The sequence below is a fragment of the Nicotiana tabacum genome, chromosome 3 (assembly GCF_000715075.1).
Source record: "Nicotiana tabacum cultivar K326 chromosome 3, ASM71507v2, whole genome shotgun sequence".
Taxonomy (NCBI): Eukaryota; Viridiplantae; Streptophyta; class Magnoliopsida; order Solanales; family Solanaceae; genus Nicotiana; species Nicotiana tabacum.
In genome coordinates, this window is record NC_134082.1 from 203,398,670 (window position 1) to 203,470,758 (window position 72,089).

The window sequence follows — 72,089 nt, forward strand, 5'->3', positions numbered from 1 at the left end:
AAAAAGAAAAGAAAAATTTTTATATGTTTTTTTTATAAATCAAACTAAAAGACAACTTTTGGTTTTATTCTGTTTTTTTTTTAGAAAAATTCCGGCGAGGTTTCGACACTACTTGGACATTGGTTTTATTTTTCCAAAATAAGTAATTATCTCCCTACGCTGCTATTTTTCTTCTTTTTTTAGAAACCGGTCAGCATGCGGAACCGAAGCAAATAAATGCGCAAAACAAATAGGATGCAGCAGGGTGGTCTTTTCATTTCAGGTTGCCTGTCCTAGACGGACCCAACCCCTGTGTTGAGCCCCCTAAGTCAAATGCAACACGATGCAAATAAACGTTCCTACTAGGGATCCGGCATGAAGTTTCATTATACTAGGTTTATACCCTGGGTATTTGTTCTAGACTGTGTACCCGAGCGGACAACTCGAGTCGAGGAGGGGGCTACGTACCGGGGACCCGCGAGATCGTCCGGCGTTGTAACTTGTCCGACCTCTTTCTTATTTCAGGTATTGACACTAACAGAATAGGGAGTCTCGACCAGCGAGCTTCTCCCCGGAGGTAAGAAGAGAAGGGTTTCGGCACAGTTTATATACAGTTCAGATAATATCAAAGCGGTAAAAGACAATATTTAGCACGTTATGCAAAACATGTAATAAATATCAGATAATAAAGCCAAATATAACAATTATTCTAAGCTCGAATTCTTGAACCCTGAACCAGTGGTTCTGGGTCACATCCCCAGCAGAGTCGCCAGAGCTGTCACACCTCCTTTTTGCGCGCCCGCCCCCGAAGGGTTAGATGCGCGAGGGAGTTTTTCCAATTTAAGTGACAATATTCGAAATGGGATTATTTATTTAATTCAGAGTCGCCACTTGGGAAAGGTTTGGCTTTTGGTGTCCCAAGTCACCGGTTTATCTTGAATCCCAAATCGAGGAAAAATATTCGACTTTTCCAAATGAAGTCTGCGAACCAGAAATTCTAAGTAAGGAATTCTGTTGACCCGAGGGAAGGTGTTAGGCACCCTCGAATCTCGTGGTTCTAGCACGGTCGCTTAAATTGTTATAATGGCTAAATATCTGATTTAAATACATGTTTTGACTTATGTGCTTTTATTAAGTTTAAACCGCTTTTATTATTATCATTTATTTTTTATAGAATTGCAACGTCGTAAAAAAAACGCATCTCGAACCACGTCACAATCAATGCACCCGTAGTTGTTAATACATTTCGACTCCGTTGAGATTTGAATTTGGGTCACATCAATGTGCACCCGAGTTTAAGAATGTAATTTAATTAAGCCGCGCCTAAAGAGTCTAACCGCATTATTATTTTCGGGGAAAGCCATGAAATTCACTAAACGGCCTGTCCTGAATTCTAAATATTTATTATGGTTAGTTATTGAGGGCCCCGCAATTTTGCATTTTTATTTGGCGAGGCTCGTCTCTATTTTAGAGAGGATATCCTAAAGCAGCTACATTTCTAAATGCGTTTGTCTAAAAATAAAAGAAGAAAGACACACGTTAATTCAAGTATATGCTTTGGCCTAACCTGGATCCTTATCAATTTCTGATTAATTACTTATTAACATGGAGAGACGTCATACCTTGTGCAACATGCTTTTAATTGGACAAAGAAGTCACATGCGAGATCGACGAAATACAAAACCTAATCCGAACAACATCCTAACATCGGATTTAAATTAACTTGCTTAAACAGGATTAATAGAATTCCTTATTAAAGGATGTTACTGATGATGTTCTAAACTAATCCCATACACTGCCTAAAGGAAATCTAACTGGGTGATTCAAAACTATATCATATTTGGTCAAATTTAAAAGCCGTTCGCCCCTACTTATTCAAAGCATGCTGAAAGAGTGAGTTTAATTTTAACAATTGTACTAAATAGTTCACATTCCATGAATTATATTTACATACTGTATGCTACTAAACGAATCAAATACCACAGTTTCAAATCAACGTAAACATTAATTAAGTACAAACTTACTAATGTATTCTCTATTAGGCTACAAATTAAAAGATTTATACAACTTTAACAATATTCGCAAAAGCTGTAAGTAAAGCCACAAATGATTAAAATTCTTCAGATCTTTCGATTCAACTTTCATTGCGACATCAGTTACATCAGACAGATTCGAAGTGTGTACCTGAGGAGATGCTTACAATGAAGAAAGCAAAAGAGTCAGTTGAGCAACAGTGCAAGCGAAACAGCAGTAACAGATGAACAACAGTAGGACAAATTCCCAGTGCAAGATGCAGTTTAGAGCCAATGAAAAATGGCAGAATGTAGCAAATTCCCAGCAATATGGAATCAGAATTTAAGCAGAATGGATCCAGAACTGAGCTGATGCTACACACAACTAGTAATCTCAAACAGGACTCAGAAGAAATCAATATGGAACAGGCAAATCCAGACTAGTGAGGATCAAGACAAAGATGAAAAATGCAGTTCCTCTTTTCTGTGTTATGCCTCTCTCTATCTATTTCTGTCCGTGTGTGTGTTTTCAACAAAATCTTTCTTTACCCCCTTTTCTTATCAATCTCCCCGTGTGTTTGTATATTCCTCTCTTCTTCTCCTATCAGATCTCTCCCAGTTCTCTCTGTCTGTCTGTGTGTGTTAATGTGTGTGTGTCTCTATGTGTATATCTTCAGGTCCCTCTCCTATCTGATCTCCTCCTCTTATTTTGATCTATCTGTCTCCCCCCGTCCCCCCGTTCTCTATCTTCTCCTCCCTCTTTTATAGCCTAAATTCCACCCTTTAACAGCCTGTTAGACAATCAATCACACCTCCCATGTGCTCGTCCCTTTTCAGTTTCCACTTAGCTATTTAAGTATAAACAAACCCCCCCATGATATTCCCTGGCAGTCTTACTCTTTTAAGTGAGGTTTAATACTTCTTAAACTAAAGCGGGATATGGACAACAGGGGTGTGTTCTGACAGCACACGCTGTCAAACTATTTTAATTCAAAAAGGGCCTTTATGCACATGTTGTGCACAAGTGTACATGCTACCAATTCAGATTGCAATTATTTTAAACCAATCCCTTTACATTTCTGATTCAAATACATCAAAGGTAAGTAGCTATAGTTGATTCTTAATTCAAACAATGTTCAACAAAACAAATCGAGCTGTTACCATTCAAACAGCTAAAAACTTTTTGACGACATGTATCGAATCGAATATACCAGTTACAACATACACAATCAAAGCCAAGGATTAGAATCGAACAGTATCAACAAAGGGTCAGATTGCACATGTCAATACAGAGGTTAACTTGGGGATTGATTACTCAAACAACTTTGATTCAGTCAATTAGGCAGTTCACATACACACACATTATCAGTGAATGAGGAAACATTCGATCAAACAAAGGGGTACAGGCAAAGTGGGCAATCAACAGTTGATAAAAAATTCAAAGACACAAATTACAACAAAACATGAACAGACCTTTAATCAGCACATGGAATAAGGAAAAGAAAACAAAACAAAACTCACCTTAAATCCTGAAAAATCAAAGAGCCTCAGGTTGGATTCGAACAGGCCTTTCTTAAGGCTGAACGGACTTTAATCGAAGTGTTTCTCAGATGAGAAACACTTCGATTAAGGTCCATTAGACCTTAATCTCTATGGCTTAAACAGGTACGGAACAGGCACGAGGTTTAAACTTAATCTCTTGGTTTAAACAGGCACGGGACAGACACGAGGTTAACCCTAATCTCTTGGTTTAAAACAGGCACGGAACAGGCACGAGGACAGGCACGGAACAGGCAAGGGACAGACACGAGGACCCTAGGGCTCAAAATATCAGATCTGGGATTTGTGTTTCCCTGGTCAGATTCGGACCAAACCAAGCATGGTTTGGTCACGAGGGGGGTACGGGGACTATCTGGTATGAAACTGGGGTTAATCGGTGTAAGTTAGGTTCCGACTCGAATCTTCAAATGAAGATTCGAGAAGGTGGGAGGGGATTCGAGATAAGTGGTTAACAGATCCATGTTCAGGGTGGCAAGGGGGTTCTATGGTGTTAAGGATGGGGTCACCGGCGTCCATGCCGCCGGCTTTCATGGTGAAAGTATACAGGGGCGGCTAGGGTTTGAAGGTCTGAGGTCTGGTGAAGACGACCTAAGGCAGGGGGGTTTGGTCAGGGCGCGGGGTGAAGGGTTGTAGGTTTATATAGTTAGTGGATAGATGGATCCTGGCCGTTGGATGAGACACGATGAAGGGCCAGGATCCTTCAACTAACGGGAAACGGTGTCGTTTCAAGGGTGAAGGGTTGGGGTCGGTCCGGGTGAGACGGGTCGGGTCTGTTAGTGGGTACGGGGTGTGAGATCTTGGCCGTTGATCATTCAGAGATCAACGACTCTGATCAGACTCAACCACTACGACGTCGTTTGGACGTTTTTGAAGTAGGCTGGTCCGGACCGGGGCAAGCACAGGTTTTTGGGCTGGGTTGTTTGGGCTTTGAATTAAAAACGAAAATCAGCCCAAACTGATTTTCAAACTAATTCTGCACTTATCTCTTATATTTTTTTTATTATTATTACTTTTTTTTATTTAAAAACAAAACCTAAGTAAATCAAATTAAAATTAAATAAACACTTAACACAATTATTTGCACACGTATATTAAAATATTTAAAGCAGGTAAAACCAAACAAAACAAAAAATCACAGACAAAGATGCCTATTTATGATTTTTCTTTTCAATAACCGGATTACGGTTCCAACTACGCATGGCACATACATTTTTTATTTTTTTTATATATTTTGGTTTTTAATAAAAATAAAAATGGGCAAAAATCATAAATAATTAACAAAGTGCCACGTAAAATCCAAAAATTGTACAGCAGGACCATTTGTTATTATTTTTATTTCTTTTGGAGCGATTGTCGCGTAAGACAAAAATCACGTGCTCACAGGCATGTTATAGCGATATATTAAATAACGCCTTAACCGGATTATTAGGAAATATATTTAAGCCTGATTACTAATTAAAACTGTTTAATAATCAAAATAGAAGAAATAACGTAAAAAATGGCGTTATTGAATCAGTTTGGCAAAAATTGACTAAGTTCCTTATTCATAAGGTTTTTTTTGTCAACGTTAAGTTAATCGGAATCATGTAGTTAATTTCAGTTAAAACATGAATTAGTTTGTGAATCAAGTATTAGGAAATGATGTGAATTAAAACAAGGTTAGTTAAGGTTAAATTGTTTAATTTTTAGAAATATGGTTTAGTAATCAAGTTTTTTTTTCAATTTTCAGTATTTGTAAATAATTAATTTCAATAAGCTTAAGTCATACTAACAATATGAATTTTAATCCAACTATGGGATAATTAGTTCTTATTTTTTATTTTTTGACAATTCCATGTTGTTTGTAATTATAATTTTAGTAATATTACTTTCCATTAATATTTGTTTTAAATTAGTAATTAATATGTTATTTTTTAAGTATGTAGAGATTGACTTCATAATTATAGACAAACTTAGTAATAATAAAGATGTAGTCATTAAAGGGTATTCATAAAATAAGGGAGGATCTCGCTAAAAAATAAATAAATATAAATAATACAAAAATTGCAGTCCTCCAATCTTATTTATTTATTTTTTTAATATAAGAAAATACTTAGATTCCGAGATGGGTGATTTAGTAAAATTCACAGTCCTACCTAATAGTATCATAACGCGTAGTATTTTGGCGCATATTTAATAAGGTTATTTTCTTAAATACGGGTGTACATTTATGTAACCCAAATCACGATCTTGACGAAGTCAAAATGCATCAACAAATCACGTGTGCACTGGTTGTGGCCTGGTTCGAGATGCGTTTTCACGACGTCACAATTTTGTATAAAATAAATAATGATAAAATCGGTTTTAAAAGTTAAATTTGCATATAAGTTCTTAATTGTTTAAAAATCAGATAAATGAGCCAAATATGACAATTGAGCGACCGTGCTAAAACCACGGAATTCGGGAATGCCTAATACCTTCTCTCGGGTTAATAGAATTCCTTATCCAGATTTCTGATTCGCGGACTGTAATACAGAGTCATTCTTTTCCTCGATTCGGGATTAAAATTGGTGACTTGGGACACCCTAAATCTCCCAAGTGGCGACTCTGAAATAAATAAATAAATCCCGTTTCGATTGTCCTTTAATTGGAAAAACTCCCTACGCCCCTCGCGGGGGCGGAAAGAGGAGGTGTGACAGCTCTGGCGACTCTGCTGGGGATAATACCACTGTGGGAGTCTCCTTTCTTCCCCTCCTTCAAATCTCCCGGCTGGGGATAATTCCTCTGCTCTATGGGCGGGCTCCCAACTTCAACGCTTGAAATGAAAAGACTGAATGTATGTCTCTGTTCTATGGGCGGGCTCCCAACTTCAACACTTGAAATGAAAAGACTGAATGTATGCCTCTGTTCTATGGGCGGGCTCCCAACTTCAACGCTTGAAATGTAAAGACTGAAATGTATGCCTCTGTTATCTGGGCGGGCTCCCAACTTCAACGCTTGAAATGAAAAGACTGAAATGTATGCCTCTGTTCTATGGGCGGGCTCCCAACTTCAATGCTTGAAATGAAAAGACTGAAATGTATGCCTCTGTTCTATGGGCGGGCTCCCAACTTCAACAACAACTTTAAAAATAAACGTCATTCCTCTCTTCAGGCGGGCTCCTGACTTCAACAACTTCTAAAATAAAATGTCTTTCCTCTCTTCAGGCGGGCTCCTGATTTCAACAACAACTTTAAAAATAAACTGCCATTCTTTTCTTTAGGCTGGCGAGATTTTAACAACTTTTTTTTTTAAAAAAAAAGTAAAACGCCTTTCCTTTCTTCAGGCGGGCTCCTGACTTCAACAATAAATCGCCATTCTATTCTTCAGGGGGGCTCCTGACTTCAACCAATAAATCGTCATTCTATTCTTCAGGGGGCTCCTGACTTCAACCAATAAATCGCCATTCTGTTCTTCAGGGGGGCTCCTGACTTCAACAACAACTTTAAAAATGTCATTCCTTTCTTTAGGTTGGCGAGATTTCAACAACTTTTAAAAATAAAACGCCTTTCCTTTCTTCAGGCGGGCTCCTGACTTCCACCAATAAATCGTCATTCTATTCTTCAGGGGGGCTCCTGACTTCAACCAATACATCGCCATTCTATTCTTCAGGGGGGGCTCCTGACTTCAACAACTTTTCAAAAAATGTCATTCCTTTCTTTGGATGGCGAGATTTCAACAACCCTTTTTTAAAAAAAAAAACGCCTTTCCTTTCTTCAGGCGGGCTCCTGACTTGAACCAATAATCGCCATTCTATTCTTCAGGGGAGCTCCTGACTTCAACCAATAAATCGCCATTCTATTCTTCAGGGGGGCTCCTGACTTCAACAACTTCTCAAAAAATGCCATTCCTTTCTTTGGATGGCGAGATTTCAACAACTCTTTTTTAAAAACGTCTTTCCTTTCTTCAGGCAGGCTCCTGACTTCAACCAATAAATCGTCATTCTATTCTTCAGGGGGGCTCCTGACTTCAACCAATAAATCGTCATTCTATTCTTCAGGGGGGCTCCTGACTTCAACAACTTTTTCAAAAAATGTCATTCCTTTCTTTAGGTTGGCTCCTGACTTTAACCAATAAATCGCCATTCTGTTCTTCAGGGGGGCTCCTGACTTCAACCAATAAATCGCCATTCTATTCTTCAGGGGGGCTCCTGACTGCTGATACTTCAACTGTTCTTCCTTGTTCTCCAGGTGGACGCCTGACTGCTAATACTTTCATTGCTCTTCCTTGTTCTCCAGGTGGACGCCTGATTGCTATTTCAACTGTTCTTCCTTGTTCTCCAGGTGGATGCCTGATTGCTATTTCAACTGTTCTTCCTTGTTCTCCAGGTGGACGCCTGACTTCTAATATTTCCATTGTTTTTCCTTGTTCTCCAGGTGGACGCCTGACTTCTAACATTTCCATTGCTCTTCCTTGTTCTCCAGGTGGACGCCTGATTGCTATTTCAACTGTTTTTCCTTGTTCTCCAGGTGGACGCCTGATTGCTAATACTTCCATCGCTCTTCCTTGTTCTCCAGGTGGACGCCTGATTGCTGGGGATAATACCACTGGGGAAGTCTCCTTTCTTCCCCTCCTTCAAATTCATTTTTTTTAAACTGCTGGGGATAAAAGTGTTATCTTCTGGGATAACGTTGTTGAGGATAACGCTGCTGGGGAATTTTATCCCTACAAATCGATGCTTCATTCTTCTGGAAGCTGCTGGGGATGATAATAGCTTTTTGCTTTTCTGAGCACAAGTGTCATCCCTTTGTTCTGTTTGCTGGGGATAACTTCCTCCATTGAAACTTATTATGTTGGGGCAACACTGGTTCAAAGACCACTTCCCTTGAGACTGGTGTTATCTTTATTCTTCCTCGAATGGGTACCTGAATTCCAGAATATTTTCCAAATGAAAGGAAAATTTTCTGCCCCAGTTTGACAGTCTCCCTTATGGCATGCATTTCTGTCATCAATGCCATTTCCTTTACCTGTTTCAAATCAAACAAAATTTGTTAGTTTAAAACGTGGTGGTTGGTTGTGATACTCCTACTGGGGATGGCTTTCCCTTTCTCCTTCCTTGCTCTGCGTTCCACAACTTGTTGGTGATGATATTATTTGCTGGGAATGATCCCTTTCTGCTGGGGATATCCCTCTTCTTTTGTGGCACAGCTCGGAAACTGACATTTCCCTGACCTTTTAGTCTCATATGAATTTCCCAAATCAGGCTCATTGCTCTCCTTGATTTGTCCACGAGCCTTGGCCTTGAGGTTTAATAACCTTTGATTTCAGCAATGATATCCCTCTTGACACTCGTCAATCCTTTTGTTGGGGATATCTTTCTTGATATTGGCCTCGCGCTTGTTCCTTGCTGACTATACCACTCGGATGTACTAGTCAGATCTCGTCTTGCATAATTGGAAAGCTGATGGCCTATTTTGAAGTCATTTCCCACTTGTTCTGACCAGACAGACTCTACTGGGGAATTTTCTATGAAAGGAAAAGATAAAAGGGAACAGAATAAAAGACAAAGGAAAAAGATGACTCTTTAACAAAAGAAACTATGAATAAAAAAAACCTATCAAACGCAGATACCGACTCTAATGGTCATGACATGCACATGTGGCCTATCCTCTGCCGTCAATCGTCTTTCAAGACCTTCAATTGGCAGTTCCCCCATCTGATTCCAGATCTTATTCGACTTGTAGTGCCCGAAGGGTTTTCACTATCAAGCCTCTCTCATTTTGGTTTTTCTCTCAGCTTTCATCGCCTTATGGTGTCCGTGAAGATTTTCACCGATAAGACTCTCTCATTTATATCACTTTCCAGCTGGGGATTTAGAGTGTTGCCGGTATGACTTTCTCTGCTGGAGATTAGAGTCCTTTCTGCTGTGGAACAGAATGTTATGTTCACCGGTAAGACTCTCATTTGTCTGACTTGTCATCTTTTGCAGACTGGTCAGAAGATCTTTCTTTAGATCGTAATGTGGGTTTTTGGATAGGCTAGAAAGAAAGGGTATTAAAGGCTCAAAAACAAAAATAAATTTGGGGTTTAAAATTACAACCTTCGGAACCAATTTTGCTTACCACAAGCGCAACCCTTGCCCCAGTTTTTTTTTGCTTGGGGATTATTTATTATTTTTTTTTATTTTATTACACCATGACCGAGCCGTGAGGCACCTACGTATCCTCTTTGAGGAATCAGGTCAAACGTAGTTCCCAACTCCTCTTTGTCATTTGACTTTCTTTTTTTTTATCATCTTTCTTTTCTTTTCCTTTTTCGTTCTTTTTTTTTTTGATTTTTTGATTTTTTTTTTACCTTCCAGGCTCGTATTTCCTAGTCGTTGCTATTGATTCCGAACGAGGGGTATGAAAGAAAATAAATAAGGCTCAAAAGGGGTAACGAAGGATAAAGTGTTTAGGTAGCAGAACAAAATGCCTTCGTCATTCCAGTCTTTAAAACATGCCAAGTGCAAACAACACAATTGAACATAGATTTATAGTCTCTTCCGATGGTGTTGGACTTGACAATTATGTTAAACACTTGCTTTTTCAATTGTCATTTCTAAAGCACTGCTGGGCGACACTCTCATTCTCATGAACGACCCTCATGCCAATTTGGCGAATCTTGCATTTAACGGTTTTCTTTAAGTTTTACTTGCCCCAGTTCCACATGACTCGGGCTTCAAATAATCTCAAACTGTTCTTATTTCCCTTAAATGCTTTGATCACCTTCCCAGGGTTTTATGATTAACTTTTAAGATTAGGCCCAATATGTGCGCAAGTCATGTCACGAGAATCGGCGCTGAACAAAATGATAAAAGGACTAAACAAAAAGATGACTGGAAATAATAAAGGACCAGATTTGCTTTAGACTACCGGCGAGATGGTTTGAATAATAAAACAAACAAAACAACCAGAATAAAATCCTAAGAATAATCCGGACAATAGAAATGACAACAAAATAAACCACCAACAGCTTCAATCTTGCTAACCAAGGAACGGAGCGTCCTCCCATTTTATCAAAATTGGCATATTAGCCACTAAGCTTTGCATTAGTATTGCCAAGACCATTATCAGCTTCAACATCATCAACCTCCATCAACAAGTTCTCGATAGGGTTCGACTGTTATTGATCACAATCCGCCCTTCTTGGATCATTTTCTCTACTTCCTTTTTCAAAACAGCTCTCAATGTTGTGCCCTATGACATTGGAGTGGTACGCGCATCGCGCTGCCGGATCAAAGTTTCTTGCATGTGGATCTGGAGTATATGCGGGGAGCGGCTCAATCAAGCCAGCATGCTTTAGCCTTTCAAACAGACTTGCATAAGATACTCCGATAGGGGTGAGAGCCTTTCCTCGTTTCAGCAACCTTTCGTTCCTAAATGCTTGATTGGGCCGGAAACCTGATCCAGGGGGCTTCCGGTAGGCTTATGAGGGTGGATAGGCCTTCTATGGAGCTGGGTATTTGGAAAGTGAAGCCCATCTTTGGGAATCTCGTGGAGAGAAGTAGCATTGGGGAGGGGAGTAGCGTGGACGAGTGATGGAGCTACTCGGGTAGCTAGGAAAGCTGTCATAAGTGGGTTGGGATGGAGAGTATGGGGGATGGGTAATGCCAGAGTTTGAAAAGCTTGGCGGTGGTGGGGGTGGTGCTTTCCCAGTTATCCATGCCTGATACATGTCTGCCACATGTTGTCTAAGCATTTTCACTTCTTCTACCAACCCGTTGTTCTGTTCGACCAATTGTTGTCGGTCATTAGTACCGACCCACCCTGTTCTGAGGTTCTGTGTCATTTGCTTTGCAGGGAGGAGTTACCACAACCAACCACTTTTCTATATATGAACACAGCAAAGGGAAGCCATCACGTTGGTGTCAGGGCATTTGACAGATAATCATATATTAGAGATGCAATGCACCTAAGCAGTTAAACCGTTCTATCAGAGATGCGATGCACTTGCGCTTTCCTTTATTTTTCTTTCTTCCCTTTTTTTTCATTTTCAGTGGTGGTCAAATCTTATGGAGATTGCCTACGTATCATGACCCCGCATAAATCAGACCTTGCGTAGTTCGGACCAATAAACGATAAACATTTTTTATCAATTTTCACATTAAAACAAACTGGGTTTCAATGGTTTGAAGACTACCTACAAACTTGAAAATCAAACAACCCACATATTTTAATCAAAAGATTTATACTCTTAAAACAAAAAAGGCCAGCTTCCTTTCCCCGTTTGACAAATGCAACCAAACGGCTATTTTTGCAAATGTGGCCCCTTCCAAATCTCACATGAATTTTGAGGCCGGGGAGGATTATTTTGACACTTTACAAACTTGTCCGTTCTTTTACGAAAATAGTCTTTCGACAACTGAAAGATACTCTAAGGCTATTTCGGCAAGAACGGTTTAAGACGCGACCGAAGCTGGCTCGGCTTATTTTTGACAAAAAAAAAATCCAAACGGTATTCACCTGACCTTTTATCGTTTTTTTTTTCAAAATAGAAAACTCAATATTGCAAACACGGCCTTTCAACGTCTCGGGGACGAAGATTTTTAAGGCTGTGTGGGTCAACTGGACCAAATCTTAAAAAATGACCCAAAGGTGGCTGTTTATGCAAAGTCAGCCTTCCGGCGTCCCTTTCGGGAACATTCGGCTATGTCTTGATAAAACAGCGTCACCCGACTTCTTTATGACAAAATTAAAATTTGACATATTTTTTTTTTGTTGCTATTTTTTAGCAAAAGGGGAGGCTAGACATCGTCCGACTTATTTATGACAAAATTAAAATTTTGACACGTTTTTATTTATTTATTGGTTTTTGGCTATTTTAGCAAAAATGGGGGTTGGACCCGATGAGGATTGCCTACGTATCTCACATCCGGTGAGAATCAAACCCGCGTAGTTCGGGCAAAATAACCGAACTATTTTAAAACAGATTTTTTTTTCTTTTTCAGCAACAAATAACAAAAACACTTTCCAAGCATGACTCTTTCATTTTTATTTTGGCATTTTCGAAAAAAAAAACTATTTTAAAAATAAGACCTTTTTTTTTTCATTGTCATTTTTCAGAGGAAGACAAACTATTTTCCCTTTATTATTATTATTATTATTATTATTATTATTATTATTATTATTATTTTGAAAAAAAAGACAGAACAACGACTTTTTTTTTTCTTTCTATTTTTTCTTTGCTTTTAATAAAACAAACTAATAAGACACATTTTTTTTCAAAATTTCGGCAGAGTTTTGACAGTATTTGGGCATTGGTTTTTTACAAAAATAAACAATCAATTCCCTAACCGCTATTTCCTTTTTTTTTTCAATTTCAAAATATTATTCCTGATATTCAAAAGTCAGTCAACACACAAATCCGGATCAAATAAATGCGCAAGTAGCAGCAAGTAAGATGCATCAGGATGGTCATTTTCATTTTTTGGTACACCTGTCCTAGACAGACCCAACCCCTGTGTTGAGCCTCCAAAGTCAAATGCACGTGATGCAAACAATCGCTCCTACTAGGGATCCGGCATGAAGCTGAGTTATTCTAAGTGAAAAAACCTGAGGCATATTGTTCTAGCCCTGGCTCACCCAAGTGGACAGCTTGAGCCGAAGTGGGGGCAACGTACCGGGAGCACGAAAGTCTGCCCGGCCTAGTTACTTGTCCCAACTTCGTCTTATTTGGTATGACTTCTAACAGAAAGGTGGGCCACGCGCACGTGTACACCATAAGTTCAGAAGACTCAGAAAGAAGAAGGGTTTCGTAGCAGTTGTATATACACAATTCAGATAATATTAAAGCGGTAAAAGCATCATTTAGCACATTAGGCATATATCATGTAAAAATCAGATAATAAATAAAGCCAACTATAATAATTATTTTAAGCTCGAATTCTTGAACCCTGAACCAGTGGTTCTGGGTTATTTGTCCCCAGCAGAGTTGCCAGAGCTGTCACGCCTCCTTTTTCCGCCCCCGCGGGGGGCGTAGGGAGTTTTTCCAATTAAAGGACAGTCGAAACGGGATTTAGTTATTTATTTCAGAGTCACCACTTGGGAGATTTAGGGTGTCCCAAGTCACCAATTTTAATCCCGAATCGAGGAAAAGAATGACTCTGTATTACAGTCCGCGAACCAAAAATCCGGATAAGGAATTCTGTTAACCCGGGAGAAGGTGTTAGGCATTCCCGAATTTCGTGGTTCTAGCATGGTCGCTCAACTGTTATATTTGGCTTGATTATTTGATATAATACGTATTATAAACTTATGTGCAAATTTTATCATTTAGCCGCTTTTATTATTATATTTTTAAAGAATGTGAACATCGTTTAAAAACATGTCTTTGGATTGCGTCACATAAAATGCATCCACGATCCGGAACGTATTTTTATTCAATGTTTTGGGATTTGGATTTGGGTCGCATAAATGCGTACCCGTGTTTAAGAATGTATTATTATTATATCGCGCCTAAAGCGATTAGCGCTTTATTACTTTGGGGAAGGCCGTGAAATTTGCTAAATGGCCCATCCCGAAGTTTAAGTAATCAATTAAATTTTTATCGAGGGCCCCGCAATTTGTGTGTTTTATTTGGCAAGGCTCGTCTCATTTATTTTAAAAGGATAATCTAAAGTGCCTACATTTTTCCTATTAAATTTGTCTCTACAAAATAAAAGAGAAAATGTCTTAATTTATTTACATGTTATTTTTGTTTGTTGCTAAAATATTGTTCAATCAAATTTTAGTTGTTCTTTGTTGTTCAATTTGTGTTCATGTGATTTGTTGTTGAAATGTTGAAGAAATCATGTTCATGTGATTTGTTGTTGAAATATTGAAGAAATCATGTTCATGTGATTTGTTGTTTAAACATTGTTAGAAATTGATCATATTGTCTATATTTTGGTTAAGTTTGATTAATTGATTGTTATAGCTGATGGGGTAGTTTGGTAATTTGTAGTATGTTCAGGGGGTAAAATAGTAATTTGCAATAAGGTCGGAGGGGTAGTTTAGGAATTGTACATTTTGTAATTGTTTATATAAAGCATGGGGGACAAAATGAAATGGGGTGGATTGTGATATAGTTATTTAATATAAAGGGGGGACAAGACAAATTTTAGTGTGGGGAAATCTTGTATTTGTTTATGTTAGGCATGAGGGACAAAATATAATGGGGTGGTGTGATATATTTATTTAATGTAATGGGGATGAGTGGGAAGATAATGGGTTGGGTAGAGAAAATGGGTTGATTTTAATTGATTAAAAGATTTATGGGTTGGGATTATATATAGGAAGTCTTGAACACAAGACAAGAGACAATAGACACAGAGAAGAACAGAATACAGAGAGGGGAAAAAATCTGACAGAAAGAGAATAAGAGAGAGAAAAAAGGGCTGAACATTTAAGAGAGAGAAAATTCCGAAAAAAAAATATTTAAACTTTCAAAAATAAAAAAAAACTAAAAAAAATATTCTGCCTTCTTTCATTGTTTGAAATCAGCATTAATTGTTGTTGTTTCATAAAAGTTGGAAGCATTTTGTTTTGGGATTACTACTCCACCGGTCTGTTACTGGGTTGTTACTGTCGCTGGGCTGTTGTTGCTGTGTTGTACTGTTATTACTGCTGCTGATTCTCATCTTCATTTTCTTTTGCTTCCAATATCAGGTACACATCTGACACGCTGGTTATTGTAATCCGAATATGAAGCATGAATACGAAAAATGAAGAGTTGAAATTCTGAATTAGCTTTAATTCTATTCTGAATTTTATTTGTATGTATAATTTATTTAGTTTGCAAAAAATCAGAATCGTGTAGCTATTTAATACATACAGTGGAACATCCGACGATAGCTTAACGATTGAACTATCTATATATTGCCAAAAAATAAATAAATGGTGTAGTAGCTCCGTCAAGTAAAAAATCAAACGAATACGCCATCTAGTAGGAACTTGGCAGAAATATTGTTTAAGTTAAATAATATTGGTTAATTTCAGCACATAAATGGTCTAGGATTAAAAGTAGATTGTCATGTTTGTTTTTAATTTGACAAACTGAGAACATGCCTTGTATAATGTAACTAGGTAATAACATGTAAATAAATTAAGACATTTTCTCTTTTATTTTGTAGAGACAAATTTAATAGGAAAAATGTAGGCACTTTAGATTATCCTTTTAAAATAAATGAGACGAGCCTTGCCAAATAAAACACACAAATTGCGGGGCCCTCGATAAAAATTTAATTGATTACTTAGACTTCGGGATGGGTCGTTTAGCAAATTTCACGGCCTTCCCCAAAGTAATAAAGCGCTAATCGCTTTAGGCGCGATATAATAATAATACATTCTTAAACACGGGTACGCATTTATGCGACCCAAATCCAAATCCCAAAACATTGAATAAAAATACGTTCCGGATCGTGGATGCATTTTATGTGACGCAATCCAAAGACATGTTTTTAAACGATGTTCACATTCTTTAAAAATATAATAATAAAAGCGGCCAAAGGATAAAATTTGCACATAAGTTTATAATACGTATTATATCAAATAATCAAGCCAAATATAACAGTTGAGCGACCATGCTAGAACCACAAAATTCGGGAATGCCTAACACCTTCTCCCGGGTTAACAGAATTCCTTATCCGGATTTCTGGTTCGCGGACTGTAATACAGAGTCATTCTTTTCCTCGATTCGGGATTAAAATTGGTGACTTGGGACACCCTAAATCTCCCAAGTGGCGACTCTGAAATAAATAACTAAATCCCGTTTCGACTGTTTAGAGACTGTTCTTACTTTTCATTTCAAGAGTTGAAGTTGGGAGCCCGCCCATATAACAGAGGAATACATTCAGTTTTTTTATTTCAAGCGCTGAAGTTGGGAGCCCGCCCATACAACAGAGGAATATATTTCAAGATCAAGTCAGAAGACAATAAAACAGAGGGTTACAATAGGAATCCCCAGCAGGAAACAATAAAAATCCCCAGCACCGGGAAGCAGAAGGTTGCAACAAGAGGTCTCAGCACAAACTCAAGTGCATGTGTCAAAAGGAAGAAAAAGCATCGGAAGAAAAGCACCGGAAAAAATGCAAGCAGACAAGAAAGCAAGGCAACAAGAACAAATTGCAGTCTAGCCTAGCTTCTTGTTTTCTTTTAGGCACGGTGTAACAAGGAGATCGGTAAGCAGTGGTAATAGCATGCAACAACAATAACATTGCAGTCCTACGGTAGTCCCAGCTACCAAAACTTCCCGAACTACATTGACCTGATTCCTGTTTAGCCTAGGATATGTAGGAAACCTTTGAAGCAAAGGTTCGGTCAAATCTTTTTCAAAAAATGCTTCACACGGAGTACTCGGATGGGCAAAAATCGCTCGCTTTATCTTTGCACGAAAACCCTTCATGTCTTCGGGCAAAGTATTGGTGTAAGTACGTGATTTTTGCCCTATATGAGAATTACTCCCAAAAAATTCAAAAATAAAATAATTTTTCTTGGTGTGCAATTTTGTGATATTTTGTGATATTTTTGAATAATTATTTGTATTTGTCTGTGCATGTTTATTTGTTAAATTAATAAAAATACAAAAATATGTCGCATTTTGCATGTAGGATTTAATTCTACAATTATTAGTAATTAAATTTGTTTTACAAAAATTAAAAATTACAAAAATAGGCATCGTTTGCATTTTTAGCATTTAATGTCCAAATATACAATTTTATGCTTAATTATTACTTAATTGTGCGTTAATTGTTATTGGGAGTTAATTTGCGCTTTTATAACTTAATTTAGTTCTTAATAATAGTTTAAGTATTTTTATAATTTAGTTTTAGAGAAATAAAAGAAGAAAAGAGAGCGAAAATATAAAGAAAGTCGGAATTGGGCCTCTTCTTCGATTTCAAGCCACAGGCCCAAAAAATGGCCCAATCTTCCCTACGACCCAGTCCATTTCGAACTGGGTCGACCCAGTCCATAACCCAACACCCCTATCATTTTTACAAAACAAATCAAAGAAAAAAGAAAAACAAGACAAAAACCCTAAAAAACTAAAAAAAAGCCATCCCCCCCCCACTGTTGCTTCTTCTCCTCCAAAACTCCAAAGCATCATCCATGGCTGCCCTCAACCCTTCACCTCCATGGCTAACCCCTTCTTCGTCGACGACCACTCCCGACATCGACGTCCATGTCGCTGCTGCTTCTGTTTCAACCAAACGACCTCCGAACTCGACCGAACCAGCAACCTTCTCCAACCCCATCGCTGCTTCGTCTTCGACAACCAAAAACCCTGCGTCGTCGTCAAAACCAAGTGACCACTGGAGCAGCGCTCACATCCTCACGATCATTGGAGCAGCCTCACGTCCAGCTCCGCCATTGCTGCTGCTCCGTCTCTTCGTCCCAAGCCGCCATGGCTTCCCTCCAATGGCAGAAACCCCACTGCCCCCACCACTGTCAAACCCCCATCATCTTCTCCCTCGTTCCATGAACGTCGACACTGCCCAGTCGACTTCCAGCGAGCTTCTGCTTCATCGCCTCCATAAAACCACCATGAACGATCCCAAACCAGTCCATTGCTGCTGCGTCGAGCCCCACTCCATCCTTGCTGCTTCCTCGTCTTCGTTTTCTTTGTCATTACTCCAAGCCAGTCCATGACTACTACCTAGTCTGTGACCTCCAACCATGAACGACAACACACACACACACACAGTGGGGCGTCCAAATGCTGCTGCTGTCTCATCGTTCTTCAAGATCAATCCGTCAAGGTTGTTGTTTGTCGTTTTGAGTTCGTCAAGATTAAAAAGGAAGATGGGTTTGTCGTTGAAGTCAAGATCCGCTAGATCGTTAGCAGTCAGTCTTGGTTCGAGTTTTGTTTACAATCGAGTTCGTCGTTGATTCATCTCCGGTTAGTTGGTTTTGAGCTTTATTTTTTGTCCGTGTTTTGTTTTGATATTTCTCGAATCTAAAATCGGTAGATATTTGATTTTTGGTTTTGTTCATGTTCATGTGCTTTGTTAAATTAATTTTCAGATTTCAAATGGAAGTTTAATTAGTTGTTTTTTTTCATGTTTATTTCATGTTTGTATTATTGTTTAGATAAATATTTGTTAGTTTAATGTTTGTTAGATTCAAATTGAAATTTAATTGATTATTTCTTCAATTTGTTTCATGTTGTTATATATTTTTAAGAAATTATTAATGTTGTTTGAGTCATTTAATTCCTCTGTTCTATGGGCGGGCTCCCAACTTTAACGCTTGAAATGAAAAGACTGAATGTATGTCTCTGTTCTATGGTCGGGCTCCCAACTTCAACACTTGAAATGAAAAGACTGAATGTATGCCTCTGTTCTATGTAGGGGTTCCTAATTTCAACGCTTGAAATGTAAAGACTGAAATGTATGCCTCTGTTATCTGGGCGGGCTCCCAACTTCAACGCTTGAAATGAAAAGACTGAAATGTATGCCCCTGTTCTATGGGCGGGCTCCCAACTTCAATGCTTGAAATGAAAAGACTGAAATGTATGTCTCTATTCTATGGGCGGGCTCCTTTCTTCCCGACTCTGATTGCTATTTTTTAGTTAGTAAGAACATACTTTCCATTAAGTATGTAGAATATACTTCCTTATTCTCGCTCAACTGTTTGCAACACCCGGTTTTTATTGCAATTTAAAAAAAAAAGAGTCAACGGTCAGGTGAATACCATTTGTTTTTTAGTCAAAATAAGTCGAGCCAGCTTCGGTCGCATCTTAAATCGTTCTTGCCAAAATAGATTTAGAGTATCTTTCAGTTGTCGAAAAGTTATTTTTGTAAAAGAACGGACAAGTTTGTAAAGTGTCATAAAATAATCCTCCCCGGCCTCAAAACTCATGTGAGATTTGGAAGGGGCCACATTTGCAAAAATAGCCGTTTGGTTGCATTTGTCAAAACGGGGAAAGGAAGCTGGCCTTTTTGTTTTGAGGTTATAAATCTTTTGATTAGAATATGTGGGTCGTTTGATTTTCAAGTTTGTAGGTCATCCTTAAACCTTTGAAATCCAGTTGTTTTATTATGAAAATTGATAATTCCAAAGAAAAAATGTTTCATTGTTCTTACCCAGTCTATTGTCCGAACTACGCAATGTCTGATTCATGTGGGGTAATGATACGTAGGCAATCTCCATAAGATTCAACCACAACAAAAAAATGAAAAAAAAATTGAAAAAAAAATTGAAAAAAAAGGAAAAAGATGTTGCTAGTAATAAGAACCGACTGAGTCCATTCTAACATGTTTTGTTTTGAATTGTGAAGAAAGTTGAGTTGGTCGGTTTGTTCAGAGGGTTCAACAAGAGTCTACTGTGCCGGGAAAAAATAGAATACTGAAACAGCAACTGACCAGAGTGTGTCAAGCATGGGCCAGTGGGCAAGGACAGCCTCGTCATGAGTCACAATTTGCGACACAACAAGAGCAGTACCACTCTCCTAAGTACCACCCGTACTCGTTTGATCTTCCTGCAAAGATTGAAGAGCCTGCCCGAAAGATGGTACAAGAAGAAATGACCCAAAGAGTGAAAAACTTAGAACAATGGTTGAAAAACAGGCAAGGGTTGTCTGGTCAAAAGAGTGTTGCCTTCAAAGATCTATGTATGTTCCCCGATGTCCACTTGCCGCCTGGTTTCAAGACTCCCAAATTTGAAAAGTACGATGGACATGGAGATCCCATTGCCCACCTGAAAAGGTATTGCAATCAACTGAGAGGTGCGGGAAGAAATGAAGAATTGTTGATGGCTTATTTTGTGGAAAGCCTTACGGGAGTAGCTTCCGAATGGTTTATGGATCAAGACACGTCTCGCTGGTATGTCTGGGACGACATGGCACAATCATTTGTCAAATAGTTCCAATACAGCATCGACATTGCCCCAGACCGCATTTCCCTTTCAAACCTGAAAAAGAAACCAAGTGAAAGTTTCAGGGAATATGCCATTAAATGGAGAGAACAAGCAGCTCGCAGTTGGCAAATCCTTCTCGGAAGCAATCAAAATGGGAGAAATAATAGAGAATGGTCTTAAGACAGGAAAAATTATAAGTCAAGCAGTTTTTAAAGCTGCAACTCATGATGTCCAGGTTGAGTCTGATAATTTTTGCGACACAAATGAGAAGATTGAAGAAATCATGATGACATCAGGGTCAAGAAGAGGTCCTAGGAGAACATCTCGAAGGTATGAGCAGTCTCCTCAAGTTTTCCATGAATCCCCTGAGCAATATTATCCCTCTCATAACCCACAACATTCTATTGTTCCACCTCAGTATGTTGCCCGGCCACCAAAACAATTAACGCACAATTAAGTAATAATTAAGCATAAAATTGTATATTTGGACATTAAATGCTAAAAATGCAAACGATGCCTATTTTTGTAATTTTTAATTTTTGTAAAACAAATTTAATTACTAACAATTGTAGATTAAATCTTAGATGCAAAATGCGACATATTTTTGTATTTTTAATAATTTAACAAATAAACATGCACAGGCAAATACAAATAATTATTCAAAAATATCACAAAATATCACAAAATTGAACACCAAAGAAAAATCATTTTATTTTTGAATTTTTTTTGGGAGTAATTCTCATATAGGGCAAAAATCACGTGCTTACAGCTGCCCCTCTTTGCCCGAAGACACGAAGGGTTTTCGTGCAAAGATTAAGCGAGCGATTTTTGCCCATCCGAGTACTCCGTGTGAAGCATTTTTTTTAAAAAGATTTGACCGAACCTTTACTTCAAAGGTTTCCTACATATCCTGGGCTAAACAGGAATCGGGTCAATGTAGTTCGGGAAGTTTTGGTAGCTGGGACTACCGTGGGATTGCAATGTTACTCTTGTTGCATGCTATTACCACTGCTTACCGATCTCCTTGTTACACCGTGCTTAAAAGAAAACAAGAAGCTAGGCTAGACTGCAATTTTTCTTGTTGCCTTGCTTTCTTGTCTGCTTGCATTTTTTCCGATGCTTATCTTCTTTTTGACACATGCACTTGAGTTTGTGCTGGGACCTCTTATTGCAACCTTCTGCTTCCCGGTGCTCGGGATTTTTATTGTTTCCTGTTGGGGATTCCTATTGTAACCCTCTGTTTTATTGTCCTCTGACTTGATCTTGAAATGTATGCCTCTGTTGTTTGGGCGGGCTCCCAACTTCAATACTTGAAAATTAAAGACTGAAATGTATGCCTCTGTTATCTGGGCGGGCTCCCAACTTCAACGCTTGAAATATAAAGACTGAAATGTATGCCTCTGTTCTCTGGGCGGGCTCCCAACTTCAATGCTTGAAATGTAAAGACTAAAATGTATTCCTCTGTTCTATGGGCGGGCTCCCAACTTCAACAACTTTAAAAATAAACGTCATTCCTCTCTTCAGGCGGGCTCCTGACTTCAACAACAACTTCGGTCGGGTAGACTTTCGTGCTCCCGGTACGTTGCCCCCACTTCGGCTCAAGCTGTCCACTTGGGTGAGCCAGGGCTAGAACAATATGCTTCAGGTTTTTTCACTTAGAATAACTCAGCTTCATGCCGGATCCCTAGTAGGAGCGTTTGTTTGCATCACGTGCATTTGACTTTGGAGGCTCAACACAGGGGTTGGGTCTGTCTAGGACAGGTGTACCAAAAATGAAAATGACCATCCTGATGCATCTTACTTGCTGCTACTTGCGCATTTATTTGATCCGGATTTGTGTGTTGACTGACTTTTGAATATCAAGAATAATATTTTGAAATTGAAAAAAAAGAAATAGCGGTTAGGGAATTGATTGTTTATTTTTGAAAAACAACCAATGCCTAAATAGTTCGGTTAATTTGCCCGAACTACGCGGGTTTGATTCTCACCGGATGTGAGATACGTAGGCAACCCTCATCGGGTCCAACCCCCATTTTTGCTAAAATAGGCAAAAACCAATAAATAAATAAAAAACGTATCAAAATTTTAATTTTGTCATAAATAAGTCGGACGGTGTCTAGCCTCCCCTTTTGCTAAAAAATAACCAAAAAATATGTCAAATTTTAATTTTGTCATAAAGAAGTCGGGTGACGCTGTTTTATCAAGACATAGCTGAATGTTCCCGAAAAGGACGCCAGAAGGTTGACTTTGCATAAACAGCCACCTTTTGGGTCATGTTTAGGATTTTGGTCCAGTTGACCGGCGGGTAGTTTAGTGTTTAGGTTAGGTTTTTTTGATTTTGTCTTTTTCTTTTTGTTTTTGTTTTATTTTTGAAATGCAAGATAGGGGGTGTTGGGTTATAGATTGGGTCAACCCGGTTTGAAATGGACCGGGTCGTGAATTTAGTTTGGACAATTGTTTGGACTTGGGGTTGAAATTTGAAGAAATGGCCCAATCCGATTTTTCTTTGTATTTTTGCTCTTTTTCTTCTTTTATTTTTCTAAAACTAAATTATAAAAATACTGGTAACGAAGGATAAAGTGTTTGGATAGTAGAACAAAATGCCTTCGTTATCCAATCTCCAAAACACGCCAAGTACAAACAACACAATTAAACAAACTGCCGAAAACATTGGTAACATCTTTTGATTGCATCAGAGAACCATATACACACATAACATCGTTGGACAACACTCTCATTTACTTGCCCCAATTTCTCATGGTTTGGGCTTCAGATGATCTCAAACTGTTCTTATTTTCAAAGGGGACCCGATCATCCCCAAATGGCTTTACGGTCAACTTTTAAGATTAGGTTTAAACTGTGCGCGCATGTCATGTCACTAGAATCGGCGTTGAACAAAAGCAAAACAAAGGGTAAAGAAAACTAAACAAAGAAGATGAAAAAGACCAGAATTTGCTTTTAGACAAAAGGTAGAACCGTTTAAACGACAAAATAAACAGTTACAACCCTAAAACTAAACCAGATAACACCACATTAGGTACTAGACAAATAAAAGGATAAGGGGGTTTGACCACAAGACAATATCCGGATTACAACCCTGAAATAATCCGGACGATAGAAATGACAACAAAGTAAACCACCAAAACTCCTCTCTGGCTGACCAGGAGATGGAGCGCCTTTCAATTGCCCAACACGGTGTTTTAGCCATTAAGTTCTGCATCATCATTGCCAAAACCATTACCAACTTCAATATCATTATCATCAGTTAGCGGCTTCCCGGGATGACTCTAAAATCCCATGTCACCAGGCATCCTCCCCATAAAGTGTGCATCATGATGTGCAGGTAAAGGATTCTGCGCGATATTCTGGGTGTCATTACCTTGGATCACAATCAGATTTTCCTGGATCATCCTTTCTATTTCTCTTTTCAAATCCCGACAACTTTCAACATTGTGCCCCTGGGTATTGGAATGGTATTCACACCTTTTAGAAGGGTCAAAGCTTCTTGCACGTGGGTCCACATGATTTGGAGGAATAGATGCAATCATGTTGTGATGCTTTAACCTCTCAAATAAGCTTTCATAGGACTCTCCTATTGGTGTAAAATTATCTTTCAACCTTCGTTCCCCTTTATACTTCTGGCTTGGATGTGGGTTATAGGGCACCTGAAAGTTATGTGGAGGCTTCTGGAGATTTTGTGACGCTCGTGCTCGCCTTCTGGGGTGTTTTGGTGGCCGGGCAACATACTGAGGTGGAACAATAGAATGTTGTGGGTTCTGAGAGGGATAATATTGCTCAGGGGATTCATAGAAAACTTGAGGAGGCTGCTCATACCTTCGAGATGTTCTCCTAGGACCTCTTCTTGACCCTGATGTCATCATGATTTCTTCAATCTTCTCATTTGTGTCGCAAAAATTATCAGACTCAACCCGGACAGCGTGAGTTGCATCTTTAAAAACTGCTTGACTTATAATTTTTCCTGTCTTAAGACCATTCTCTATTATTTCTCCCATTTTGATTGCTTCCGAGAAGAATTTGCCAACTGCGGACATCATGTTCTCAAAGTAATCTGGCTCTTGCACTTGAAGGAAGACAGTTATTAGCTCGTGGTCATCCATGGGTGGCTTAACTCGAGCTGCTTGTTCTCTCCATTTAATGGCATATTCCCTGAAACTTTCACTTGGTTTCTTTTTCAGGTTTGAAAGGGAAATGCGGTCTGGGGCAATGTCGATGCTGTATTGGAACTGTTTGACAAATGCTTGTGCCATGTCGTCCCAGACATACCAGCGAGACGTGTCTGGGCGGGCTCCCAACTTCAACAACTTTAAAAATAAACGCCATTCCTCTCTTCAGGCGGGCTCCTGACTTCAACAACAACTTCTAACATAAAATGCCTTTCCTCTCTTCAGGCGGGCTCCTGATTTCAACAACTTTGAAAATAATCGCCATTCCTCTCTTCAGGCGGGCTCCTGACTTCAACCAATAAATCTCCATTCTATTCTTCAGGGGGGCTCCTGACTTCAACCAATAAATCGCCATTCTATTCTTCAGGGGGCTCCTGACTTCAACCAATAAATCGCCATTCTATTCTTCAGGGGGCTCCTGACTTCAACCAATAAATCGCCATTCTATTCTTCAGGGGGGCTCCTGACTTCAACAACAAATCGCCATTCTATTCTTCAGGGGGCTCCTGACTTCAACAACTTTTCAAAAAATGCCATTCCTTTCTTTGGATGGCGAGACTTCAACAACCCTTTTTTTAAAAACGCCTTTCCTTTCTTCAGGCGGGCTCCTGACTTCAGCCAATAACTCGCCATTCTGTTCTTCAGGGGGGCTCCTGACTTCAACCAATAAATCGCCATTCTATTCTTCAGGGGGGCTCCTGACTTCAACCGATAAATCGCCATTCTGTTCTTCAGGGGGGCTCCTGACTTCAACCACTAAATCGCCATTCTATTCTTCAGGGGGGCTCCTGACTTCAACCAATAAATCGCCATTCTATTCTTCAGGGGGTCTCCTGACTTCAACCAATAAATCGCCATTCTATTCTTCAGGGGGGTTCCTGACTTCCACCAATAAATCGCCATTCTGTTCTCCAGGGGGGCTCCTGACTTCAACCAATACATCGCCATTCTGTTCTCTAGGGGCTCCTGACTTCAACCAATACATCGCCATTCTGTTCTCCAGGGGGGCTCCTGACTTTAACCAATAAATGGCCATTCTATTCTTCAGGGGGGCTCCTGACTTTAACCAATAAATCGCCATTCTATTCTTCAGGGGGGCTCCTGACTTCAACAACTTTTTTTTTTCAAATTCAAACTTCTTCTTCTTTTTTTCAAATTATCCTAGGAGAAAATTCATCAGACTAGATTTTGATCCTAGGAGAAGATTCATCCGACTAAGATTTTATTATATTATCTTGGGAGAAAAATTCCATCGGACCAAGATTTTGACTCTAGGAGATAAATCGTCAAACTAGGTCCATTTTGTTGTGATCTTAGGAGAAAGATTCATCGGACTAAGATTTGATATCTTAGGAGAAAATTTCATCGGACTAAGATTTGATATCTTATCTTGGGAGAAAAAATTCCATCGGACCAAGATTGTGACTCTAGGAGATATATCGTCAAACTAGGTCCATTTTGTTGTGATCTTAGGAGAAAGATTCATCGGACTAAGATTTGATATCTTAGGAGAAAATTTCAACGAACTAAGATTTCTATCTTAGGAGAAAGATTCATCGGACTAAGATTTGATATCTTAGGAGAAAAATTCATCGGACTAAGATTTGATATCTTATCTTGGGAGAAAAATTTCATCGGACCAAGATTGTATCGGGAAGGAAATTCATCAGATTAGGACTTTTATCCTAGGAGGAAAATGTAAAGATCAATGATTTGAGAAACTTACCTTCGTAATTTCTTCTTTTCTTTTCTTTTTCCTTTGTGCTGTTTTGTTCTTGCTTGCTGGGGATAATACCACTGTGGGAGTCTCCTTTCTTCCTCTCCTTCAAATTCAAAATTTTTTTTTTGTTTTTTTCAACACTGCTGGGGATAAAAGTGTTATCTTCTTGGGATAACGTTGTTGAGGATAACACTGCTGGGGAGTTTTATCCCTTCAAATCGATGCTTCATTCTTCTGGAAGCTGTTGGGGATGATAATGGCTTTTTGCTTTTCTGAGCACAAATGTCATCCCTTTGTTCTGTCTGCTGGGGATACAACTTCTTTTATTAAAACTTGTTATGCTGGGGGTAAACCTGGTTCAAAGACCACTTCCCTTGAGACTGGTGCTATATTCATTCTACCCCGAATGGGCATCTGACTTCCAGAAAATTTTCCAAATGAAAGGAAATTTTTCTGCCCCAGTTTGACAGTCTCCTTTATGGCATGCATCTCTGTCATCAATGCCATTACCTTTACCTGTTTCAAATTAAACAAAATTTGTTAGTTTAAAACACGGTGGTTGGTTGTGATACTCCTACTGGGGTGGCTTTTCCCTTTCTCCTTCCCTGCTCTGTGTTCCAAAACTTGTTGGGGATGATATTATTTGCTGGGGATAATCCCTTTCTACTGAGGATATCCCTCTTCTTTCGTAGCATGGCTCGGAAACTTGCATTTTCCCGACCTTTTAGTCTCGCATGAATTTCCCAAATCATGCTCATTGCTCTCCTTAATTTGTCCACGAGCTCTGGTCTTGAGGTTTAATAACCTTTGATTTCGGCAAGGATATCCCTCTTGACACTCGTCAATCCTTTTATTGGGGATATCTTTTTTGACACTGGCCTCGCGCTTGTTCCTTCCTGACTATACCACTTGGATGTACTAGTCAGATCTCATCTTGCATGATTGGAAAGTTGATGGACTATTTTGAAGTCATTTCCCCCTGGTTCTGACCAAACAGACTTTACTGGGGAATTTTCTATGAAAGGAGAAAGATAAAAGGGAACAGAATAAAAGACAAAGGAAAAAGATGACTCTTTAACAAAAGAAACTATACATAAAAACCTATCAAATGCAGATACCGACTCTAATGGTCATGACATGCACATGTGGCCTATCCTCCGCCGTCAATCGTCTTTCAAGACCTTCAATTGGGAGATTTAGGGTGTCCCAAGTCACCAATTTAATCCCGAATCGAGGAAAAGAATGACTCTGTATTACAGTCCGCGAACCAAAAATCTGGATAAGGAATTCTGTTAACCCGGGAGAAGGTGTTAGGCATTCCCGAGTTCCGTGGTTCTAGCACGGTCGCTCAACTGTCATATTTGGCTTAAATATCTGATTTTTATACAATTATGAGCTCATGTGCAAATTTTATCTTTTTACCGCTTTTATTATTGTTATTATTATTTTTACAAGAATGTGAACATTGTTTAAAACATGTCTTTGGATTACGTCACATGAAATGCTCCCGCAATCCGGAACACATTTTTATTCAATGTTTTGGGATTTGAATTTGGGTTGCATGAAATACGCACCCGAGTTTAAGAAGAAAATATTATTAAATACGCGCCTAAAGCGACTAGCGTATCATTATTTTGGGTAGGGCCGAGAAATTTGCTAAACGGCTCCCCCCGAATTCTAAGCAATTAAATGTACATTTATTGAGGGCTCCGCAATCTATACATTTTATTAAGCGAGGCTCATCTCATTTATTTTAAATGGACAAATCTTAAAGCGACTATATTTTTCTATGAAAATTAGTCTCTAAAATAAAGAAAGAAAATCCTAATTAATCACTAGCTTTTATTTTATTTATTTAAGAAAGCATGACATACTAATTGCTAGATTAATACAAATATTGATGAAAAGGAATTTTATTAAAAAAAATTCGAAATTATAAATAAAATAAAAATTTGACAACTAATATTCAAACGAATCAAATACAGCTAGATTAAAACTCAGCATTGTTATAAAAAAAACTATTGAGATTAATTATTCACAACCATTTGAAACTAGATTTTAACCATAATTACTAAAATTTTTAGAAAGTCTTTTAGACCTTAAACGAAGTTTCTAATCTTGCCTGAACTCAAATGCCTTAATGCCTAATTTTCGAAAATTAATTCAAATTCATGCCTTAACTAAATTTAGCTACTTATTCATGAGTAACCTATTGTTGATAATTTTGAAAGGTCGACCCAATCCATAACCCAACACCCCCTATCTTGCATTTCAAAAATAAAACAAAAACAAAAAGAAAAAGACAAAATCAAAAAAACCTAACCTAAACACTAAACTACCCGCCCCCTATCATTCTTCTTCTTCTTTTCTTCATCTTCCCAAAAGCTCCAAGCTCCATCAATGGCTGCCCTCAACCAGCTGCTTCTGCCTTCTTCTTCCTCGACCAAACGACACAAGTCCCTTGATCTCCAACGACCCACCATAACACCGTCGCTACCATAGCTTCATCTCTTTCGTCAAGCTCAAAGCTTGCTCGACTATGGCTGCCTCCCCATCGCCATAGCTGTCCTCCCATGGTGGAAACCCCACTGTAAACGACCCCCCCTTCCAGCTCCTCTATGATGCCCGCAGCTGCCCCATGATCGATCTTTCTGCTTCATCTTCTTCATTCCGTCGACTTCGAGTTGGGTGGTCGAGCTCCCGAGCTCCATCCATGGACACGGCGCTTCGCTTCACTGGTCCTGTTTCGGCGTCAAGCTGCGTCTGCTTCAGATGCTTCACTGTTGCGTACTGTCCATGCAACCCAATAATAACAATAATAAAAGCGGTAAAAAGATAAAATTTCCACATGAGCTCATAATTGTATAAAATTAGATATTTAAGCCAAATATGACAGTTGAGCGACCGTGCTAGAACCACGGAACTTGGGAATGCCTAACACCTTCTCCCGGGTTAACAGAATTCCTTATCCAGATTTCTGGTTCGCGGACTGTAATACAGAGTCATTCTTTTCCTCGATTCGGGATTAAATTGGTGACTTGGGACACCTTAAATCTCCCAAGTGGCGACTCTGAAATAAATAAACAAATCCCGTTTCGATTGTCCTTTAATTGGAAAAAACTCCCTTGTACCCTCTCGGGGGCGGTAAAAAGGAGGTGTGACAGATGGTTGCTGAGATTCCACAACAAAAGGAAGGCTCAGTGTAAAAGAATAATCTCCCTTTCTATATGTTTAATTTTTTTATTTTAATCATTTGTTATATAATGAAAAATTCTCCTCTTATGCAGCGATTGTGGTGTATTTGTGGCTGCATTTGCGGAGTATGTTAGCCTTGGAGATTTGGCAATCCCAAAGGAAGATCTTTCTGATATTGACCAACACCGTAGACGATATGGAGCTCTATTGTGGGACTATGCAACAAAGAAGCAAGAAGATGGGTCAATCAGTGAGAGTGAGGTTACTGGCAGGCTAGCAAGGAGGAAGGGTGCTCCGGCAAAAAACGAGAGGACTAGAGTGCAACGAAAGAAGATATAGACTATTGTGTTCCTAGTTTGGTCTGTGAAATTTGGTAGTTGAATTGGAAAACAATGTAGGAAATATGTCGTTTTGGTTTTCTATAACACTTTTTGTTGATTACATTATACTCGAGTACTCTGATTACATTTTTACAGCAACAGCTTTGTCTTACAATTTGACTTTAATCTTCAAGTTATTTTTATAAATACCTTCAAGTGCCAAGTAATATCTGTATATAACTGTCATTTGTTACACAGCAGAAAGATAAAATAAATACAGGAATCATATAAATAATTTAGCCATCTTTTATCAACAAGGTTTATCAAAAAAATTCAATTTATCTACATTTAAACTACGTCAAACTACATTTTAACTACAACTCCTCTACATATGAATAACAGAACTACAGTTCTAACACAGTTAAACTACATATTCACTACAATCTGGATACAATTTACGTTGAATGCATTCTTTATTAATATCAGTTTTTTTGTATACAGTAAATATTAAAGTTTAACTATTCTATAAAAAAACAACAACTTTAGATGCTTGACAGAATACATAAAAACATAAATAGTGCAGATACACAAATTGATGTTTATACTTCTTATTCATCTTCAAAAACTTAAACAATTACACAAGAAAATCCGATAATTTGAGCTCACTAACATTTATTTTGAATAACTATTCTAACTACATGATATTCATTTCTTTTTCGGCGCATTCTTGCAAGTTCTTTTGTTATGCCCTTCACCTCCACAATTGTCACATGACACCTTGTATTTCTTTGACTTTATTTCATCAAATATTTTATATCTTTCCTTGTGAGGTCTCCCTGGCTGCCTTTTATCTCCCGCCGGTGGCTTTACTACCTCATCCAAAATATGTTGTGGCACATCCCATTTGCCTTCATCAGGAAGAGGATTTACTGGCATTTCATAGGTAAGCAGAAAGCTCTTCCTTGTGTAATACGGAGAGCAATAGTTTTCGTATGTTTCATTCCTATGCCTTAATGCTGCCAAAGCATGCGCACATGGAAGTTCATCAAGTTGAAATTGTCCATAGCTACATTTCTTGTTTTCTAGACACACAATGTACCGCTTCACACCATCTAACACAGTATGTATATGATCTGTTGAAGCCCTCACCTACAATTGAAGACCAAATAGAAATAATAATACATCAATCATTAAAATGGATTATCAACAATTTACCTACAAATCAGCAACAAATATATTACAGCTCATCTGCAAACTATTATTACCGACAATTTGACTACAGCTTAACTACAATCTGGAAAAACTGCAGCTAGTACTTTTTTGATTCTACTGCACCAAAAAAAATATCTTACCCTTAGTTTCTGAGATAATGTACTGTTGTCTTCCAATTCTTTGTTGTATTTATGACCAAGGTATGTGAAAGTACCCTTTGCCTTCGATAACTTTTCTTTTGTCCAACGTTCAAGAAGAATCCTCATATACTAAAATAGATCAAATATTGGGAGCTCTCTTGCATCTTTTGTTACAGCATTCAACGACTCGGCAATGTTTGACGTCATAGTAAAAGTTCTATTCACCGTTGCATGTACTCTTGACCATCTATGATAGCCAATATCATATAGGTAAGACTTTACACGCAGGTCTACCTCTTCAATCTTCAACATCCTTTCATTAAATTCATCCATAGTGTATGACCGTGCTGTAGCAAAGTACAATTCATGTAATTGTAGATGTCCCTTCTTGAATTTTGACCTTATATTTGTCCATATATGCCACATGCAAGAGTAGTGTGCCAATCCCGGATAGACAACTGATGTTGCCTTCAGTATACTCTCATGCCTATCTGAAACAACACACATTGAAGGTCTTTCACCATATGCCTCCTTGAATTGCTCAAAGAACCACTTCCAAGACGCGTCGTTTTCAGAATCAACCACAGCATATGCCAAGGGAAAAATAGTACCTACATTTTTAAGACATAAAATATGATTAAATAACAACTACAATATATATTGAGAAATATAGACATGTTAACTACATTCTTTTATATAACTACAAAATAACTACAACATAACTACAATTTAACTGCATTTTAAAGACTGTCTACAAAATAAGTACAAAATTATTCCATTATTTACCTGTTGCATCCATGGTGCTTGTTGTCAGCATAATCCCCCTGTAGGCTGACTTTAAGAATGTCCCATCAACCACTACTACCGACCTACAATGTTGCCAACCATTTATTGATGTACAAAGAGCAACAAATGCGTATAAGAAGCAATCATCTGCTGCCTTCTTCAATTTAACAACAGAACAAGGATAATTCTTCTCAATAATATAAAAATATTTGGGTAATTTGTTGTAGGAGTCACACGGATTCCCTCTCAAAAACTGTAAAGCTTTTTCCTTTGCTCTCCATGCTTGCATGTAGCTTAGGTTCAGTCCATGTTCGGATAACATGTCAGTTTGTATGTCCTTTGGTGTGTAAACAGTCTTAGGATCACAATACTTTGGAACGACCATGCTACCAAGTACTGCTGCAGTACGTTTGTGCTGTATGAATGTTTCGTCCATTAGGCAGCATGTGTGTTGACGGCTGAAACTTCTTATCTTGAACATTGCCGAATCATTAATTGACGTTGCCTTGAAATGCCATTTACAGCTTTCAGCAACACATATAAGCCAGTAGCTACAAAAGAAATACAATATTTACACAAATTTATGAAAAAACTACAATTAACTACAAACTGACTACAATTTAACTACAATTTATAAAACCCACCTATCTTCAATCATACATTGATTTTGCTGATATATTATCCACAAATAACTACATACCTTCTATGACTAGATCTTTTTACTCTGAACTGGAACTTGTGCATCACTGAATAATTCTTCATTGCAGTAACTACTGTTTGCTTGTCCTGATAAACTTGTCCTTCTTCAATATATGTTTGCGTAGATTCAGTTATTATTTCACTTTGATATTCCTGTATAGCTGGTGAGGATGGAAATTCAAGTAAGTTTAGGGATCCAGACGAACCTGCAAACAATAAATTCATAAATGTAGTTTCTATGTAGATAATTTTGAAAGCAACATTGCTTTATCCTTTTCAGTACTATGTGAGCTTTGTAGTTTAATTGTAGGTAATTGTAGTAATATTGTAGATAACATAGTAACACCATAACTCTCTGCAATGTCGAATCAAACATACCTACACTGGTACTTTCATTGTTGATTGCCAATTCCATATTGAAATCTCTTACGCTTATACATAAAGGATACGAACCTAAGTTTTTATTCTCCTTTTTGGTTTCCATGTAAGCACGAACCCCCATATCATTCCTAATCTCCATTGGAGGACAATTCTCGTTCACAATGTATTTGATTTCTATAATTTTATCCGATGTATCAATCGATAATTGTTCTGCAATTGTAGAACTGAGAATTCCGTAGTTTGCATTATCATCTACCACAATGGCATCAACTTCAAAATCTCTAAATCTGCCATAGTTATCCCAATTACCATTCGATTTCAGCATTATTGGGATTTTTGACATGATTTCGTGTAGTTGATAGGAAAAAAGACGAAGAACAGATATAGTTTCTACAATTTGAGTACTGATATCGACGAAGAGCAATTTTGTACAATTTGAGACGAAGAACAGATATAGTCTCTCTTCAGTAATTGTACAATTTGATTGCGTTTTTTGTTGTAGCTGATATCAACAGAGATCTCTTTCTGTTGAGGAAGGAGAGAATTACGCAACTGGTGCCTTCATCAGGAAGAGAGATCTCCTTCAGTTTCAAAATTCGAATAAAATCCTTGACAGAATCACATCAGATTTGGTGCCTTCATTTTAGGGCTTTTTAATGGCAAAATCTACCTATTTTTGGATTGGTATATAATTTGTAGTAAAAGTGTGGACTACATGGGTAAATAACAAATTATGAACATTTTTGGTAATAAGATTTGATATATGGTATAGATAGGTAAAAATCCCTTATTTGTACTTCTACAATTCTTAAAGTCCATTAAATAAGAAACTCAATCTTTTAAACTATTAAGAAATAAAATTAATTCCAATTAATTAAATAAACTATATCATAATATGAAACCTATATATATATATATATATATATATATATATATATATATCATTTTTTTTATAAATTAAAAATAAGACTGAAAATTATAGTAAAATAAAAATATATGGATATAAAAATATTAATAACCTAAACTAAATAGAAACAAGATAAAACATGAAAAAATATGTATATATATTGTATTTTCAGTTTTTGTGCCTTAAAAAATAAAACTATAATTAAAAATAAAGTGAAATCCTATCGAAATAACTCAGTTAAATATCCTAAAAATACTAGAATTCTTAAAGGTGATTCTAATATGCAGGTCAAAAATCACATGTCTACAATTGTTAGTACTATTAGTGTGAGTTTTAGTTCTAACGCTTCTCACCATTCTTTAGTAGTGAATGCAACAACTGAAGGAAGCATACATGAAGGAAACTTGTCTCATTGTGAAAAACGGAAATCCTAGTGTTGAAGAATCAGGGATTACCAAGAATTTTTTGAATTAAATAGTTCTCAAGTTGATGGAACTATGTTTCCACTGAAATCAATCTAAGAGCTACTAAAATGAAAATTATCCTTAAATTACCATGACGAGAAAATTAGTAGTATTAGAATGAAATGCCCTTTAATAGAGCCTACTGAATATATTGGATATTTCATTAGTCACTCCAACTGATGAGGAACTTTCTTTTACTTTAATTAGATATTTGTTTCTCCTTTCTTCATATTATTTACCTTTAATCATGACGGAATATAATGCTAAGTGGGATGATGAGGTTCATATTACATTTATTGAGTTGTGTGAGCAAGAGATTAGAAAGAAAAATAGATCAAACACTTACTTATCTAAAGATGGGTGAAAAAAAATAATTGATGAATTCGAAAAGAAGACAGGAAGAGTGTATAATAAAAAATAATTGAATAACCAATGGAATTACATGAAAGCTGAATGGATACTTTGTAAGCAGTTGATGAGAGGAGAGACGGGTCTAGGATGGGATGCCACAAAAAATACAATTATAGCAGATGATGATTGGTGGAGTGAAAAATTAAGGTACATCTCTCAAATTGCTATATGTGTCGTTCTTTTTTTTTTCATTGCTAAATTTCCCTTTTAGCTTAAAGTGGCTTTGAATATATTGCAGGATAATGCTCGATATAAAAAATTTAGGAACAAAGATCTTTCGCTTATATAGTTTCGCTATGACGCACTGTTTGCTGATGTTGTTGCCACAGGAGAAAGAGCACGTGCAGCAAATCAAGAACAATCGTCCGACTGCCACGCCCCAACCTCGGGGAGCACGACCCGGTCGAGCAAGCATGACAGACACTTTCTACCCAACTCGTTTATGATCAAGAGAAAACACATTTCCACTAATTAAATATTAAGGAGATCATGAGTACAGTTCCAAGTCATTTCCTTTAGTTACTTCAATAGTTAATGTTTCAAATACACACCATTACATAGTAAGAAGTGGAATACATAATCCAATCCTAACATGATTCGTTTGTCTTTCCTATCACCCATATACATATATCCCACACTATGTATACGGAGCTTCTAAATGGATATAAAAGAGTACTACAAAAGTGCCGACAATAAGGCCCCGGCTATACCTCAAAACGTGGTAAACATATGAACAAAGGTACACTACATGACCGCGGGATGAAATGGGGCTCACCAAGTCTGTTGGGAAGATGATGATGATGTACCACTAGCTGCGATCAACATTGTCTACTATGGAACCACCTACATCCATTTAAAGATATAGCGTCCCCGGTAAAAGGGACGTTAGTATTGTCAATAGTACTAGTATGTAAAGCTAAAATACCATCTTAATAGAATGAACAATGAAACAAAGGGGACCAGTCATGACATACAAAATGTGATGACCTAAAAGGTCATCACTCGTTTTGAAAGTGAATTCTGTGTTTTGAGGCCTTAAAAACCTCTTTTTGTCACACCATAATTTGCGTGCGCAGTCTGGGTGCATTTTCGGAAAGCTTTTATGTGAAATCTAAGTAAAATAAGGAAATTGGCCTTTAAAATTGATTAAAGTTGACTTTGGTCAACATTCTTGGTATACGGACTCGGACCCGTGATCAGACAGTCTCGTAGGGTCCGTAGTAAAATATGAGACTTGGGCGTATGCCCGGAATCGAATTCCGAGGTCCCAAGCCCGAGAAATTTTTTTTTAAAGAAAATTATTTACTGGAAAATAAAAAGGCTTTTAGAAGTGAATTGATGCATTCTCTTGATGGTATCAGGCCCGTATCTTGGTTCCAGAGCCCGGTATAAGTTTAAAATAATAGTTAAGTTGAATCTGTACAATTTGATATGAATCGGAAATGGTTTGGTATAAAAAGGACCTATAGTTGAGAAAATGGAAATTTCAATGTTCTTGGATAATTTCATGAATTCGAGGTTTAATTTATAGTTCTTGATGTTATTTTGATGATTTGATCGCACGAGCAAGTCCGTATGATATTTTTAGACTTGCGTGCATGATTGGTTTGGAGCCCCGAAGGCTCGGGTGAGTTTTGGATAGGCCACGGAGTGAACTTAGACTTAGAAAAATAGTTGTTGTAGGTTCAGTGAAGTTGCAGGTCTCTGAACTTAGCATCATGGCCCGCGGTGAAGCTTCGCGGTCGCGCTGGGGACTTCGCTGCCGCGGTGGTGTTTTCGTGGTCAGCGGTGGGCAAGGCCAAACGTCTGCGGCCGCACTCGTTATTTCGCGATCCGCGGTGGAGCTCTGCAGCCGCGATTCTTTTTCTGCGGTCAGTGGTGAGGATCTGAGAGGGGTATGTATAAACGAGACTTTCACCCATTTTTCATGTGTTGAGGTATTATTTTTTAAGTGTTTAGTATTGAGTACGACGTATAGGTGTGGTGACGAGTATCTATACATTGGTGTCAAGCATGCTCGTGAGTCTTATACTAGAATTGTTGTGACTCTATTATGTATTGTCCGTGCTTAATATGATGATTATAAATGTTGAACAAGGCTTATGAAAGTATTCTTGGTAATTGACCATTGTTGAGCAATGGCTCAAGTTAAGACTTATGTTGTGAAGGGATGGTGGAAACGAGATGAGATATATTGTTGATTCCCTTGCCGGGATGTTTATGATATTGTTTTCCTTGCCGGGATGTTATCGTTTATGATATTATTTCCCTTGCTGGGATGTTATTACTTATGATATTATTTCCCTTGCCGAGATTTTTTGTGATTGGTGTTGATTTGTATATTGGGATCGGGTTGCACGCTGCAATAATATTATATGGGATCGGGTTGTACGCCGCAATAAGGAGCAATAAGGGTGGATATGTGGGGTTAGGTTGCATGCCGCAACATCATTATATGATTGGGATCGGGTTGCACGCTGCAACAATATTATATGATTGGGATCGGGTTGCACGCCGCAACAAGAAAGAATAAAAGTGAATATTGATTCTTATGGTAAAAACGAGAGTAAAAGCACGAAGGGTGATGTCGTGCACTTGTTACTGTTTTCCTTATTCTTGCTGATATGAAATTATGGTGTTCTTTATGCTTCTCAACTGAAATTCTGTTAGTACTTGATATTCCCGGTAGCATGTTCCCCCTTCCCATCTTTAACTGCTAGTTTCTATTATCATTATTTGTCGTATATAATTTAACTGCACAGGTTTATTTGGTAGTTGTCACGACCCAAACTGGAGGGCCATGAATAGCACCCGACCATACTTGCCGAGCAGCAACGTACATTTTATTTAACCTTCTTTATTATCTTTTAGGGCTGACGAGATCAATATAAATGGTAGACATGGATCATGGACAACCAACAATAAAATATGATGGCATGAACATACATAACATGGGATGACCAGACAATCAAGAAACTATACATAAGGTACGGGCTACCACGCTACCATAAAAGACTATACAACAAAAAACAGCCGACAAGGCATACCAAACTATACATGAGTCGACACCTGTCTATGAGCCTCTAAAGGAAAATAAATGCTGCAACATAGCCAGAACAGGGCCCCGACATACCCATAATATTTATAACAAAAATGCATACCAAGGCCACGGCAAGTCCGGAGAAGGGATCTCGCCAATCACCGTTGAACTAGACAGCCTACTGTGGTGGGGGAGCTGCACCTGCCTGTCTATCATGACCTATAGCATGACATGCAGCGTCCACATATAAAAGAATGTCAGTACGAATAAAGTACTGAGTATGTAAGGCAGGGAACCATAAGTACGAACAGTAATGTAAGCAGGGATAGAGAATATACAACTTGTAACATTTGTGTACCTCTGAGGGCTACTGACATGAAATGCATAATACATATGTATATATACATAAACTTTTAAAACATACGCCTCTGTGGGCATCATTATCATCATATCGTACCCGGCCGTAATAGGCTCGGTAAAAAACGTACCCGACCATCATAAGGCTCGATAGTATTGTACCCGGCCATGTGGATCTCAGTAAAACCCAACTGATCAGTGGTTGCATAATAGGTGTCGTACCCGGCCAACTATAGCGTGGCTCGGTAGAGTAAAATAGATACATATATATAATGCATGCTCGACTCATGGAATCACATTCTAAACCTTTCGGAGTGACGTAAGGTCGGTATCCTCTGTACACGTTATTAGGACTAACTCTTCACTATGAACCTTATAAGAATCAGAAAGTACCAACAACATTGATAACATAAGAATAAGAGAAGCAACATCAACATCAATCGTTCCATAAGAGGGAAAACAATGTAAGTACTGCTAGCTTCTAAGAGTAGAGTATCTTGGAAGCTCGTTCATTACATTATGTACAATCGGAGTCGTGGAAAAGAAGGAAAGGGATAGCCTCACATACCTTGTATATACTGCCCCAATCTCAAGCTATGCAATTGTCACGACTCCTTAGTCTACAATAAGAGAAACGATACTATCGTTATCATTTAAGCGTCATAACTATTATGTATCGACCACAACCTATTTTACGATGAAATGGACAACACCTCCCCTATATATATGACTTCACACAATTCAAAACAATCACCAAAAATCCCAAACAACATCAATAATAATCATATTGACCCTCCCAAAATAGTCCATGCACAACCTACTCACTTCATACATACGACGACCACCGTAGTCGTGTCAAACGACCCGGAAATATTACGAAGAACTACCAGCCCACAACCCTAAATCTATATGGTGTTTTTCCAAACCCTTCCTCCTCCGAAACTCCACAAAACAGTAGTAAAATATGCAGCCCAACAGCAACACAAAACAGTTCACTAGCAGTCCGCTACAAGTGAATTACGCGAACTCACGGCTTCCGATCACCGTCACATGAGTTCTTACATGTATAGAACAAATTTCCATGAATTCACAGCAGAACAAATGTATGAAAGAGAGTAGTAAAATTACCTTACTTGTTGGATTACTCAGCCCTTCCCTTGGTTCTTCAAACTCTAAGTTTTACCCCCAATTAGAACTTAAAAGAGAGGGAAAATCGATTAGGGTTTGTGTGGGATTTTTGGGGAGGAGTTGCAGGGGTTCAATTTGGTTTTGAAGGTCTGAAATATGGGTGAAATAACTGAGTTGATAATCCCTTAAAAGTCCCCTCTTGGCCCACTTTGGGGCTTTTAATTTTGTCCTCTCATTTTGGCAAGTAAGTGATGCACCTACTTGTCACCTACCAATCTGCGCAGGCTCACGAAAATATAAATATATCTATACGCTAAGATTGTATTGACAAACAGTTTAATGCGTTGGAAACTAGACTCATAGATCTTTGATTTGGTGGGTAGATCACCCCGTAATTCTTTCTAAATTGGGAGAAAAGCTTAGTAACATTTGACCTAACGTTTAAGTAAAATTATGAACCTAAGTTGCGACAACTTTTGTCGACCTTTGTTTCATAACTCGTTTGGCTTCAAGACTTATGATACAAATATTATATGATTCAAATACCTTAAAATACGACCTCTTGAGTGTTTTAAGCACCTCTAGGTTTACCCAAAAATACGGCTAACAACATCCTTGATTCGTTTAACTTCTTATACTTGTTAACCACCCTTATACACATTTGTATCATTTAAGACCAATAGGATTAACTTCTTATCATCGTCGATCACGCATTCACTTGCGTAGTGTGGTTATGACAACTTATTATTCAAAAATATTCTTTAATTTTTTCTAATAATCAAGAGATAAAAGAGGATAGGTAAAACATAAAAATAATATAAATCACAGTTTGTCCAAAATTAATTCAAGCCAAAATTAAGTCAATAAAGCGACCGTGCTAGAACCACGGGACTCGGAGAATGCCTTATACCTTCTCCCCGGTCAACAAAATTCCTTACCCGAATTTTTTTTTCGCGGACCGATTAAAATAGAGTCAAACCTTCCTTTGACTAGGGATCCAAATAAATGGTGACTTGGAACACCAAAAAAATCAATTCTAAGTGGCGACTCTGAACAATAAAATAATCCCTATTCATATTTTATCACTTAAATTGGAAAAACTCTTTGGCCCATACACATATTATTATTATTTTGAGGGGTAGAAAAGGGGTGTGACAGCTCTGGCGACTCTGTTGGGGACTTACACAAGAATTCGAGCTTGTACATTTTGACTTTTAATTGGCTTTATTAATTTTGTATATATTGTGATTTATATGTGCCTAATGTGCTACCTGTTCGCTTTATACTGCTTCGATATTGTTGAACTGTACATATAAACTGTCTTCTCACGCACCCCTCTGAGTCTTCTTGAAATTAAAAATTGGGCATTTGCTTGACATAGCCCGCTTTCTTTGAGATAGCAGAGGTGCTTGTCACCTGGTGAAGGATTTTAGTCACACATGTTTTAGGCGGGGAGCATCACCAGTTAAGCCGGAAAGCAATGCTACCGGTACACTGACCCTCCTCGGCTCGAGTTGTCCGCTCGAGTAAGCCAGTCTAGATACCTTCTTCAATAGGATTTAAACCTAGAAGAACAAACCTCATGCCAGATTTCCCTAGTAGGTTCGCTCCATGTGCATCACATGCATTTGACTTAGCGAAACTCGGCACAGGGGCCGGGTCCGTATAAGGCATGTATCCTATTTGAGACCATCATGTTCACGTATGTGCTACTTGATACATCATTTGGAAGGCTTACTTGTATTGTCGACCGGTTTTAGAATATTAGTGTAGCAGAATTATTAAAAAAAAAGGTACCCAGATTTACCGAACTACGCGGGTCTGAAAATAAACCTTTAAAAAAAAGTGTGGTGTGAGCTGTAAAGATTATTTTTCATTAAATATATATATATAAGGGAAAAGTATCCAGTTTTTACCGAACTACGCGGGTCTAATTCTCATCGGATGTGAGATACGTAGGCAAACCTCATCGGTTCCGGCCCCCAATTTTCAAAAAAAAATTCAAATATATTTCCCTTTACTTCCTTCTTTAGAAAATAATTTCTTAGAGACCCCAATTTTAAAAAAAAAAACAAAAAAAATTCAAAAATATTTTCTTCTTTTTTCTTTTATAAGTCTTTCTTCCACAAAAAAAAATCAAAATCAGATTTTTTTTTTTCCTTCAAAAATCACAAAAAAATAAATAAATGAAAGAAAAAATCGAAAAATCCAAAAAAAATTGTTGAATTCCAAAATATTTTTTTTCTGCTTCAGAAGTTTTTCTTTCAAAAATTGAAAAAAAATATTCGAAATTGAAAAATATTTTATTTCTTCTTTAGAAGTGTTTATTTCAAAAAATTCCAAATTTTTTTTTTAATTCTTTCTTTCAACAATTCCAAAAACAAAATGAAAAAAAAATCGAATTTCAAAAAAAAATCGCTCTTCTTTAGAAGTCTCACTTTCAACAATTCAATAAAAATTTGAAATCTAAAAATAATAATAAATTCTTTCTTCTTTTGAATCCTTTCTTTCTACCAAAAAAAAAATCCAAAATCATTTTCCTTGTAGGAGCTTTCGTGCAGTTATTTGTATATGAGTAAAAAACGAGAGTTAGTTTGTGTACTTTATTCCTGATTTTTTCTGAACTACCTAATGATCTGATTCATGCGGCGTCATGATACGTAGGCAATCCCCATCGAATTCGATCATAACCATAGAATTTACTGAGGAAAAAATAAACTAAAAAAAGAGTGACCAAAAAAAAAGGAGAATGCCAAAAAATAAAAAGCGACAGAGACGAAAAAAATCAAGAGTGATTAAATAGAGGTAGAAATAAAAGAAAAGAGGTACATACTTAAAGGGTTAGTTAAGGCCGGGATGAAACATGCAACCGTTCAAACACATGGTAGAAATGTTTAACTCTTAGGTGCATTGCATCCCCAACGTGCGATTTCCTATGTGTTAAATGTCTCAAAACCAACGAGGTTGTGGTGTGAGCAAATTAGTCAGGTTCTGTTCAGGTGGTTGGTTTTGTTGGTATGCAGTGATGAACGCGCAACCTTGCACGTGGCCACAACATTATACACAAAACCGAGCTCCATCTCCCTGAAATGCACATCCTTACCCAGCTCCATATAATCCCCAACCAAATGATCTCCGATACAATCCTCGCCCAAGAGAGTCTTTCAGAAAGAATCAGTTCACCCCTATTGGTGAATCGTATTCAAGCTTGTTCCAAAAGCTAATCAGGCTAGATCTATTGCAGTCAGTGGCCCCGAAATGGCCGAACCCTGAGTCCCCCTCGCACCGAGCAGATATTAGATGTGAATACCACTCTAGAGCAGTGGGACATAGTACAGAGGACCGTTGGACCCTCAAAAGGGTAGTTGAAGATTTGATTGAAACTGAAAGAATCGTTTTTCGGGATGAAGAAGCTTCTGATGTGATGAACAATCTGTTGCCTGCCCACAACATTGGGCCAATGGTCAGAATGATTTGTGAAGCTGAGGAATTTGATCCGGCACCGAAGGCCGTTGCAGCCTTTGCCGAGATAGAAGAAAAGCCAAAAATGGTCGCCAAGCATGAAAGTTCCCCATCAAACAGGAGTCTTAGTGGCCAGTCTTGCTATCCTTTCTGCATCCAGATTATCTCAGGGTGTGATCCGAATGTTTTGCCTTATTGTCTTACATTCTGATGCAAACCCTTCTATCTTCAAAAAATTGAAAAAAAATCAAATAAAAAAAAATCAAAAATCAAATGAAATTAATATTTTTTTTCCAGGAATGTCTCTTTTCTTAATCTTGTCATTTTTCTTTCTTATTCTCTTTTTAGTTCTGTTAAATGCAGATTTCAATAACATGACATGCTTGCGGACTTCATGCCCAGATCCTAAAAGCTGTCAGGCCTCGAAATAATGAATCAAGGATTAGATCGCAATGAAGATAAAGTTTAAGGAAATAAAATAAAGAGTTGGAACAACTGAAGGAAAATTGGTTCCCGGATTGGAAAGGTCCGTACATTACAACAAGAGTACTACCAAAAGAGTGCGTCGCACTGGGGATACATCGAAGGAAATGTCCCTGAAATAACTGTCAATGCAAATGCAGTCAAAAGGTACTATGTTGGATCCTCCATATAGGGCTAATATTCTCCAATTGGGATGACGAAGACTTTCATTCTCGCTAACCAAACACTATCAACCCTTTTGCAAATCCTTTGAGCCGGCTCCCATTCTTTGAACACCCTCTTTGGAACCTGAAAGTGTTATTGAAAAATAAAATGAAAAAAAAAAAAAGAAAAAGAAAAAAAATGTACAAAAAGAAGAGGAAGAAAAGACAAAGAAAAAGAAAAATAAAAGAGGAAAAGGAAAGGAAAAAGAAAGAGCAAACAAAACAAAATAGAAAAACGAAAGAAAAAAAAGTTTCCTGAACTAATTCGACTTGATTCCAAAAGGATACGTAGGCAACCTCTCTCTGGGGTTCAGTCACACCAAAATAAAAATCCAAATTCCCCCAAAAGTGAAACTGGGGCAAATGTTGTAATGGTCCGACGATGATCCTGCCTGAATGGTTTCAAAGTTGTAATTTGATCCAAATCATTTTTACCCAAATCCTTTCAAGTCCTTCCGATCAATCGGTGAGAATGTTCAAGGAAGAGAGAATACAACTACTTGGATCCGATGCAATAAAAATGAGAGAAATAAAATGAGAGAGTCTTATTGGTGAAAACTCACACGGGCACCATGAGGCGATGGTAAGAAGAGAAATGAAAAATAAGAGAGTCTTGTTAGTGAAAACTCGTAAAGAGCACTATAAGGCGAGAAGAAAAATGAGAGAGGTCAGCTCGAGAAAACCCGCAAAGGGCGCCCCTGATTGAAAAGAGGATTCTCACAGCCATCGGCACCGACAGAGTCCTGTCAAGGTTTCTCGATTTTGAGGAAAACATTGTGATGAATTTCTGAGAGTCGGACGGTTTACACAGATCAGGCATCCAGTCCAAAAGGCATGTCATGTTCATTGAAGTCCGCATGTACTCCAGATAAGTCCTTCTTTCCTTTCTCCGAAAGGGACACTTCTTGTTTTAAACTCATTCTCCATTCCATTGTTTGTTTTCTTTGAATCCATTTCGGTCTAACATTGTTCCAAAACTAAGACAAAGAAAGGATGGCAAGACTGATTTATAGGGTTCTCATTTGGCGCGAGCTAATGTGCAGGAAGGCACCCAGCCTCGTACGGGCATCAAATCGACCCCGACTAGCCATGTCGGCCGATGCTTCGAAATCAAAACTGTTGGAAAGAGAAAATCAAATGGAGTGTCTATAAAGGCAAATGAAGTTGAAAAGGCTGAGTCCCACGTGGCTAACCATCTCGGCAAAGAGTTGAAAAAAGCCAAGGCATCCCAAATGCTCTGAATTTGAAGTTGGGAGAAAGAAGCCAGAAAAGAAAGGCCAACGAAGGCGAAATAAAATTGGAAAAGGTTAAGTCCCACGCGACTGGCCGTTGCAGCAAAGTTTGAGGAGCCGAAAGTTCCCCAATGCTCCGAAGAAAAGAAAAGAAAAAAAATGATGAAAAAGAAAAGAAAAGAAAAAAAATAATATAAAAATAAAGAGAAATCAGAAGGAAAAGGCCTACGAAGGCAAGATAAAGTCGAAAAGGTTGAGTTCCACCAACCAATCATCATGACAAAGTCTAGATAAGCTAGAGTTTCTCCAGAGTCAGAAAGGCAATCGGTATTCAGGAAGCAACCAATTTTAGTTGAAAGGGCTGAGATCAAATGATCAAAACAATCAAGGCCACAAAACCAACCACCACTTTGAAAACTCATTCTTTGTTTGAAGCAGGAATAAAGCATGCAGAATGGTGATTCTAAAAGAAGGAATGTCACCAAACGTAAGCTCCTTAAAATCTCCATTTTCTTTTACTTTCGGCATACATCACTATTGTTCACACCTCCTATATTTATGTAGCTTAACCCAGGTAGAACCGTTTCACCTAGGGGGATCCAGCTCGTAGTTCCGGGTAGAAGTACTCTTCGCTCAGGTTATTTTTACGCAGCTTAACCCAGGTAGAACCTTTTCGCCTAGGGGGATCCAGCTCATAGTTCCGGGTAGAGTACTCTTCGCTCAGGTTGTTTTACATAGCTTAACCCAGGTAGAACCTTTTCAGCTAGAGGGATCCAGCTCATAGTTCCGGGTAGAAGCACTCTTCGCTCAGGTTGTTTTACATAGCTTAACCCAGGTAGAACCTTTTTACCTAGGGGGATCCAGCTCATATCCGAGTAGAAGTACTATTCGCTCAAGGTGTTTTATGTAGCTTAACCCAGGTAGAATCGTTTCGCCTAGGGGGATCCAGCTCATATATTCCGAGTAGAAGTACTATTCGCTCAAGGTGTTTTACGTAGCTTAACCCAGGTAGAATCGTTTCGCCTAGGGGGATCTAGCTCATAGTTTCCGGGTAGAAGTACTCTTCACTCAGGGTGTTTTACGTAGCTTAACCAAGGTAGAACCATTTCTCCTATGGGGATTCAGCTCATAGTTTCCGGGTAGAATTACTCTTCGCTTAGGGTGTTTTACGTAGCTTAACCCAGGTAGAACCGTTTTTCCTAGGGGGATCTAGCTCATAATTTCCGGGTAGAAGTACTCTTCGCTCAAGGTGTTTTACGTAGCTTAACCCAGGTAGAACCGTTTCGCCTAGGGGGATCTAGCTCATAGTTTCCGGGTAGAAGTACTCTTCGCTCAGGGTGTTTTACGTAGCTTAACCCAGGTAGAACCGTTTCGCCTATGGGGATCTAGCTCATAGTTTTCGGGTAGAAGTACTCTTCGCTCAGGGTGTTTTACGTAGCTTAACCCAGGTAGAACCGTTTCGCCTAGGGGATCTAGTTCGTAGTTCCGGGTAGAAGTAATCTTCGCTCAAGTTGTTTAAATACAGTTTAACTCAGATCGAACCATTTCGCCTAGAGGGATTCAACACTTTATCGATAATACATGGTACTAACACCCGATTCTATTTCCTTTCAGTAAGAGAGGGTACCAGCCTATGATTACATTTCTTTTCAGTTGCACAAGGTACCGATCCCTGGTTAAACTATCCTTCGTTACCAAATTTTATCTCTTTCAGCTAGTTTATACTACTGTTTCTATCTGCCTTTTTAATAAATTAGATAATTTGCAGATTTCTCTAATAACTCATAGAATTTTCCTAATGCCAGACTAGGGCAGAAAAATTTTGTTCATTTTTGTTTGTCTTTGATGGCTTTGCAGGCTTTGCCGTATAGCACAAGTAACGATTAAAGCTTGCAGTTCCAGTTTCTCATCAGAAGAAAGAAATCCTTCGATCATAAGATAGTTGGAGTTTAACTTTGATAATATGTCAGCAGCCCAGCTTCTCAAGATTCATCTTCTCAAATTCTGATCTAGAAAGCAAGCCATCGAGATTGAGTCATAATTTTTTCTTCAAAAGAATTAAGATCCAATCTAAGGTCAACTCAAGCGAGCAGGTCAAGAATCAAGATTTGACTCTAGAAGGCACGTGGATAGGAATTTTTGTACTCTTAGTTTGCAGACAAATGTAGTGCTCTTCTCTTTTTCTTTTGATGTAAGAAGCAGTAACGGTAAGAGTAACAACAACAACAACATCAGTCTTAACTCCAGTGTCTGGTAGTCCCACCTACCAAATTTTCCCAGAACTACACTGACCTAATTCCTTTATAACCAAGGATATATAGGCAACCTCAGAAGCAAGGTTCGGTCACCACCTTTTTCAAAATGCTTCCATTAGAGTGAATGTGAGCAAAATACTATCCATGTCATTTATATATCTTTGCACGAAAACTCTTTAAATGCCTAATTTTTGCCTTATATATATATATAATATGTATGTGTGTGTGTGTTTGTTCTTATTTGTGTATGTATAGGTTTTAAGAGTTGAGTAATGGTTTGATAAATGGGGTAGGGTTTGGGCTAGTGTAATTTAATTAAAATTATGCCAAAATTGGCCCAAAATTTGAGCCCAAAGAGCCCAAACCCGGTCCAAAAGAGGGCTGCCAAGAAGAGCTTAAAACGGCGTAGTTTTGTCTTGAAACTACGTCGTTTTGGTTAAGTGACAAGATTCAATCTCATCCACCCATCTTGATTTAATCCAACGGTCCTAGTTTGATCTTCATCCTAGATATTTAAAGCCTAAAATCCCCAAAATTTGCCTCATTTCCCCATTATTTCCTCTCTCTTCTTTCCCTCTCATCTCTCTCTCTTCTCTCTCTCCCAAGACCGGCGGCGGCCGACCTCCAATCCGCCCCAAAATTTCACCATATAATCTCCAACACCTCCTCTTTCCATATCTCCAAACCAAATCCTAAAAAAATCTTTCAAACTCTTTGAATCTTAGATCTAGGAAACTTTCCCGTCACTTATTTGCCCAAATTCTTGAAGCTCCAACCACTACCACCCCAAAATACCTACATCAATGGATAGAGCTCCTCAAGACCTAGCTATTGATGTCAATTCTACCCCAAAAATCCGGCGACCAAATACCGACCTAATTCCGGCGACCTCCCGGAACACCCTCTTTAGCATACCACGATTTTTCGGCCTTTTGATGTGTAAAATGGCAAAATATTATTCTTTTTCATGGCTGATTTTTTATTTTTATTTTTAATTTTCAGATTTTATTTTTGTCTATTATTAATTATTTTAGCATTAGTTTTTGAAGTTTGAAATGTTAAATTTTCTATTTTTGCACTTGTTGAAGTAGTAAAATAGTTTTGTATTGATAAAAGTGAGGTAATGAAAAATACTTAAGAGTTTATGGTACTTGTTTGGTTGTTTGTTTACTGCTTCAAAACTCTTTGAGTACAACACTCAAAAGTCAAATTGTTTGGTAAGAAAATGTAGACCTTTGGACATTATTTGAATAAAGTCTATCTTTGAATAGTGGAGAGCAGATTTTGTTTGAAATACTTGACAAGATTTAAACTAGAAAGTCTGGTTTTTTGAATTTAAGAGTAGATTTTGTAGAAAAATCTGTCAAAAAGATTGATTTTTAATTTTTTGAAATAGCTGGTTGTTTTGATATATAGAGGGGGATTTTTTTTAAATTGTTTGTCACAAAAACAAAAAAAAAATAGCAGTTGAACACATGAAAAATAAGCTGAAATGGTGAGCTTTGGGAGTGAATCTTAGAGTGCAAACTTTTAAAAAAGTATAAGTCCTCTTTAGAGTTCGTTTCTGGGTTCCCTCTCTAAGTTTTCGGGTTGTTTTAACACGGATTTGCTGCTGGTTTTGCTGCTGGTTTTATGCTGCTTTAGTTGCTGAACTACTTATTTATTCTTTTGCTACCAGGTAATCCTTTAAGACTCGTAATGTACGTATTTTTAGCAATGGGAACAACTTGAACATGCTGCACCATTTAAATGTGTTTGATGTGATGAATAGTTTGACAACAAAAGAGCTTGTATGTTATTGTTATGTATCAAGCATGTGATAATGTGAATATAGTCCTTCATAATACTTGAATATTGAGTTGTAAGTTTTTGAATGGGATATGTAAGTCGTTTATGGATTTTTTTAAGCATGTTTTCAAGCTATTATATCCGAGTAACAATGCTAAGTATGCCATGAATGACTTTAGGTGTATATCATATAGCATGAGTTCGTTTTAGTTGCTGAAATTTCACTGCCAACATATGCTTGTAGAAATGCTGTGATAATATCTTTGTGAATCTGGCCATTTTGCCGGATTTGCAAAAATGGCTATTTTTGTAAAGTGGGCGTTTATATAATTGTGACTATGTAGTTAATGGTCATGAACTCAAACTAAGTAAAGAGCTAAGATTGTATCAACTTTGGGCCTTATTGAATCAAAGATAAAAGTTGACCCATTTACCTTTAAACAACAAAATTACCCCTTTTCTTATATATAGCATTGGGCCAATTGAAATTCATTTTGGCCCATTTTAATAATAAATTCCAGCAGCCTAAAAGCTCCATACAAGCTGGCCCATTTTTTTTAACAAGAAGTTGGCTCATTTCTTTTAAAATAGATAAAGTTGGTCCAACATTTATTTGCATAATTTTTCCCAACTATAAAGCTCGAAAAAATAATAATAATATCAGATTTTTCTACTATTTTAATTAACTAGTTGCCCTTTAATTAATTTAAACGTTAGGCAAATAGTAGGTGCGCTTTAACTTCACGGACTCACTTGTGTAGCGTGACGCTTAACTTTTAATAAGTTAATTCATCAATTTCATGTCATATTCAATAGTTTTAATTAATTTATAAATCTTTTGTCATAATCACGGATTCGCTTGCGTAGCGTGGTAGTGACATTTAATAAATTTTCTGAAAAAAGAGGGTTAATGTTTCCTCCAACACAATTGCAGCACTTTTTCAAAAGTAAATAATGGGCTAACAATCGTCTGTCATGACCGCGGATTCGCTTGCGTAGCGCCGTTATGAATAAATAATAAATTTTGTCGATCACGCATTCGCTTGCGTAGTGTGGTTATGATATTTTATTATTCAAAAATATTCTTTAATTTTTTCTAATAATCAAGAGATAAAAGAAGATAGGTAAAACATGAAAATAATTAAATTACAGTTTGTCCAAAATTAATTCAAGCCAAAATTAAGTCAATAAATCGACCGTGCTAGAACCACGGGACTCGGGGAATGTCTTATACCTTCTCCCCGGTCAACAGAATTCCTTACCCAAACTTTATTTTTGCGGACCGATTAAGATAGAGTCAAACCTTCCTTTGACTAGGGATCCAAATAAATGGTGACTTGGAACACCAAAAAAATCAATTTTAAGTGGTGACTCTGAACAATAAAATAATCCCTATTCATATTTTGTCACTTTAATTGGAAAAACTCTTTGGGCCATATACATATTATTATTATTATTTTGAGGGGTAGAAAAGGGGTGCGACAAGCGAGATGAGAAGGAATGGATGGCTTTATGTCAAATAGTAGGTAAATTGATTTTGATATATTACAAAAAAATACTTACGCAAGGAACCTTGTCATACATTTAGTTGCTCCGAAAATGCATTTATTCAAGAGATATTAAGAGGAAATGAGACTCGTTATAAAAATTTCGATTGAGGAAGTCAGTATTTGTTGATCTATGAATAACTTAACTGAAAAGCATGAGCTTAAACCCACACGCGGAATATTTATACAAATGTTAGGCATGTTCTTGATGACTTGTGTACATGGAGCTGGAAATCGATTGATACTGAAAATCTTTCAACATTCGGGAGAAACAATTCATAGACATTTTCATAGTGTTTTAAAGGCCATTTGTGAGCTTGCAAGAGATATTATAAGACCACATCCAAATTATAATGATGGTGCAGGAGCTCACAAGCCATGTAACGGTCGATATCTCCCTTTCTTTAGAGTAAGTAATAATTTTACATAATTTTTTTTATTAAACTTATAACTTAACTTTTATAAGTATTACTAACTTAAGTTATATTATACTTGTATATGTATATAGGGTTGTATTGTAGCACTTGATGGCACACATGTTAAAGCAAGATTACCGCAAGATCAAGATATATCATATTTTGGACGTAAAGGTTATCCGACTCAAAAAATTCTTGATGTCGTAGATTTTAATGTGTTTTATATTTGCATGGGCTGGGTGGGAAGCAGCAGATCACGATAATCGTATATTTGGTAAGGCCTTTCGTAGACCAGAACTCAACTTTCCACGTCCAATTGGAAATAAGTATTATCAAGTTGATGTAGGATATCCGCACATGAAGGGATATATGGCTCCATACAAAGGAGATAATGTGAGATACTACCTAGCACAATTATGATCAGTGCAACAAGATAATTGCAAGAACCAAGAGGGCGAATTGAAAATTTTAACTATTTGCATTCTTCTTCTAGAAATATTGTAGAGCGCATATTTGGGGTCTGGAAAGCAAGATGATATATTTTGCAAGACATGCCTTTCTATCACATTGACACTCAAACAGACATCGTACTAGCTACTATGGCCATTCATAACTATATTAGAAAGAAATGCAATATGGATGATATATTCCGAGTAGCTGAGAATGAGAGATGTGTTCCATCTGTTGATCCTGATGTTGGTACATCTCCGAGAACTAATAACAATATAAATACAAAAATTGTGGAAGAGCAAAGTGATCTCGTTTGGATAGGTCTTCGTGATTTGATTGCTAATGAAATTTATGAAGCTTGATACTTGTAATTGTAGAGTAAAAACACTAGCTGGTTATGATCAGCAACACGCTTTAAAAGGTTATTTTGCTTAGACATTTGTTAAATTTATTGAAATGTTTTTATTATTTTTGCATTTTTTGTAAGGTGCACAATGATATAAAAGGGCAATTCATATCCAAAAATAAGATTCTTTCAAGTTTCACATCAAGAGAGAAATTTTTTCTGTGTATTTGTCCGCATATAAGTCAATGGTTACCATACCAGAAAAGTAAATACCTAGAGGAAGATAGAAAAGTCGCTTTCCTGCAAAAAAAAAAAATGGCATAAAAAGAAAGGAGCATTACAACATGTTATTCTAGAAAACATACAATTATAATGGAATTAAGGTTGCATACTGGATCGACTTCTACTGGCTTCCAAAAAGAGGAGCTAATGCCTTAATGAGCTTCCTTCTATTTTCAATGGATGTAACCGCATCTTTAATCTATCAAGAGTAAATGGACAAAAAGGGAAAGAAGAATTCAACAAAATAATTTGATATTTTAAAAAGGTTGAGACTTTTATGAAAGTTTATTTGATTGAAAGTGGTGAAAAATGAGCATTCAAGAATTATATTTATAAAATTATCTAAAGTAATCAATTAAATTAAAAGATAAATTATTTTTTATTTGCATTAATTCAGAATTAAATATATTGCAGTAATCAGCTCCTTTATAATGTTAACAGCTTTAAGGATATTTTTGTCATTTTAACAGCAAAAAAGTGCTTACCAACACTTGTTTACCAAACATTTCAACAACTTTTTTTAAGTTTCAGCACTTATATCCAAACAGGTAACTGCTTGTTTATAAAACAAGCTCTAACACTTAAAAATTGCTTTTAAAAACTACTTTTTTCCAGCTAATCCAAACGGGCTCTATGTTGGTGGACTAAGGATGGCAAACGATCCGGGCCCGGTTCTAAACGGGCCTCGCGGGCCAGGCCTAAACGGTCCGTTTCTAAGTGGGCCATGGCTTCGTGGGCCGGATTTAAATGGTTCCGGGCTTCGTGGGCTTTTAGGTGTAACCAGATCGAGACCACGAACTAATGGTCCCGGGCTATGTGGGCCGGGCATGATCCTAAACGGGCCTAAGTGTCACGACCCAAAAATCTCTCCAAAGAAGTCGTGATGGCACCTAGTCTCTAAACTAGGTAAGCCTAACATTTACCGTAATAATATATGTATTTACTAACTTTAAATTAAATTACTCTGAACAAAATACAATTCCAAAAACCGGTAGTACAAGTCATAAGCCTTTCTAGGAGTGGTCATACAACATAAATACATCACTATTCCGAAACAAGGGAACATATGGAAATAAGCTCAATTGAAGGTGACTCCAAGGACTGCGAACGTTGCAGCAGGTTTACCTTGAGTCTCCACCGCAATGAACAACTACTATCGATCAAATACCTGGATCTGTACACAAAAATGTACAGAAGTGTAGTATCAACACAACCGATCTCATGTGCTGGTAAGTGCCTAGCCTAACCTCGACGAAGTAGTGACGAGGCTAGGACCAGACTACCAAATAAACCTGTGTAATATAACGTACAAAAATAATAGGAAGCAGATAATAATGGTGGCAATAATGATCAACCAATGATATAAATAGCAGGCAACAAGAACAACATAAATGTTTCTCAACAAATAATAAATACAAGTGCAATTAATTAATCAAGTTTTTCAAATATAACTCTTTCGCCTATAAACCCTTCAAGTAATAATCTCTAAGATAATATGCTTTTCAATAAATATATTGTGAATATATTTCCTTTCAATAAATATCTTTCCAATAAGCATCTTTCGAATATAATTCTTTTGAGTAAAGGTCACATTGTGACGCCTCATTCACTTAACATAAAGTAGAGTACAACTTCCAACCCAATTAGGAAATCAACAAGAAAATATGAAGTTTTCTTTGAAATCATTTGATAAAGAAAATACTCTTTTCAATTAAATTACAATATCGAATGAGTCATTACCTTTAATACGAGAAATTAATAAATCAAAACATAGTAGAAATTCCTTTTTAAGTAAAGTACGACCTCAAACGGTTTATGGAAACTTTAGTTGAGAAATTAATTGAGTTAAAAAAAACTGTACAATTGTTGAAATTTGAAGTATTGAACATATAAAAAAATAAGGTGAAATACTGTAAACACTATAGATTCCAACACATAGGATCACAACAGTAAAGGGATCTAAACAGTTAATACACTTGAATTGTTAATAGCAGGTAAACACAGCAAATAGAAAGTGCACGGCATCACCCTTCGTGCTTTAACACTCTCTCACCAAAATAATACACGGCATCACCCTTCGTGCTTTAACACTCTCTCACCAAAACAATACACAGCATCAACCTTCGTGTTTTACGCTCTTCCTCACCCAAGCAACAAACACAAGGCAAATAGGGCAAGAGAATCTATAACATCGAAATAAAATCAAGTAACAACAGAAAATCAGTAAATAAACGTAAAGGACAACATAACTCAATTAGAATCAGGAAAAATCAAGGACAAGTGCACGACATCACCCTTCGTGCTTTTACTCTCGTCCTCACCGTAAGGATCAATATAAACTGCACGGCATCACCCTTCGTGTTTTTACTCTCATCCTCACTGTAAAATCAATGTAATTTGTCACGGAATTGTACATCGTGCGGCACGGCATCACCCTTCGTGCTTTTACTCTCATCCTCGCTGTAAAATCAATGTAATTGGCACGGAATTGTACATCGTAGCACGACATCACCCTTTGTGCTTTATCACTCTTCCTCACCATATGAATAATATAAATGTGCACGGCATTACCCTTCGTGCTTTATCACTCTTCCTCACCCAAGCAACAATTACAAAGTAATTTGGGCAAGGGAAAATCAAAAATATCACAATGAAACCCCGGAAAGGGAAACAATATCATGAATAATAACGTCCCGACAAGGGAGAGAATATCAACGCAACAATATCCCGACAAGGGAGATAATATCATCAACCTATTCTCTTTTTCACATTTACTTCACAACTCGATTCACAACTTGAGCCAATGCTCTATAATGTTCAACAATTCTATTCTTAGCTTGAGCAAATGCTCTACCATGTTCAACAATTCAATTCTTAACTTGAGCCAATGCTCTACCATGTTCAACAATTAACCATAATACTTCCACAAGTTATATTCCTCAATAGAAATTATCATATAGAGCATAAACAATACAAAACGGAATCATATTAATCATAGTATAAGACTCACGGGCATGCTTGCCACCAGCGTATAGATACTCGTCACCATGCCTATACGTCGTACTCAACAATTAACACATAGAAAATAGGACACAACTCCTAATCCCTCAAGCTAAGGTTAGACCAAACACTTACCTCGCTTTGCAACCAATTAGAAATTCCAACAAGCCTTTGCCTCGCGAATTCGTGCCCGAATTCTCAAATCTAGTCATAAACATTTCGATTCAGTCAATAAAAATTATAGGAATTAATTCCCTATGAAATTCTACATTTTCCATTAAAAATCCGAGATTGCACTAAAAATTCGCCCATGGGGCCCACGTCTCGAAACCTGACAAAAATTACGGAATATGAAACCTCATCCAACCACGAGTCCAACCATACCAATTTTACTAAAATCCGACATCAACTCGATCCTCAAATCTTCAAATTAAACCAAAAGGGTTTTCAAGATTTTCCCAACTAAAATCACCAATTAAATGCCAAAACTAGTAATAGATTCGGGTAATCTAATCAAAATTAAGTTAAGAACACTTCCCCCATTGTTTTCTCTGAAAATCTCCCAAAAATAGCCTCTTCCCGAGCTTTAATTCGACAAAAATGGCCCATTTTCAGAAATAAATGTTCTGTCCAGAATTCGGAGTACTGTTCACGCGTTTTTACTGTTCACGGGGTACTGTACATGGTACTGTTCACGGGGTACTGTTTACATATTGTAAAAGAAAATTCAGCAGCCTTTTTATATCCGTTAACCTTTCGAAATTCACCCGAGGCCCTCGGGACCTCAACAAAATACACCAACAAGTCCTAAAACATAATACAAACTTAGTCGAAATCTCAAATCGCATCAAATAATGCTAAAACCGTGAATCACACCCCAATTCAAGCTTAATGAAACTAAGAACATTCAACTTCTATATTCGATGCAAAAACCTATCAAATCAAGTCCGATTGACTTCAAATTTTGCACACAAGTCATAAATGACATTATGAAGCTCCGAAAATTTTCAGAATTGGATTCCGACCCCGATATCAAAAAGTCAACTCTCGGTCAAATTTTTCCAAAAATCTACTATTTTCCAACTTTCGCCAAAATGCGCTGAATTGTCCTACGGACTTCCAAATCCAAATCCGAACATCCTCATAAGTCCAAAATCACCATATGAATTTATTGGAAGCATCAAAATTCCCTTCCGGGGTCTTTTTCTCAAAAGTCAAATCTCGAGTTAAACTTAAGAAATCTTTAGCCTTAGATTTCTAGAGTCTCCCCTGTAATTGGGCCTATCCACCTGCCAGAGTAACACCAAAACAACTCCTAATAACACATCCACAACTCAACAAATCACCACAATGTATTTATCAATAATACCAATCTCCGTATTACAAGAGTGACACTATCATAAAGATATTTCGACATGAAACACATCATATGTATGACCTTAACCACATCTGTGGTTTTAATAGAGGTACATAATCGATTACAAAATTGTCAATTAACCTCATGCCAACAAATCTCATTTCAAACCTCCATTTTCTAACAACGAGGCATGAAGATCTTATAATTACTTACCCGAAGTAACGAGTCACAATTTAACGCCACCTGGGCTCTCACCTTGTAGGCTAAAACTCAATAGTTACAATACAATTTTGGCAAATTATGCATAGAAATATTCATACAAGAATTTTCAAATAAGCCTAATAGGCATGACTTCCTATAAGTTCTATAGCACAAATTTAATTTCACAAAAAGAGAATTTAAATACATAAATTTTTCACCACCAGGACCTCGTCCTTATATAACATCAACCGCAGCTTGTAGCCTGGTTTAAATATTTCATATTATATAAAAATGTGAGGATCTCATCCTCAACTCTGAATCACAAGTATTTTGCTCATTGTGCCAACTAAAATTTTCCATTTCCTTTCTTTCTTCTAAATAATTTCCGTTAAACAAAATCACAGCATATAAAGAACCCTCACACCGATAGGGAATAAAATTCGCAATTTAAATCAATTTTCCTGAAATCACATCAAAACCCACATCACAACTATTTTTAGTGACTAACACATAGTGATAGACATAACTATCTCCATATAATCTCCCAATAGGAGTATTCATATAAGTAAATTTAAGAATTATGAAGCTCACTCATAAGTGGAGCACAATATGAGAACTTTCCTCGATACTCAAAATCGAATCAAGTTAAGGAAATTGTTCCTTTATGATAACTCGAGTTCGTACTTGTAACAACTCCATCTAGTGTAGCGACCTCAGCTATACCATAGCAAATATATCAATGGGTCGGGCCTCCACCTCTTAGGTGCCATCTACCCGCTTTTCCTCCACCCCTAATTGGTAGTGTAAGTAGAGTAGTAACTGTAATGGAGTACCGGGCACGTGTGCTCTGATGGAACAGATTTCTCCCAAGTCTATGACAATTTCTCAGGATGTTCCTACTATCACCATTTTCATAACAACCCATCCGCAGTTCGATTGTTCATACTGAGTCTGTACCGGATAACTTAAATAACCATTGCAGGAAATTCCATGCCACCGGTATATTAAAAGAGGACTGCCCCACGCGAGTGTTGTGATTAAGTTAAGCACTACGAGTATACTGAATATGTTTCCATGACCCCGCTGATATTGAAATGTATGATTATTAAGGACGCGGGAATATCTCAAGTCTCATAATTATCCCATTCAAATTTTAGCTCTTGATCATATACAAGTTTGGAAAATTTTCAATACCACATAAATACATCTCAAGCCGAAATTGGTCTAACACATGACCCACGCAGTCTGATCGTTGATAGTGGATTTCCCTCACTTGGTGCGAAATCATAAGACACATTCCTGATGATCCACAATACTAACATTCACAGCTCATATGATACCAGTCATGAGACACCTCAAGACATTTACTTGGCACTTGTCATCCTCATAACAGTTAAACTCACTTCCTCCAGTTTCTCGGCTTGCTAGTAAATACTATTCGCTAAATAGAAATCTCATACCAAATACATAGTCTCTAATACGACCAACTATTTTCAGATCTACATCCACCTGTGATGATTAGGCAACCAATTAAACCTTCTTAAGATTTTACTTATCCACCAGATGTCAAAATCTGATGCACCCCCATGCGCACAACTGAAAGATCTCTCTGCACTTCCATATCCTCGATTCTGAACGACACATGAGCAATGGTTGAGCAACCCTGGCTCTCTTATGACCCTTTTTACGGTATCACAAACCATTGGTGTACTGCGCAATTCCATACATGAGTGGATGCAAAAGAACACAAGATATATGCTTCAAGCTAAACAAATGTCGCACAATAAGGAATGAATGAAGTGGAAATTTTTCTACTAGTTCTGTAGCCTCTCGAAGATAAGTACAGATGTCTCCGTACCGATCCGCAAGACTCTACTAAACTCGCGTATGACTTGTAGCACCTATGAACCTCGAGCTCTGATACCAACTTGTCACGACCCAAAAATCCCTCCAAAGAAGTCGTAATGGCACCTAGTCTCTAAACTAGGTAAGCCTAACATTTACTGTAATAATATAGGTATTTAATAACTTTAAATTAAATTACTCTGAACAAAATACAATTTCCAAAACCGGTAGTACAATTCATAAGCCTTTCTAAAAGTAGTCATACAACATAAATACATCACTATTCCGAAACAAGGGAACATATGGAAATAAGCTCAATTGAGGTGACTCCAAGGACTGCGAATGCTGCAACAGGTTTACCTTGAGTCTCCACCGCAACGAACAACTACTATCGATCAAATACCTGGATCTGTACACAAAAATGTACAGAAGTATAGTATCAGCCCAACCGACCCCATGTGTTGGTAAGTGCCTAGCCTAACCTCGGCGAAGTAGTGACGAGGCTAGGACTAGACTACCAAATAAACATGTGTAATAGAGCGTACAAAAATAATAGGAAGCAGATAACAATGGTGGCAACAATGATCAACCAATGATATAAATAGCAGGCAACAAGAACAACATAAATGTTTCTCAACAAATAATAAATACAAGTGCAATCAATTAATCAAGTCTTTCAAATATAACTCTTTCGCCTATAAACCCTTCAAGTAATAATCTCTAAGATAATATGATTTTCAATAAATATATTGCGAATATATTTCCTTTCAATAAATATCTTTCCAATAAGCATCTTTCGAATATAATTCTTTCGAGTAAATGTCACATTGTGACGCCTCATTCACTTAACATAAAGTAGAGTACAACCTCCAACCCAATTAGGAAATCAACAAGAAAATATGAAGTTTTCTTTGAAATCATTTGATAAAGAAAATACCCTTTTCAATTAAATTACAATATCGAATGAGTCATTACATTTAATACGAGAAATCAATAAATTAAAACATAGTAGAAATTCCTTTTTAAGTAAAGTACGACCTCAAACGGTTTATGGAAACTTTAGTTGAGAAATTAATTAAGTTAAAAAAACTGTACAATTGTTGAAATTTGAAGTATTGAACATATAAAAAAAAGGTGAAATACTGTAAACACTATGGATTCCAACACATAGGATCACAACAATAAAGGGATCTAAACAGTTAATACACTTGAATTGTTAATAACAGGTAAACACAGCAAATAGAAAGTGCACGGCATCACCCTTCGTGCTTTAACACTCTCTCACTAAAATAATACACGGCATCACCCTTCGTGCTTTAACACTCTCTCACCAAAACAATACACGGCATCACCCTTCGTGCTTTACACTCTTTCTCACCCAAGCAACAAACACAAGGCAAATAGGGCAAGGGAATCTATAACATCGAAATAAAATCAAGTAACAACAGAAAATCAGTAAATAAACGCAAAGGACAACATAACTCAATTAGAATCAGGAAAAATCAAGGACAAGTGCACGACATCACTCTTTGTGATTTTACTCTCGTCCTCACCATAAGGATCAATATAAACTGCACGGCATCACCCTTTGTGCTTTTACTCTCATCCTCACTGTAAAATCAATGTAATTTGGCACGGAATTGTACATCGTGCGGCATGGCATCACCCTTCATGATTTTACTCTCATCCTCGCTGTAAAATCAATGTAATTGGCACGGAATTGTACATCATGCGGCACGGCATCACCCTTCATGCTTTATCACTCTTTCCTCACCAAATGAATAATATAGATGTGCACGGCATCACCTTCGTGTTTTATCACTCTTCCTCACCTAAGCAACAATCACAAAGAAATTTGGGCAAGGGAAAATCAAAAATATCACAAAAAACCCCGGCAAGGGAAACAATATCATGAATAATAACGTCCCGGCAAGGGAGAGAATATCAAAGCAACAATATCCCAGCAAGGGAGATAATATCATCAACCTCTTCTCTTTTTCACATTTACTTCACAACTCGATTCACAACTTGAGTCAATGCTCTATAATGTTCAACAATTCTATTCTTAACTTGAGCAAATGCTCTACCATGTTCAACAATTCAATTCTTAACTTGAGCCAATGCTCTACCATGTTCAACAATTAACTATAATACTTCCACAAGTTATATTCCTCTATAGAAATTATCATATAGAGCATGAACAATACGAAACAGAGTCACATTAATCATAGTATAAGACTCACGGGCATGCTTGACACCAATGTATAGATACTCGTCACCATGCCTATACGTCGTACTCAACAATTAACACATAGAAAATAGGACACAACTCCTAATCTCTCAAGCTAAGGTTAGACCAAACACTTACCTCGCTTTGCAACCAATTAGAAATTCCAACAAGCCTTTGCCTCGCGAATTCGTGCTCGAATTCTCAAATCTAGTCATAAACAATTCGATTCAGTCAATAAAAATTATAGAAATTAATTCCATATGAAATTCTATATTTTCCATTAAAAATCCGAAATTGCACTAAAAATTCTCCCGTGGGGCCCACATTTCGAAACCCGACAAAAATTACGGATTATGAAACCTCATCCAACCACGAGTCCAACCATACCAATTTTACTAAAATCCGACATCAACTCGACCCTCAAATCTTCAAATTAAACCAAGGGGGTTTTCAAGATTTTCCCAACTAAAATCACCAATTAAATGCCAAAACTAGTAATAGATTCGGGTAATCTAACCAAAATTAAGTTAAAACACTTACCCCGTTGTTTTCTCTGAAAATCTCCCAAAAATAGCCTCTTCCCGAGCTCTAATTCGACAAAAATGGAAATAAACGTTCTGTCCAGAATTCGGAGTACTGTTCACGCGTTTTTACTGTCCAAGATTGTTCACGAGGTACTGTACAAGACTGTAAAAGAAAATTCAGCAGCCTTTGTATATCCGTTAACCTTTCGAAATCCACCCGAGGCCCTCGGGACCTCAACAAAATGCACCAACAAGTCCTAAAACATAATATAGACTTAGTCGAAATCTCAAATCGCATCAAATAATGCCAAAACCGTGAATCACACCCCAATTCAAGTCTAATGAAACTAAGAACATTCAACTTCTATATTCGATGCAAAAACCTATCAAATCAAGTCCGATTGACTTCAAATTTTGCACACAAGTCATAAATGACATAATGAAGCTCCGAAAATTTTCATAACCAGATTTCGACCCTGATATCAAAAAGTCAACTCTTGGTCAAATTTTTCCAAAAATCTACTATTTTCCAACTTTCGCCAAAATGCGTTGAATTGTCCTACGGACTTCCAAATCCAAATCCGAACATCCTCATAAGTCCAAAATCACCATATGAAACTATTGGAATCATCAAAATTCCCTTCCGGGGTCTTTTTCTCAAAAGTCAAATCTCCGGTTAAACTTAAGAAATCTTTAGCCTTAGATTTCTAGATTCCGTTAAATGGCGATAATTTGATCTAGGGACATCCAAATTCTCTCTCGAGCATATGACCAAGTCCCAATTCACGATACGGAACTACCGAAATGGTCAAAACTTTTATCTGGGTTCGTGCTCAAAATGTTGACCGAAGTTAACTCAATTGAGTTTTAAAGCTCTAGTTCACAATTTAATCCATTTTCTTCACATAAAAACCTTCCGAAAAATTATACGAACTACGCACGCAAGTCGAGAAATTATTGATACTACTTTTCAAGGTCTTAAAATACCGAGATGATTATTTAATTTAAAGATGACATTTTGGGTCATCACATTCTCCACCTCTAAAATAAACGTTCGTCCTCGAACGTACTAAGAATTATTCTCACGTTACCAAATTGATAATTTTACTTTTACACAAATATTCGCAATTGATCCCACATTACCGCATTCGACATAAGTCCGACAACACCATTTCAATTGAGATTATTTCCTTTATCCATATTTGTAAACTTTAAGACCAAATTTCTTACACTCCAATCATTTCCAGAAATATCTGATATTTACGTCAACACACGATATTAGTCTATATATATATATATATATATGGGGGGGATTTTTTTTTTAATTTTTTTTATCTAAGGCAATTTCTTGTAAATTATATAGCTTATATATATAATATATATATATATATATATATATATATATATATATATATATATATATATATATATATACACACACACACACACAACATAATTTAGATAATTTACAAAAAATTGCCTTATATAGTATATTGCCTTATATAAGATTGTATATATAGTAGTATAGTATAAAATAAGTGTATAGTATATAAGTTATGTGTGTGTGTGTGTGTGTGTGTGTGTGTGTGTGTATATATATATATATATATATATATATATATATATATATATATATATATATATATATATATATATATATATATATATATATATATATTAAGATGAACTCGGTATCAAAGTTGCAAATTAAAGTTTACATTTAATACTTCAAATTAAAGTTCAATGCCTTCAACATAATACTTCAAATTAATCTAACAAACTAAAACATTAAGCATAATACGTCTAATAATTTTAAAATAACACAAATTGTCTCAAATCAACTTAAAATCTTAAATACGAATATTTGGAGAACGCACAAGACAACTCTTTATATGCCTCCTTAAATAGCGTGTGCCCTCCAACTTTGGACAATGAGTGTAGACTCGATCACAGTTCTAGCACTTTATTATGTAAACTTCTTCATTTTCTTCTACTACATTAAAGTGTTCCAAAATAAATGGGCGCAATCTAGAATCATCGGGCATGATTTAACTTGAATTAAGAATTTGAGTTTGAGAAATGAAAGATGAGTGAAGATTTGAAAACTTGAATACTTCAATTTGAGTTTGAGAAATGAGAGAGATTGATGATTTTGTGAGAAAAATGAAAGAATGAGGGAGTATTTATAATTGAAAATAAGAAAAAAGTGTAATTATAAAAAGTTTGGGGTTAAAACAAAGTTGGGGAAGGGAGGAGGGGTTAAATGACTATTTTAGAAAGCCCAAACGGCTATTTTTGCAGGCCAACGGCCATTTTTTAAATGTTGCAACGGCCAAAAATAAAATTGGATTTTTTTTAAAAAAAAAGTAGCCATTGAGCCCGTTTAGGACCGATTAAACCAGCCCACTTAGGACCCGAGCCCAAACGGTCCCGGTCCTAACGGGCTTCTTTAATGAATCGGCTCACTTGGACCTAAGCCCCTGGTCCCGGACTTAAATGGGTAGGCCCGTTTAAGCCCACTATTCATATGGGCTCGCGAGCCCGGGCCTAACGGCCCACTTGCCACCCTTATGGTGGACTGCTGGTTACTAGCTTTGCTAAAAAGAAGTTCATAGCATGACCTTTTCATGATGTTTTTCTCAAGGTGATATTATAAAAGTTATATCAACTGCAAGTTAAGCAAAGAAGATGAGCTTATTAAGTGTGGATTAATTGTAGTTCAACTAAAGATATTTAGCTTTATAAGACTTTAAGGTCCTATATCTTATTTAAAGAATAAAATATATTAAAGAGTTTTCTATATTCTAACGCCATGTAAGATTTGTAAGTTCTGATACTACATAAAAGTTGTAACTTTGATATCTCTTAGAGAGAATAACTTTAAATTATTTAATTATATTTTTAGCACAAGAAATTATATGAGTATATGGGTTTGTTTGGTATGTCGGAAAATATTTTCTGGAAAATGTTTTTCAATTTTCTCATGTTTGATTAGCTTAAATGTTTTGGAATTTCCTCTATCAAGAGAAGGGAAAATATTTTCCAAAACTCCTTCTCAAGCTTCCCACCCTATTCTTTACCCTCACCAACCCACCTAACCCCACCACATGCCCTCTCTTCAAAAAGGTTTTTTTTCGTCACCACTCACCCACCCCCATAACCACCCCACCCCCACCCCCACCCTGCAAAAAAAATTTACTTTTTTTTTATTTTCAAATTTCTATTTTTTTTCCTGTGCCCCCTCCCATCCACCCCCACCCCCACCCTCCGAATTTTTTTTTTTTATATAAATTTTACTTTTTTCATCTTTCGGTTTACAAGTTCAAAATTTTACAAGTTCTAAAGTTATGAATTCGGAGGTTTATGTGTTTCGAAGTTTACGGGTTTAGAAATTATAAAGTTTACGGGTTCGAAATTTCGCAATTTCGAAAGTTTTGCGGTTCAGAAGTTTATGAAATTTGTGGGTTCGGAAGGTTTTTGTTTCGAAAGTTTTTGGCTTCATGTTTATTGTATCAAAATTATTTATGAATACCTTTGAGAAAATATTTTCTTTGATTTGCGCACCAAACATCAGAAAATGAATAAGATTATTACTTGTTTTCCAAGAAAACACTTTCTTGGAAAACATTTTCCTTTATACCAAACACACCCTATATGTCAAGTTGTCAATTGAATATGTGGTTTTGTGACTTGTAGATTCCTGTTTTTTTTTTTTAACTATTCTTGTAATCTTTGGTTTACTTTTTTTTAAAATCGAATACTATCATATAACGCCATTTCGTTTTGTCTCAAACATGTTCTTAGTAAATTTCAGAGAATGAGATAAATAGTAGATGATAAAAAGAAGAACATAGTCAGCCGCACAAGCCTCAAATGAACCAAAAAAAAAGAATTAATTTGCGACTGTTATAATAAATATCATATTATGGTGGATGTCTACTCTTCCTCGATGATCTTCATGTCAAATGCTTAATGACATATTCACTAACATATTTTCTTATGCTTAATGACATATTCATTGACATATTTTCTTCACTTTTTATGCCTATATAAAAGCCTTGTAATAGATAGAAAAATACACATAATTGAAGAAGAAAATCTCTTCCTTCTCTCTATCTCCATTTCTTGTTCATGTTTTACTAAATTGCTTTTATTTCCTTGTTCCATATTACTACTTTGGGTTATATTTCATAACACGTTATCAACACGAGTATCTAACCAATTCTATATATATATCTACAAACTTGTCCTATATCCGGAAAGATTGCAATCAGAAGCCATACATATCATTTCATGGTTGAAAGTAAAGAGAAACTACATATGGTAAGTAATGAAACATAAGAAGGTATGATTATCTTATACTTGTCATTCCTCTAATGTCTCGTATGCACACAACTTCATACCATACATGTATTACATAAGCACATATTAATATTACATCTTTCATATCATATGAATGGAATAAAATTTTCGAAGTTCTATATGTGAAAATCATAGTAGCAGTTAATTGTTGATATGAATCATGTCATGGTAACCGCGGATATGTTATATAAGTTGTCTTATGCATATTTGTGTGTTAACTATCTTAAATCTGTCCTACCGCTTTTAACATTTTCTTTTACTTGGATGAATATTTTTTCCTTTTGAATTTTTGCACTTGCATATAGTACCAAAAAAAGGGAGGGAGAATAAAAAAAATGTCATACTGATTAGAAGCATAAATCATCTTTGAAGAAAACAAGAAATACTTCACATCTTTATCTAGGTTGATTAATTATTTCTTTGAAATTTAGAAAACAAATCAGCTACTGAGAAAATATACTTCATAATTTATGGTCATATCATTTGAAAGCAAGCAGTGATTAGTATGACTACTAGAAGAGGTATTTTCGAGTATCCATGATCTACTTGATGCTTGCTACTGACTTACCATTTTCAAGTATTTTATATGAATGATGCATAAGCTACAACTGGTAAGTTGTTACTTATAATGTCACTTTTCAGGTAATATAAATGCTGAATTTGTATATTAGTACTATATATGTGTTGTTACCTATATGTTGTACTTTTGATAAATTTATTCACTAATTGCTTGGTTGAATTGAGTGAAGGAAAGTCATGACATTAAATCAAATCCAATAGGTAAGGTATACCCCTAAAACAACAATATTTTCGAGAGAGGCTCAATAAATATTATGATAATGATTTTATGATCCAACTAAACTCTAATAGAATTTAGAAGAAATATTCTGACTACAAATGGTTGTATTTCATATAGATGCTACAATTAATTGATAAAGCTTTACGCTAATTTCAGATTTGTACACTTATTTAAGAAAACAAATTTGATTTGTTAAGTTGCAAATTAGTTGTGTACAACTTTATTGTGATTGAAATTAAGGCTTGAGAATGAATCTCAATATTGTTTAGCCTATTATGCTATTGATTGAGGGTAAGACATCGGGATCAAGTCCTAATGCTCCATAATGATAAGAGTTGGGTTTGAGTCCCAATTTATTATGGCCTAACATGCCTTTATATTGATAAGACATTGGGTTTGAGTCCCAATGCACCATATTGATGATATAATGATGACTAAAGAAAATAATATATTTTTCATGAAAAGGCATGAAGATTGTCCCAGTTGATTAGCTCTATTCTTGAAGTGAATGTGGTAGCAGTGCATAATAAGTCTAAATAAAGACAAGTGGTTGAACAATGAACGTGAGCATTCCAAATAATAATAATCATCACAATAATTATAAAAGGAGAACAATAATAGTTCTCAAAATAGTCCTTCAAAATGTGAAGGCAATGTTTACCATCAAATTGGTATGAAGCACGTCGCTCATTATGATCCATTCCTTGAAGTGAATGTGACTTGTGATAAGCATTGAGAATGCTGACTCATTCCTAAAGGTGAATGTGGTAATATGTGATAAAAGTAATGAATAAAGACATGCAAGGCATGATTGGATGAATAGCACACAACTCACCTTTAAGGGAGGTTTGAGTGAAATAAAGAGAATAAATATTATTGTGTGGTTACATGAATATGTCATTGGTCTCGTACATGTGATACACCAAAATATTTTGGCATGCCTTATAGAAAAATTATTAAAGGCAAAATTAAAGCAAGAAATGATTTTGCTTATGATAATTTTGACCATGACAATTTATTATGATATAATTTTCTCAGTGAAGGAGACATTTACCATATGAATGGTATGATAAAAGATCTTATAGTACAAAAGTTGTTAAGAGCTCCGAAAAAATTAATTTGTTACTATCCGGATGAATAAAATTATTCATGACATTGATATTGTAAAGTCTCAAAAGAAACTTTTTGAATTTCAAATGTATAAGTCAAAGTGATTGGCATATTGAGACTGTAAATGAAAGGAAGATTGAATATCTTCATATTTCTATAATCATACCGGGTAAATATGAAAGATTACCCGATTTTCTTTCTATTTGTACTACACAGATATAAGCATGATGCTGGAATTATATGCCACAAGTAAACTAGAGGTTTACTAAAATAAATATTAGTTGGCATGACCGGTTGACCATCCCAGTTCAATTATGATGCAAAAAATTAATTAAGAATTACATTAACATATATTGAAGAATAGAAGATTCTTCAAGAATTCTCTTGTGCTGCTTATTCCCATGATATACCAGTTAAGGTTGGGATTGAATCCCTTGATTTCTGGAACGAATAAAAGGTGATAAATATATGGGCCCAGTCACCTGCCATGTGGACCGTTTACTATTATATGATTTTAATAGATGCATCTATTCTATGGTTACATGTGCATTTGTTATCAACTTGCAATTTGACTTTTGCAAGATTGCTTGCTCAAATTATTAGAGCACAGTTTCAGAATATAAATTATGATGATTTATCTTGATAATACTGGTTTAAATCCAAGTTGGTTTAGCGTAAATTGTATGCCTCCAATTATAGCTAAATCATTGGTTATGAGAACAAAACTCCCAAAAATAAAATTTGGTATGAGATGTATTATTTAATATACACCAGCACTTGTACGCATCTAGCCAAGTTATGAAAATTTCTCCCTATCACAATCTGTTCAGGGTCAGGAACCAAATAATTTCTATATAGAAATATGAATGTGCTATATGATTTAATTATGCCACCATACTGCACAAAGATGGGTTCCCAAAGAAGGTTGGGAAATGTGGTGATCCCAACATTAGGGGGAGAAAATGGATAGCTGAAAAAGTGATACGTGAAATGAATTATTATGAATACATATAGATACTCGTACAAGAAAATATGAACTTGAAGTTCAAATGATAATTAATTTATAAATTATTGTCAGACGCATTTGCTGACCCAAAGCTAAATGTCATATTTCAGCTGTTAATGCTCCAAATAGAATAAAGTCCATGAGGGACAGAGTCTATGGCACGCATGAAGCGTAACAGACAAATCAGTTCCAAAGATAAAACTCCTTGAAGAAGGAGAGGGGCAAATGTTCAAGATGGTCATATGTCATGACCCAAATCCCGACTCTGATCGTGATGGCGCCTCTCTTGAAGACAAGGTCAGTCAGTCTAACCCAGCTCATCCTTTAAAATAGTAATTTAACACAAATATAGTATAAACATGGTTTAATAGTACCAAATAGCGGAAAGTATCAATAAGAAATGCGGAAATCCAGCCCGACACAGCCCTAACCAGGGTGTCACAAGTCACGAGCATCTACTAGGGTATACATACAACTGAAAGCCAAGAGTGTACAAATATAGACTAATTAAATGAGGAGAGAGAAAAGCAGTGCAGCGAACGCCGACAACAACTTTGCTAAACTCTGATGACTCTGCCTCCGATCAGCCAAAACATACCTGAATCTGCACACAAGGTGCAGGGAGTAATGTGAGTACTCCGACTCAGTGAGTAATAATAATAAATAAAGACTGAAGGCAAGAAATCACGCAAAAATACAAGGCATTCCATACTGAAGCAGTAAAATCACTTTAAACAGTAAAGCAGTGAGAAATCAAGTGAAAATCCCTTTTTCCAACAAGTAAAGCAAGTAGTTTACAAGTGAGTAACAAAAATGATAGAAATGTAAACAGTCCCTCGGGCAAAACATGTACAACAAACCGCCCCTCGGGCATAATATCAACAGAACCAGCCCCTCTAGCTAAATATCAGAACAGTGCCAACCCCTCGGGCTCAATATCCAAACAGTAACAGCCCCTCGGGCTCACTCTCAGGACAGTAACAGCCCCTCAGGCTCACTATCAGATTAGTAACAACCCCTCGGGCTCACTCTTAGAATAGTATCAGCCCCTCGGGCTACCTCAGAATCACTCATATCAGCCCTTCGAGCATAGTATCAATCACTCAGAACAATGGGTACCCGCACTCACTGTGGGTGTGCAGACTCCGGAGGGGCTCCTTACGGACCAAGCGCTATATCAAGCCACCTCGTGGCATCATCACTCAGCATACCCTCACATCACTCAAGCCACCGCGTGGCATATGAAGTATCTCAGGCCCTCGGACTCATATCACTCGGCCTCACATCACTCAAGCCACCGCGTGGCATAAATAGTATCTCAGGCCCTTGGCCTCATACCACTCAGCATATCCTCACATATGGCCCTCAGCCTCACTCAGTCCGGAAATCATCATAAACCCCTCAGGCATTTGTAAAACAGTAGTTCTCAGCCCAAAATATCATTTAGAAATATCATTAGAGTTTTCAAATCTACATAAAAGCGGCTGAGTTTGTAAAACAATAATTATCAACAGGACTAATTTTAAATATAAGTCAAAATAGTGAGGAAATAGTGATAAAAATTCCCGAAGGATTCAAATAATCGTCACGAAGCCCAAGTATGGCAATCAGCCTAAAATTATGATGATAACAAATAAGTTTCAATGAAATATGCGGTAAAATCATCAATCGGGATGGACCAAGTCACAATCCCAAGTAGTAAAAAACCCCGCGTTCATCATCCAGCGCGTGTCTCACCTCAATATAGCACTACGATGTGAAAATTCGGGGTTTCAAACCCTCAAGACATCATTTACAATCATTACTCACCTCAAACCGGCTAATCCTCTAGCTCGCAACGCCTTTTCCCCTCGAATCGGCCTCCGAATGCTCCAAATCTAGCCGAAATCAGTACAAAACCATCAAAATGTGCTAAAGGAACAAAGCCCACTCGAAAATAATCAATTACCACAAAATTCCCGAAATTGGTCAAACCCAATCCCTGGGCCCACAACTCGGAATTTGACAAAATTCACAAAACTAGAATCCTTATACTTTCACGAGTCTAACCATATGAAAATTATCCAATTCCGATACCATTTGGTTCTTCAAATCATCATTTTACATTTTTTAAAGATTTTACAATTTCTTCCAAAATTTCATCCCAAATCACGAATTAAATGATGAATTCAATGATAGATTCATGTACTCTAGCCAAAAAACTGAGTTAGAATCACTTACCCGATGAATTTCTTGAAAAACCTTCGAAAAATCGCCAAAATCCGAGCTCTCTAGGTCAAAATATCAAATAAAACCCAAAACCTCGTATTTATAGAGTACCCCTCAGATGTCAACCTCCGTGGGCCGCATCAAATTGACCGCGGTCCGCACAAGCCAGTGCGGTCCTTGTAAAAACAACCGGGACCGCACAGGCCTTCCTCTGCAGTGACAAGCTTTAGTATTTTGGCTATAACTTTCGCTACAAATGTCCAAATTGTGATATCTTTAGATTTCAGAAAACTAGACACGAAGGGCTACAACTTTTGTTTTTGAATCACCTCAAAATTCCTTGTAAATCAAAACATATGAACTTCCGAAGTTGGACTAGCGGGAAGGTTCTTCACCGCGCCCGCGCCCGCTTTTGTGCGGTCTGCGCGACACCTACCGCGGCCGCAGCCGCGGCCACTTTTGTGCGGTCCGCATAACACTCACTGCGGGCACACTTATTTTTGTGCGGACCGCGTGGATGAGTTCCGGGGCCTGCAACCCTCCTGGACCTGCTACAGCTATGATTTTCGGCCTAAAACATCCCGGAACCTACCCAGGATCCCCGAAACTTCAAACTAATTGTACCAACACATCCCATGACATCGCTCAAACTTGCTCAAAACTTCGGAACGCTCACAACAACATCAAATCACCAATTTAACATAAGATTCAAGCCAAAGAACTCCAAGAACTCTTAAATTATGCTTTCACTCAAAAAGTCTATCAAATCTCGTCCGAATGACCTGAAATTTTGCACACACATCCAAATGATACAACGAAGCTACTGCAACTCTCGGAATTTCATTCCAACCTTTATATCAAAATCTCACCTATCAACCGGAAATCGCCGAAATCTCATTTTCGCCAATCCAAGCCTAAACCTTCCACGGACTTTCAAAATGCATTCTGATCACGCTCCTAAGTCCCAAATCACCTAACGGAGCTAACCAAATCATAAAAATTCCCATCCGTGATCAAATACACATAAATCAAATTTTGGTCAAACCTTTCAAAATTTAAGCTTTCAACTGAGACTGTTCTTCCAAATTCATTCTGATTAACCTGAAACCCAACACCAACGATTTACATAAGTCATAATACACCACACGGGGCAAGTCATGCCTAAGAACTGGCGGGCGAAAATGCAAAAGCTCAAAGAGACCGGTCGGGTCATTACATCCTTTCTCACTTAAAGGTAACACATAGATCCCCCTAATTGCTAATAGCTCAAAACAACCGAAGCAACACATTCTTCGTCAACAGCAACTCAAAGTCAACAAAACCGTCTCGATGTCGGGCACATATCCCATATAGGTCTACCAATGGACCATACATCAACTTCAGTTACACACAACAGATAAATAATCTTTCGAAGGTCCACAATGACTGAATCATAGTACATACTAATATCTGACTAACTTACCCACATTTTGCCATCCACAACCACAAGCTAACATGTATTTGAGAACTCCTAGTCTCCAAGTCCATAAAATACATGAATTACCATATCTGATCCCAATTCCGCCACTCTCATATATAACTCACCTCTAGTACCCAATCACCCCATGGGAGATACTCTAAGATTCTTCGGTATTTCCAAGCAAACCCGAAATCAGC

General features: G+C 37.1%; 2 protein-coding genes across 2 annotated transcripts; both read right to left on the minus strand.

Annotated features, from left to right (window-relative positions):
* Positions 1-30,507: 30,507 nt before the first annotated feature.
* LOC142178659 (uncharacterized) lies at positions 30,508-31,280 on the minus strand. Its single transcript, XM_075248517.1, has 2 exons — positions 31,155-31,280; positions 30,508-30,951 (listed from the first exon to the last, which is right to left on the minus strand). The coding sequence occupies exons 1-2, from the start codon at positions 31,278-31,280 to the stop codon at positions 30,508-30,510; spliced, it is 570 nt and encodes a 189-aa protein (XP_075104618.1).
* Positions 31,281-31,283: 3 nt separating this feature from the next.
* LOC142178675 (uncharacterized) lies at positions 31,284-33,363 on the minus strand. The gene is made up of 4 exons (XM_075248518.1): positions 33,018-33,363; positions 32,641-32,845; positions 31,941-32,491; positions 31,284-31,765 (listed from the first exon to the last, which is right to left on the minus strand). The coding sequence occupies exons 1-4, from the start codon at positions 33,361-33,363 to the stop codon at positions 31,284-31,286; spliced, it is 1,584 nt and encodes a 527-aa protein (XP_075104619.1).
* Between the last annotated feature and the right edge of the window lie 38,726 nt (positions 33,364-72,089).

Coding starts and splice junctions, on each gene's coding strand:
- LOC142178675 (XM_075248518.1), bottom strand. CDS start 33,363: ATGTCAAAAATCCCAATAATGCTGAAATCGAATGGTAATTGGGATAAC. Junction 32,846..33,017: donor CAATGAAAGTACCAGTGTAG/GTATGTTTGATT, acceptor TATTGTTTGCAG/GTTCGTCTGGATCCCTAAAC. Junction 31,766..31,940: donor AAGCACCATGGATGCAACAG/GTAAATAATGGA, acceptor TTAAAAATGTAG/GTACTATTTTTCCCTTGGCA.
- LOC142178659 (XM_075248517.1), bottom strand. CDS start 31,280: ATGAGGATTCTTCTTGAACGTTGGACAAAAGAAAAGTTATCGAAGGCA. Junction 30,952..31,154: donor CATTATCTCAGAAACTAAGG/GTAAGATATTTT, acceptor CTTCAATTGTAG/GTGAGGGCTTCAACAGATCA.